The 60,948-nt window shown below is 41.8% G+C and overlaps 1 protein-coding gene across 1 annotated transcript; it reads right to left on the reverse strand.

Moving 5' to 3' along the window:
• Nucleotides 1-20,204: 20,204 nt before the first annotated feature.
• On the reverse strand, nucleotides 20,205-57,790 carry tmem64 (transmembrane protein 64). The gene is made up of 3 exons (XM_080194391.1): nucleotides 56,577-57,790; nucleotides 30,294-30,449; nucleotides 20,205-24,055 (listed from the first exon to the last, which is right to left on the reverse strand). The coding sequence occupies exons 1-3, from the start codon at nucleotides 57,264-57,266 to the stop codon at nucleotides 23,867-23,869; spliced, it is 1,035 nt and encodes a 344-aa protein (XP_080050517.1). The 5' UTR covers nucleotides 57,267-57,790; the 3' UTR covers nucleotides 20,205-23,866.
• Between the last annotated feature and the right edge of the window lie 3,158 nt (nucleotides 57,791-60,948).

Below are 60,948 nucleotides of genomic sequence, written 5' to 3' on the forward strand. Positions count from 1 at the left end.
AAAATAAGTAATGTGCAGGGTTATAGGTGGAGGAATGACACTCGATACATTGCAAAGATGGAGAGGCTGACGCAGATACAACAGGGTGAATAGCCTCATTCTGTGCTGTAACAATTCTGTGATTGTGTGAAGAAAGTTTGATTGGTGGATTTGAGTTTTTCATAATCTCCCAAAACCATGCACAATTGTAGAATGAGACGCTATGCCTATCATTGTTCACTTTCTGGGCAAGAGGGGTTAATTGGCAGGCTTTAATTATTGTCACATTATTAAAAGGGTTAATGAAAGATTTAACTTTCCGTGGCAAATTTATTGAACACTTGAGCAATAACTTCATGGGAATCAAATACAGTTTAAGTGTGACATGAAGCTAATGGTGCAGTAGCACACATCATTCAGTAACTTGTGGGGCTTTGCAATTCACCAGGTTCAACAAATTCTGACCCAAAAGTTTCATGAAAAGTTCAGGTCTTCTTAATGACTGAAAGAACAATTGGAAGATACTGCCATCTGCTGTGATATTTGATGTATTCAGTATTCAAAAATGGGACTAAGATTAAAATGATTCCAGAACACATTACTTGGATCATTACTTGGATTCTTTACTCTTTTGATTCTTTTACCATAATAAGTTCCTTGCTAATAAGGAAAGTTACATGATTCATTTCAAGAGGGTTCATCGTACAACTTATGAAAAAGCAAATTGCTGCAAATGCTGCAATCTGAAACAAAAGCAGAAAATGCTGGAAAATCTCAGAATGGGGTCATCCAGACGTGAAACATTAGCTTTATTCTCTCGCCACAGATTCTGTCTGTTGGAGGGATTGAACCTGCAAGAAGATACTGTAATGCTTTAATATTGCAAGATAGATGGGATATGTGCAAAAGAAGGATTAAAGATAAAAGCACACAGGATAATGGAGCAGCACAATGCGATAAAAACAGAACTTTAATAAGTTTAAAGTAACAAGACGATGACCTAATCAAAATCTCACATGTAACGCATTGTATATGGCACAATGGCACGGTGGTTAGTACTGCTGCCTCACAGTGCCAGGGGCTCAGGTTCGATTCCTAGTTTGGGTCACTGTCTGTGTGGAGTTTGCACATTCTCCCTGTATCTGCGTGGGTTTTCTCCAGGTGCTCTGGTATCCTCTCACATTCTGAAAGACATGCTGCATTGACCTGAACAGGTGCCATAGTGTGGCAACCAGGGGCATTTCATAGGAACTTCATTGCAGTGTTAATATAAACCTTACTTGTGAATAATAAATAAAAACATAAGTAAACTTGTAACACGAAAAATTATAAGAAAATGTAAGAATACATGATTAATAGAATAATTCCGAAGCAAGCTGGAATTTGTGTGTTCTCTCTCACGCACATTAAATAAAACTGTTTGTCATGAAGCTCTGTATGGTCTCGGAGACTGTTTGTTCAGTCTCTCTAACAGTACGCTTAGGTGGTCAAAAGCATTCTTGGTTGGAAAATTTTGGGAAACCCTACTCTTGTGTAATTTGAATGTAGGAACTTGGTCTCACGCACAATCCCCTTGGGAATCTTCCATGCGATCTCCTAACTTTTTAAAAACAAAACAGTTGCTTGGCAGCTACAGAGCACTGTCTGGCAGCAAGGTCAAAAGCTAACACGTAGTTCTGCTGCCAGCACACACCAAGTCAGTTGATAGCATCAGTCAGTCAGCCATCTTTGTAGATTGGCTACTTAAATGGCAGCTGTGCCCAGACCACACTATTTTGTGACAAAGTTTTAGATAAGTTTGATTTATGTAGGATGTAAGAGGAGTCAAAGTAATAAGATGTGAGATTTAGAAGGACAGACACGAGGTGGGAGAAAGCTGCTAAGAAAGATAGAAAGTCAAATATTTCTATGCAAATGTTAGAAATGTAATGTTAGAAATGTTTAAAAGGTATTAAAAATGATATAGCATCATAGTGGTTTACAGCATGGTAACAGGCCCTTCGGCCCAACTTGTCCATGCCGCCTTTATTTTTTTTTCAAAAACCCCTAAGCTATTCCTAATTGCCCGCATTTGGCCCATACCCCTCTATATCCATCGTACCCAAGTAACTATCTAAATGCTTTTTAAAATGCTTTTTGTTTGAACACATTGTTTGAACACATTGCCCATTTATTTTACGTTTTGTCATTTATGTTTACAACAGCCCTTTCGAAGAACATTCGTATGGTATGGACTTCTTCACAGTGGTGATGATTTGTGACAATGCCATGTTGGGCTAAACAGGTTTGTTGTGGTGTCATCTGGTAGGATAGCAAGAAGAAGGTAAAGCTGAGATACTGTAGTTGAGGTGAACTGAGGAACAGCCTAAGAAAAAGAGGGATTAAAAGGAGAACATTCTGCAATTTCTGTTGGGTTGCTGGTTTTCTTGATTTTGCACGTTCAGTTTTGATTTGGGAAGCTGTCAAACTCAACAGTGTGGGTGACTTTGATCAATATAAATTAAACAAAAATGAAGCAACTTCTTCACATCTCCCCAGTTTTGACTTCCATTAACTTTGATTCAACAACACTGCTCTCTAAATAAACATTCATTTGAGCAGGATCCTGAGCAACAAGCTGCCTCTCAATGTGGGGTGGGGTATAAAATGCTGCACGGCCATTTAAAGGCAAGTTCAACATAACATTCTGAGAAAATAGTCCAAATATCTGGAAGAGTTATTTAATGTTTCAGCAGATGAAGCCCTAAAACTACAGTTGGAGGTTCTGCTGAATGAGGTGTATGTAAAGAGACAGCCTTTTTGGGCAATCCAGAAGATATCTACCGAAGGAGCACTACAGCATGGCTTCCGATAGTCCATGACATATACCAGAAAGTATGAATATGTAAATGCTTGGTCAGGGTAGAAACTGACTTTTAAACATTTAAAATCTGCTCATATTTTCCTCACTTTCCTGACATTCTCTTTACCCCACTTACATTTAAAAAGTTCCTTTCAGGACCTCAGAACATCCCAAACACTTTACAGGCAATGAAGTACTTTTATGTGTGGCCACTATTTTAATGAAAGAAATATGGCAACCAATTTGCACACAGCAAACTGCTACAAACAGCAATGTAGTAATCTGTTTTTGTGATATTATGAGAAGCGAATATTGGCTGGGACACCGCAAATAACTCAACTGTTCTTTGAACGTTGGTTGTACTGTTGATAATATGATGATACTGTGCCTTTAAAAAACATATTTTTATCATGTTTCTTGTAAAGATTATGTTTAAAAGTCAGCTCTGTTTTATATGGTGCCAATTTGTCTAAGCAGCAGGCAGCTTAAATGTTGAGAATGCCGGATAATGACTGATTTTAGTCTGTTTGTCACCAGGAAGCTCAAAATCTGACAGGCTGAGGCCTTTTGCCAGTGAGGCCTTTCATCTGGGCAGGTGGCCACCTAATTGTCCCTTGCAGCCTTGCTCCTTCTCTTCTACTTCCATAATGCCAGCAGGTGCCAACCACTTTTGAAAGCCTGGACACTGAGTGCTCACTTTCCTTGCAACCTGGGCAATACCAAAGGCACCTCCTTACCAAGTGACTCGTCGCTATTTGTTCCACTGGCCCTCTTAAAGGGCTGTGTTGTCGTCTGGGCAGTCATGACTGGTTCCTCACTGTGTATCCACCTTCCCCTCATTGTCCTAAAACTGACAGCTTCCACAAATTGTCCACCATTTAAGTACCCCATCATTCCTCTCAGCATCCTTTCTGAATGATTTGTACCCTTTCAATAACTGAAGTAGAAAATCAATCCCGCACAGCTCACTTTGTGGCAGTAGCTGTGCAAACTATTACATTCCATTTAGTACCCTGATTGTAACAGAAAAGATTTGAGTCAATAAGTTACAATAATAATCATGCATGCCTTGTGACATAACTGCAAATAGATTTATATTTTCTTCAGTAATTAGGAAGACAACCAGTGACTAAGGCAATGCTTCAGAATTATCTCCACATGTCCAAGATAGTAATGTTCCCATAATAAAGTGCATAATTTAGCATTAACTGCTAAGCATATGCATAGCTCACTGCAAAACTGAACATGTATTTATTGATACTTCTTCACAATATTTTTGTACGTCGAGTGCCAGGTGTATTAATTGGAGATGGGAAGCAGGATCAACTTTCAGCACAATCTGTCACTGAGGATTTGGAATCCATTTCTGGATCTCTATGACGTTTTCATGTAATGAAACTATTATTTCACATTTGTAATAATGAATAAGTAAGGGAGTAAGTAAGTTTATTTATTAGTCACAAGTAAGGCTTTCATTAAGTTGTTGTGAAATTCCCCTAGTTGCCACAGTTCGGTGCCTGTTTGGGTCAATGCACGAAACCAGCACATCTTTTAGACTGTGGGAGGAAACACACACAGATACAGTGACCCAATTTGGGAATCGAACTCAGGTCCCTAGCACTGTGAGGTAGCAGTGCTAATCACTATGCCACTGTACCACCCAATATCAATCAACACCATATAGCCATAAGTTGTTTTGAAAGAGAATATTTGGAGGTCCCTATTAGAATCATAAAATACCTACTGAGCAGAAGGAAGCCATTTGGCCCACTAAGCCTGCAGCAACAACAATCTTACCCAGTTATTTACCCTGCTATTTCACCTGATACTAAGGGTCAATTTAGTATAGCCTATCAACCTAACTTGCACATCTCTGGTCTATGGGAGGAAACCGGAACACCCAAAGGAAACCCATGCAGACAAAAGGTGCATGTGCAAACGCCACACAGATGGTCACTCAAGGATGGAATTGAACCCAGGTGCCTGGTGCTATGAGGCAGCAGTGCTAACTACTCTGCCACCCTATTGTGTGCAGTAATACGGATTATCAAACTCCTGGCATTAGTTCCATCATGTCCACCTTTTCTTTTACAAAGCCGTCATTGCTGCTTGTTTTGGAAATAGTTCTCAGGTTTCTAACTGCCTGAATGACAGTATAATCCCACAGTTATTGTAGAAATTAATACTCAGGAAGGAAGGAAGCGAGCACAATGGTAGCAGCTCAACACTGAGTACAAGCCAAAGTGAGGGTTTGAGAACTGGTAAGTGATGAAATGTTGAGAGTTAATTCTCAGTGTTAATCATTTTCTAAAATCTAATTAATTTGAATTTAACTACAATTTACTGTTAAAGTTAAATTTCTTTCTCCTTAATTAGAAATGAACAAGCTCTCTGCTGGAGATATTTAGTTAATTAGCTGGTTAGAACTGATTTCTGCAGCCCAGCTGCGTTTCCTCATCTGTGTAAAATTTCAGCTGATGTAGTACAGGTGGTCTCACTAAAGTACCTGAGCGCAAAGATATCAGGTCATCACAGAGTGCAAGGCTGGAAATTTGATAAGGGAGGAAATTTTATGCAGGGAGGAGTAGTTACTAATCTCCACCCTTTGGAATCTTTATGAATGATTTGTATGAAGAGACTGACTGTATTGTTGCCAAAGTTTCTGACAAAAGTAAGTAGGAAACTAAGTTGTGAGGAGGATTCAAAGATTCTGAAAAGGGATATAAATACCTGAGTCAGCAAAAATTTAGAAGATGGGGAAAAAATGCACAAAATTGTGAAGATGTCCACTTTGGCAGAGAGGATAGATAGGCAAAATATTAGTGTACTGGAGAATGCATGCAATGCAATGAGTCCTGAGTGTCCTTATACATGAATACAACAAGTTAGCATGACCTTGGAGAGAGTGCAGAGGAGGTTCACTAGGCTGATACCGGAGATGAGGGGGTTGGACTATGAAGAGAGACTAAATAGACTGGGTCTGTACTCGTTGGAGTTTAGAAGGATGAGGGGGAATCTTATAGAGACGTATAAGATAATGAAGGGGATGGATAGGGTAGAGGTAGAGAGATTCTTCCTGCTTAGAAAGGACAGCAGGACTAGAGGGCACAGCCTCAAGATAATGGGGGGCAGTTTAGATCAGAGTTGAGGAGGAACTTCTTCATTCAAAGGGTGGTGAATCTGTGGAATTCTCTGCCCATTGAAGTGGTGGAGGCTGCCTCGCTAAATATATTTAAGTCACGGGTAGATAGGTTTCTGATAGACAAGGGAATTAAGGGTTATGGGGAGAAAGCGGGAAGGTGGAACTGATCCACTTCAGATCAGCCATGATCTTGTTGAATGGTGGGGCAGGCTCAAAGGGCTAGATGGCCTACTCCTGCTCCTATTTCTTATGTTCTTAGGTACAGCAGGAAATTAGAAGGTAAATTGAATGCTGGCCTTTATTGCAAGGGAATGGAATGTAAAGGTAGGGATGTCTTATAACAAGGACATTGGTGAGATTCCACCTGGAATAAAGTGCACATTTTTATGTCCCCTTACTTAAGGAAAGTTAAAATTGTGTTGGAAGCCGTTCAGACAAGTTCCTTGGGCCAATTCCTGGGATAAAGGGGTTGCTTTGAGGAAAGCTTTGGCGGGTTGGAATTTGCTCATTGGTATTGAGAAACAAAAGTTTCTGTGAAGGCTCGGAAGGTACATGCTGACGGGATAGTTCCCCTCATGGGGGAATCTAGAACCGGGGGCACAGTTTCTAAATAAGGCATCTCTCAGTTAAGGCAGGGATGAGGAGGGATTTCCACTTACAGCAGTGTTTGGAATTCCCTAGTGAGAAGTGGAGGCTGGCAGACTGAATATGCACAAGGCTAACTTAGACAAAATTGACAAGGAAGTCAAGATGAGGGACAGACAGGAAAGTGGAGTCAAGGCCACATCAGATTAGCCACGATATTATTGATGACTGGGGTGCCAAATGGCCTACCTTGCGCCTATTTTTTATGATCCAACTCCAGCGCCTCTTGCTATAGTCAATGAGGACATTTAATAATTATCCTCCTTTAGCACTCTTGTTGTATTCTTAAAAAAGGCATGCTAAATTTAAAAAATCACTTTCCCATAAGAAAACAAGCAATCACAGTGGGTTAAATCCCTCACTCAATTTCACATCAAAATCTGTTGGCTGCCTCAAATCCAGCTGGCCCAAAATCCTTTTCACAGCTCTTAAGGACTGACAAGTACAAACATTTTCAACTTGCCTTCTGCTCACCTCTTCCACACTTCCCTCTGCCACTTCCTCTCACTCAGGAGAGCTGCAACAAGAGGGAGCAAGAGTAGCTGTGAGTGGGAGGTAGGGAGCAGGAGAGAGGAGGGTCAGTGAATTGGGAACGTCAGCGAGGGAGGCAGTGAGCAGCAGTTTGTTACATTTTAAAGCTAGGCTCACCTAGTAGGAAAGAACAGCAAAATAGGAAAACGAGGGTACAGTTCTGAACTGGTTTTGTATACTTTAAAATGGAAAACCAGTATAACAGGGAAATTAGAATGCCGCCCCGGACTGTTTCTTTCCCTTCTGGGCAGGAACTCTGCGGACATGAAAACAGTAACAGCACTGCTAGGGAACGTCCCCTATTCGCCAACTGCACAAAAGTAAAAAGGCACCATTAGAATGCCCTATAATTGGTGGAAACACATGTCTCTCAATTTTGTAGATTAAAGCAGTCAGCTAAGTTTAACAACAAAGATAAAAGAATGAAAATGTTGCCACATGGTGGGTTATTTAACCAGTTAGTGCAGCTTTATTAAGTAGGTGTTACTTGTTTGCAGTCCAGGATGGAAGAGAGGGAAAATCTCTCTTATACCTCTGATGATGTCACCATGTAATCATGTGATACATTACACATTGGTTTATAATACAAAACATTCAAATGTAACATCATGAATCAGAATGCATGGCAGTATTTGAGGAGGAGGAGGAGGGAGCACCACCACACATGTGCCAGCAGCTGGATCAAGTTGCCACCCCATTTCACATTGATGAGGCTTGCAGCCATGGCTTCTTCCCTTCCAGGGCAAGATGTCCAGCCTTCAAGAGCTGTCAACCAATCATACTGTCAGCAGCACCAGTAGTAATGGTGGCCACAGCTGAGATAGCAGCATTCCTAGTCCAGTGGTTATAGAGCAGGCTCAGTGGGAAGAGGCCATTATGTGACCCAAGGGTCTCAAACGGCCTCAAGGCAAGAGGGTAAAATCCCAGTGGCATTAGGAGGGTGACATTCAGGACATTGCCTACCCTTCCTATGTGATTTTATGCCCTGATATAAAATCCCAGCCAATGTTAGTGTTGAAAAACTATCAAAATTACCTTCAGGTGAAAAATGTCTCCTTTTCCATGCAACATATCCACACAAATAATTTTACCTCCTTTATCCGCAACAATTCAAATTTGTGCACTAATTCATACAACAAACAAAAAGATTTAGTAGAGCTTTGCCAGAGTTAATCTGCAGTAAAAACAAAAAAGGCGTTTATTTATGACTGTAGATAAACGTATAACATAAGCACAGGAGTAGATCACCTCAAAGTGCTCCACCATTGGAGTTAGACCAGGAATTCCGAGACTTTTACAGCCACGGAATCCTTTTGATCTCCCACGAGTACTGACAGAGCCCCTCAGAAATCTTATTGCGTTGAAGAATAAAACTACAAAATTATTGTTTTTGCATAATAGATACAAGCATACAAAAAACTAATTTATAGAAGTCTTTTCCAATTTTGTTGTGTACATTATAATTAAAAAGTTTTCTTATTAAGAAAACTACATAAGTTTATTATTTTTAATGGGAGGAGTTATGTTTCTCCTTGGTTCAATCTGCTAATGGGAAGGCTAGAATCATAGAATCTACAGTGTAGAAGGAGACCATTTGGCCCATTGAGGATGCACCAACCATAATCCCACCCATTAACCCATAACCCCATGCATTTACTCTAGCTAGTTTCCCTGACACTAAGGGGCAATTTAGCCTGGCCAATCTACCTAATTCGCACATCTTTGGACTGTGGAAGGAAACTGGAGCACCTAGAGAAATCCACGCAGACACAGGGAAAACATGCAAACTTTGCACCGATACTGATCCAAGCCAGGAATCAAACTCGGGTCCCTGGTGCTGTGAGGCAGCAGTGCTAACCACTGTGCCGCTTGCTGCAGGAGTTTGGATTCTCATATCATGCACTTTCTCACCTCTCACACACTCAGTTACATAAACTCACACTCAGCTCTCACACACCTGCCCTCATATACACTCTCACCTCTTTTAGTCACATACACAATGATAACACTTCTCTCTCACACTCACCTCTCATACACACCTCTCCCTCAGTCGCACCTTACTCTTACATACATACCTCTCTAACACACACACCCACTTCTCTCTCTTACACACTCATTCAGCTTGTCTGACTTCCGCCCAATTACATCCACCTACCTTCACTCCCAACCAATCATGACTGCCTTCCCGTTACTCTGCTATCCCATGCTCTGCTGTTTGCTCTCTCCATCACTCTGAGCTTCCTGTCATTTCACTTTTCACTCTCCCCATTACTCCACTATCCCAGTTGCTCCACTCTCCCATCACTCTGCGCTCTCCGTCACTTCATTCTCTGTGCTCCTGTCATTCCACTCTCCCGGTCGTTCTTCATTCCCCGCAGCTCCACTTTGCATTAATCCGTGATCCCTGCGGCTCCAATCCCTGCATTGCTCCACGTTCCCCTTCTCTCTGCTGTCTGTCACTCAGTGGTCCCCATTGTTCAGCTCTCCCCATTGCTCTGCACTCCCTGTCACTCCACATTCCCTGTGTTCCTTGTGGCTCTACGTTCCAGTCTCCCTGCCAGTCTCTCTCGCCCGGATCTGGAAATATGAAAACGTTGTTTCGTACTGTTTCCAGCTCGTCGAATCAGAGCCTGGATTCCGGAGAAGCTAGCCACGGATTGGACCAGCAGCTTTGATACATTTTTCAAATTTTATGCATCAACCTGGCCTGTTGCAGAAGCTTGTTTGGGAGACCCTGAGTTAGATTATACATCATCAGTATTTCAACTCCAATTACCCGCCTTTTCTCTACACCCCTCAATAAATTCTTTTGGGGTAAGGATATCAATCTCAATCTTGAATTTTTATTTATGAATTCTTTACGTTGGTTATATTCAAATCTACATTCCTTATGGCTGAGTGAGTGGGCGAGGACTTGGCAGATGGAGTATAACGTTAGCAAATGTGAAGTTATCCACTTTGGTAGAAATAATAGTAGGAGGGATTACTATTTAAAGGGCAAAAAGCTGCAGCATGCTACGGTGCAGAGGGACCTGGGGGTCCTTGTGCACAAATCGCAAAAACCCAGTCTGCAGGTGCAGCAGGTGATCAAGAAGGCAAATGGAATGTTGGCCTTTATAGTGAGGGGGATAGAATATAAAAGTAGGGAGGTCTTGCTGCAACTGTACAGGGCACTGGTGAACCCGCAGCTGGAGTACTGTGTGCAGTTTTGGTCACTGCATTTGCAAAAGGATATATTGGCCTTGGAGGGAGTGCAGAGAAGGTTCACCAGGCTGATACCAGAGATGAGGGAGTTAGCCTATGAAGAGAGATTGAATAGGTTGGGTCTGTACTCATTAGAGTTTAGAAGGCTAAGGGGGGATCTTATAGAGATATATAAGATAATGAAGGGGCTAGATAGAGTGGAGGTAGAGAGATTCTTCCCGCTTAGAAAAGGTAGCAGAACTAGAGGGCACAGCCTCAAAATAAGCGGGGGGGTGGCGGGGGGGGGAATGCAGTTTAGATCAGAGTTGAGGAGAAACTTCTTCACTCAAAGGGTGGTGAATCTCTGGAATTCTCTGCCCATTGAAGTGGTGGAGGCTACCTCACTAAATATATTTAAGTCATGGGTAGATAGGTTTCTGTTAGACAGGGGAATTAAGGGTTATGGGGAGAAAGCGGGAAGGTGGAACTGATCCATTTCAGATCAGCCATGATCTTGTTGAATGGTGGGGCAGGCTCAAAGGGCTAGATGGCCTACTCCTACTCCTCTTTCTTATGTTCTTATGACCTGCCATGGAAACAATTTCTTTGCTCCAGGATATTATCTAAAAAATTATTTAACTGTACTTAAAAAAATTGCTTTGCATGATGGTTTTTTTATGAACATTTTTTATGACCTTAGAACATTGCAACACTGCTAATATTTAATTCATTAATTTTTGAAGTGTAGTGTTACATAGGTAAACACAATATTTACTTGAAGCCAGGTACCGGGCAAACAGAAAATGAGATATCAATTAATCAGCCTCTGGCAGTATAAAAGTTTAAAACTCAGAAGGCAGCTAATGAAACCTGCATTCACTCCCTTTTGAAAGTTATTTAAGATTCTGGTGCCACCGCTGTTTCTGATAGGGCATTCCATGTACTTGCATCAATTATATTGAAAAGAAATCCCTTACTTTCAGTGATTTTAATTCAGCCTCAAGTAGTTGACTCAACAACCGGTAGAAATAGCTTTTAGCAATTTATTTCATCAAAACCTACAACCTGATCACCTCCCATGCTTCTGAACACCAGAGAATATACACCCATTCCACTTAATCACTCATAACACAGGCCCTCTAATTCCACAAAAAAAAATGCTTCTTTAGGTAAGGAAACCAAACTCTAGCAGTACCATCTGCCCGATCTCTTCATAGGAGTGGCACAGTGGTCAGCACTGCTGCTTCACAGTATCAGGGATCTGGGTTCAATTCCCGGATTGGGTCATTGTCTGTGTGGAGTTTGCACATTTTCCCAGTGTCTGCGTGGGTCCCCTCTGGGTGCTCCGGTTTCCTCCCACAATCTGAAAGATGTGCTGGTTTGGTGCATTGACCTGAACTGTGGCGACTAGGGGAATTTCACAGTAACCTCATTGCAGTGTTAATGTAAACCTTACTTGCAACTAATAAGTAGACTTGATCCAGATCCTGGAAGGGGATCTGAATCCAAGGTCTTTTGGGGCAATAGATCTATGAACTAAATCAACCTAAGACCGATTAAATAAACAAAAACAGAAAATGCTGGAAAATGTCAGCAGGCCTGACAGCATCTGTGGGGAGAGAGTAGAGCCAATGTTTCGAGTCTAGATGACCCTTCATCAGAGCTGAGAGTGAAGAGAATCAGCAGATTTATACTATGAGGGTAGGGGGTATGGAATGGGATATAGGGAAAATAAATGGGGGTACAAAAAGGCTGATTTGATTAAAAGTGTCCAATAAATGATCAGAATGAGTGAATGGCAGAAGAGGTCTTATGTGTCCTCATTTATACTCCCTTTGTCCCATTTCACCCTCCAACTCGCATCTCTGCAGATGCTGTCAGACCTGCTGACATTTTCCAGCATTTTATGTTGTTCTTCAGATTCCAGCATCTGCAGTATTTTGCTTTTAACTGATTAAATAAAGGGGCTTTTAAATTCAAAAAAAATTTACTATTCAATATATACAAGTGGAATTTAGAAAATGGTAACAAAAAATATCAAAGTTCACGTTACAGCTCCCCCCAAATCTGCATCCCTTGTTTGAAGTGATGCTGTATTGTTAACAGAAGTGATTCTTACTTGGTACAAGAAACAATGAATTGCATTTGAGCATTAGTTTAGAAGGTACAGTTGAGAATTCAATTACCCCAACATACCATGGGTAGAAGCTATGACATTCTGTCCAACATTCAGTCTGCAATTCATCTTCTATCACTCTCCAAGCATTGAATTCTCCACACTGGAGGTTGTTCCTAGCACCCGGTTCAAGCCCACAAACAGGAATCGACAAATTTTGTCCAGTCACATTTTCTCCCGTACTCCTCCCAGTTTCCCAGTCCTACTGATATGTTCAGGCACAGATGGTGCTAGAGCCTCTTATTGCTCCTTTAGGGTATGCACAAGCTTCCACTGTCTCTGCGTAAATGACCCATCATGTAGACCTTTATACTACATAATGAAGTCTCAAAACAATGTTCGCTGGAGCAGGCGGAGTGAAGGAGTACTGAGTAAGGTAAGAAATTACCTTTTAAAAACTGTTTAAATCATTTAAAAGCATTTTCGCAGGCTTTTTTGCGTTTACCGCTTTAAGAATACAAAGGGAGTGGATCGCGGGGATTTGTGGGTAAGCAGTCTTTCAAACGGCGCTAGGTTTAAAAGGAGGCCTGCTGTAGACAGCGGGCAGTGGAGTGAGAGGGAAGCAGAGTGAGCTGCAAGGGCTTAGGATCAAAGGGCTTGGCAGAAAAGGGCCAGGTAAGTTTGCGTTGAAAACGGTGTTCAGTATTACTGAAGGGAATAATGGAGGGGCATGTGATGTGCTGTTTCTGTATGATGTGGGAGCTGGTGGACCCCAGGGTCCTTCCCAGTGACCATGTCTGCAGTAAGTGCAGGTTGCTGGAGGAGCTCCAGCTCAAGGTAGACGAGCTGGCCTCTGAGCTACAGACACTGAGGCTCATCAGGGGGAGGGAGGGTGCCATTGATAATGGGGTGCAAGAGACATCCACACCCCCTAGACTGGCTAACTCTAAGGGTCAGGAACAGGAAGGGGCTGCTGAGAGGAGGAAGGAGGGTGGGGACCGGAGGAAGGAGGGTGGGGACCAAATGCCTCAGCCTCTCAATCTGCATAACAGGTTTGAGGTTCTTGCTTCCAGTGTGGACGAGAACGAGGGCTGTGAGGTTGGTGAGCAAACTGCACACGGTACAGTGATGCAGACACAGGACATAGGCAAAGAGAAGGTGAAAAGTAATGTAGTGGTAATTGGGGATAGTGTGGTTAAGGGTATTGACACTGTCCTTTGTCACAATGACAAAGAGCACAGAAGGGTGTGTTGTCTGCCTGGTGCTTGGGTCCAGGATGTTACATCTGGGCTGCAGAGGAACCTGGAGTGGGAGGGTGAGAATCCAGTCGTTGTGGTACATGTGGGTGCCAACGACGTAGGCAAAATGCGAACTGAGGATCTGGGGAGGGAGTATGAAAAGCTGGGAATGGAATTAAAAAGTAGAACCGACAAGGTGGTTAGCTCTGGATTACTGCCTGAACCGTGTGCAGACGGGCGTAGGGTTGATAAGATTAAGGAAGTGAATGGGTGGCTCAGGGATTGGTGTGGGAGGAATGGGTTTGAATTTATGGGACATTGGCATCAGTTTTGGGGTAGGTGGGACCTGTTCAGGTGGGGTGGGGTTGATCTGAACCGTGCTGGGACCAGAGTCCTGGCGAATCGTGTAGATAGGGCTTTAAACTAATTGGGGGGGGAGGGTGCGAAGGTAGGTGAAATTACAGGGTCTAAAGTAAAGGAGCGGGTACAGGTACGGGAAGAGGCCAAGGATGTCCCAATAATAAAGGGAGTAGGGTGCGTGAGTAAGGTTGGTGGCGTTCCTGCAAATAGGGTACAGGTGAAGGCTGGGATGAAGGCACTTTATCTGAATGCACAAAGCATTCGGAATAAAGTGAATGAGCTGGTGGCGCAGATCAGCACAAATGGATATGATCTGGTGGCCATTACAGAGACGTGGCTGCAAGGTGACAGGGACTGGGAGCTGAATATACAGGGGTATCAAGTGTTTAGGAAGGATAGGCGGGAGGAAAAAGGGGGGCGTAGCTCTGCTGATTAAGGTAGTAAGGGAAGATATAGGAGCCAAAGAGCAGAATGTAGAATCGTTGTGGGTGGAGATTAGGAACAGCAAAGGGAGGAAGACGCTGGTGGGTGTCGTCTATAGGCCCCCAAATAATGATCTGGAGGTGGGGCGGGCTATTAACATGCAAATGCCTGGTATGGAAGGACTGGGGTATGAGGAAAGATTGAAGAAATTGAGGCTCTTTTCCCTTGAAAGACGCCGACTGAGGGGGGATCTAATAGAGGTATATAAGATTATGAAGGGTATAGATAAAGTAAACAGAGGTAAGCTATTTCCTATGATAGAGACACGTAGGACAAGGGGCCATGGACTTAAGGTGAGGGGGAAGAGGTACAACACAGATATGAAAGGGAGGTTTTTCACACAGAGGGTAGTGGGGGTATGGAATGCTCTGCCAAGTAAGGTGGTGGAGGCAAACACGCTCGAGTCCTTAGTAACTTACTACAGTAACTTAGGCACATGACTGAGTTGGAGATGGGTGGATATAGGAGATCCTTTTAAATAAGCGTCATTAGCATTGGGGTGTCCCTGGTAATGTAAATGGGTATAGTATGATAATAATGTTTTTTCTCTTTTCATTCACAGGTTTTAAGTCGGTCCACCTCGTGTCCAACGAGGGGCATACACACGATGGGTCGTACTGGGGCTGCTCTTGGTTGTTCGAGATTGGCCTAGTGCTTCATGTCGTTAGTGTGTGCCTAAACTGGACAAGATACTGGGCAAGACGACAGCTCAGTGACTATCGCTGATTGCTGTGCAGACACATGGATTTGGGCCAGTGTCTGTGGGAGTTTGCACATTCTCCCCGTGCTTGCCTGGGTTTTCTCCGGGTGCTCCGGTTTCCTCCCACACCCCAGAGATGTGCTGTTAGGCTGATTGACAGGAATAAATTGTCCCTAAATCAGTTTCCCTCAATCTGGATGGCCATAAAACATTAGACAGGGGTCGTGGGTAGAGAGGTGGACTGGTGGTGTTGAGATGGCAGTGCGGGCTCGTTGGGCCGAAGGGCCTGTTTCCTGGGCTGATTTTGTTCTAAATAAATGCGGCGTGCAGGAATGGAACAGTGATAATTATGGGGGATTTCAATCTACATATTGCTTGGTCGACCCATGTTGGACGCGGTGGGCTTGAGGAAGAGTTCTTGGAATGCTGCTGGGATAGTTTCCTTGAACAGTGTGTGTTGGAGCCGATGAGGGAGCGAGCTATCTTGGATCTGGTGTTATGTAATGAGGTGGGTAGAATTAGGGACCTTGTGGTGAAGGATCCTCTTGGGAAGAGTGATCATTGTATGGTGGAGTTTCTGATGCAGATGGAGGAGGAGAAAGTGGGCTCCCAGACCTGTGCCCTTTGTTTGAACAGAGGGGAGTACGATAGGTTGAGAGAGGAATTGGCGAGTGTTGATTGGGGGATCACATTGGAAGGTAGGTCTGCTGAGGAACAGTGGAGGATCTTTAAGGAGATCTCTCTTGGTGCTCAGCAGAAATTTATTCCGATGGTTAAAAAGGATCGTAGGAGGAGAGATAATCAGCCGTGGATAACGAAGGAGGTAAAGGAGAGTATTAAATTAAAAGCTGATGCATTTAGAGTGGCTAAGAGTAGTGGGCGAGAAGAGGATTGGAAGAGGTCTAAATATCAACAAAGAATGATGAAGAAGTTGATAAAGAAGGGTAGGATAAACTATGAAGCTGGGCTAGCGCTAAATATAAAAAAGGATAGTAAGAGTTTTTATAAATATATAAAAAGGAAGAGGCTGACTAGGGTGAACGTTGGACCCTTAGTGGATGAGAGGGGGGACTTAGTGGTAGGGGGTGGGGAAATGGCTGAGGCCTTGAATAACTTTTTTGTTTCGGACTTCACGGAAGAGGACGTCAATAGTTTGCCGGGTGTTAGCGATGGAAAGATGGTAGGAGTGGAGGGCCTGAATGACATTATTGTTACTAGAGAGGCAGTGCTCGACAGACTGGAGGGACTGATTGTGGACAGGTCCCCAGGACCGGATGGAATGCATCCAAGGGTTCTGAAAGAAATGGCGGAGGTGATAGTGGATGCCTTGATGATTATTTTCCAAACCTCGCTGGATTCCAGGGAAGTGCCGGAAGATTGGAAAACGGCTAATGTTACGCCGTTTAAGAGGAGTAGCAGGCAAAAGGCAGGGAATTATAGGCCAGTTAGTTTAACGTCTGTTGTAGGTAAAATGCTCGAATCCGTAATCAAGGAGAAAATAGCGAGGCATCTTGAGGAGAATTGTTTGATAGAGCAGACGCAGCATGGTTTCGTTAAGGGGAAGTCGTGTCTGACGAACTTATTGGAGTTCTATGAGGATGTGTCTAGGGCGGTGGCTAGAGGAGAGCCGGTAGATGTGGTGTTTCTTGATTTTCAGAAGGCGTTTGATAAGGTGCCACACAAGAGGTTACAGAAGGTTAGAGGGCATGGAGTTGGGGGTAGGGTGTTAGCATGGATAGAGGATTGGCTGTCAAATAGGAGGCAGAGAGTGGGGGTCAATGAGTGCTATTTGGATTGGCGGTTGGTGACTAGTGGAGTGTCCCAGGGATGAGTGCTGGGGCCTCAGCTATTTACTATTTATATAGATGATCTGGAGGAGGGAACCGAGTGTATGGTGTCAAAATTTGCTGATGACACCAAGATTGGTGGAACGGCAAATTGTGCGGAGGGTGTGGAAAGTCTGCAGAGCGATCTAGATAGGCTGGGCGAATGGGCCAGGAACTGGCAAATGGAATTTAATGTTGGCAAGTGTGAAGTTGTCCACTTTGGTAGGAATAATGGTAGGAAGGACTATTACTTACATAGCAAAGAACTGCAGCATGCTACGGTGTAGAGGGACCTTGGGGTCCTTGTGCATGAGTCGCAAAAACCCAGCCTGCAGGTGCAGCAGATGGTCAGGAAGGTGAATGGGATGCTGGCCTTCATAGCGAGAGGGATTGAATATAAAAGTAGGGAGGTCTTGCTGCAACTGTACAGGGCACTGGTGAGGCCGCAGCTGGAGTACTGTGTGCAGTTTTGGTCACCGCACTTACGCAAGGATATTTTGGCCTTGGAGGGAGTGCAGAGGAGGTTTACTAGGCTGATACCGGAGTTGAGGGGGTTGAACTATGAGGAGAGGCTGAATAAACTAGGCTTGTACTCGTTAGAGTTTAGAAGAATGAGGGGAGATCTCATTGAGACATATAAGATGATGAATGGGATGGATAGGATAGAGGTGGAGAGGCTCTTCCTGCTCAGAAAGGTGAGTAGGACGAGAGGGCACAGCCTCAAGATAAGGGGGGGGGCAGTTTAGAATGGAGTTGAGGAGGAACTTCTTCACTCAAAGGTTGGTGAATCTCTGGCATTCTCTGCCCGTTGAAGTGGTGGAGGCTGCCTCGCTAAATATATTTAAGACACAGGTAGATAAGTTTTTGATAGGCAAGGGGATTAAGGGTTATGGGGAGAAGGCGGGAAAGTGGAACTGAGCCACGACAGATCAGCCATGATCTTTTTGAATGGCGGGGCAGGCTCGAAGGGCTAGATGGCCTACTCCTGCTCCTATTTCTTATGTTCTTATGTCACTATACTTTCTAAATTTGAGGAATGAATGTAGCCCATCAAAGCAACAAGATTAAATGTAATGGGTCTTGGTAGAATACTATATATTTATTGATACAACTTGTAAATTGGGAGAGGAATCAATAGCATGTTTGGTAGACAGGGAAAATTTATCAATTGTAGCAGCTTTAACATATTGTTAATTGTGGCTGCATTGCTTAATTCCATCCCCCACCTCCCCCTCCATACTCTTTAAACCATATTTCCTTTCTGCTGAGTCAATCAGATATGCCTAAAATGTAAAACCTATTGCAATGATGCAAGCTAATTATGGTAAATACAATACTATGCAATTAGAGCCTACAACTTGAATTTATTTATATGTGCTGCAGGCAATGGTACTGGCAATTTGTCCTGGAAGCCTAAAACTATCCGACGGCAGTTAGATTGCTCCAATCGTCTGAACCACATTTCACGACTCACCACTCTGAGACAGGATTGGGATAGCAGACAATATGTGGAACTGCTCTATGGTAGATCTTGGAAGTTGTCTTTAAGCAAGTCATTACAGGAGTCTTCACAATAATTTACTCCCACGTCAACTTTATTACCCAACAGACTCATTATATAATTAAACAGACTGCTAGGAGGTTTTATTTTGAATGCAAACAGAAACTGCTGGAATGCTCAACATAATCTGTGGAAAGAGAAAAGCAGTTAACAATTCACGTTGCTAACCTTTCATCGGAATTAAAGAAAATCGACCTGAAACATAACTTTCTTTGTTCCAAAATAGCTGTCTGACCTGAGTATCTCCAGCAGCTTGTTTGCATTTCAGATTTTCAGCATCTGCAGTATATTATCTTTGTATGTACATCTTATTTGTTTTCATAGAATCCATATATTGCACAAGGAGGCCATTCTGCCCATTGAGTCTGCACCAACCACGTTCTCAGTGAATGATGACAGATTCGATATTGTTCTTTGCCTTCACTGTATGTAGAGGCGAAAGTAGTTATATTGTTCAACATTTGACCTTTTTGGCTTTATATGGAGGCAATCCCATTTGGAGGAAGTAATTGATAAACTGTTAAACATGCCTTTATGATTCAAAATGTGTATGAACAATGATGCAATATTATTCTTTCAATTTCCTTTAAGTGGCAAAAAATTGTTTAGTTGCCATTGACTTAGATGAAGGCATGGAGGAAGATACAAGAATGCTGCTTTGTACAAAATCAAATTGTACAGTTTACAGTATAATACATGATTTAATGTACAGAAAGATCACAAAATTTAGGTCTAATATATGACTGGATATATCCATCCTAACAGCCTTGGAGTCAGAGGCCGCGGCTCAAGTTCCAATCTGACTCAAGCAGGCATTGCTGAAAGTTTTATACTTCACAAGTTACAACTGAGATAATGCCTGTCCATTTAGGTTGGGGTAGAATTTCAACTGCATACTCAATAGAAATTCGCAATCAACATCCATCACTCAGAAGAAAACTGGTCATTTAATCCTGTTCGTTCCTTGTGAACCCATACTGTGTGCACCCGTTGTCATGTTTAGCTACAAAACAATTACACTTTTAAATTAACTCATTAATTATTTGGAATGTCCCAAGAACTATGAAAACTTACGTAAATTCAAAATCGGTCTTATTAGGTATCAATAGGAATCTGCTATTGGTTAAGTTGTTCTGCTGCTCATGCTCCTTACTTTGTCTATAATAAACCAAAACATAAATCAACGTAGTTCTTGGTTTCAATTTGAGGCATGAAACGTATTATTTTCACACTCCTTTCTCCACTCCTCCAAAAAGGCATTGATTCAGTGCACAGCTGCTACTCTGCAGCATTTTGCCAATTTTCTATTAATGCCTTAGGCTAAGCTACAAGGTTTAGCAGACTGTTCAATTATGGCAACATTATAAACAACCTCTGACCAATTGTCAAACTGCACAATTTGAGACAGATTTCTTCAATAGATAGGATCTAACAAAATCTGATATATAAAATGACAGATGATATCTAATATGCTTCAGGTTTAAAAAAATGTAGTTATAATTAGCTTGTTACATAATTCTTCAATTTTTTTTCAAAGTATCTAAAGCTGACGTGGCCAATATGGTGATGAAAAGCAGAAGCAGATGAAGAACTGCCAGTTCACTTTAAGAAGTCAATTTATTAAAACAGATTTGCACATTAAATTAAATATTCAATTTTTCATCTGACATCAAGACAATTAAGAAAATGCACTTTATAGTAAACAGTGGTATCAACTGTACTGTGTATAGAAACCATCAACTGTTTCTGCACAAAATACCAGACACCAGACGTAAGAGTGATCTAACCCAGCCAGTCAAATGACAAACCACATCAATTAAGGTGTTTCCAGTAGTCATCTGAACCAAAATTAAATTATAGCATTGTAATCACTTCATTAGAACATGTATTCATTTCAATTCCACAAAGGCCTTTTATTCTGGAGGTTCCATAATGCCAATGGCTGTCAATACAGACACACTTCACGCACATCCTAGTCTTGATGCATGTTATTCACACACAACATTTGACCACGATATTTCTGCAGATTTATCACGAAATTGTCTGAAGCCAATTGCTTGAATCTCCTGCACATTTTATGTATAATGTGCCATTGAAATACATACATATTATTGCCAAGTGTCATTATGTGGAAATATCATTGACAATTCAAGCAGAATCCAAATTTTATAAAATCTTACTACTTTCCAAGAAATATAAACGGCAATTCCATTTACGACACTAAACAAAATAGTCACTGTTGTGTATTTGCAAACGAAAAGCAGAATAAGTTGATTAATCTTCCACATCACTTTTACATACAGAAGGGAGCAAAGTTACAGCTGTAATTCACTTTTGTAATTTATAATAAAAATAGCATTATCAAAGTCCCAAGTTCAAATTAAAGTTGTATCTGCTCCATACCCGTTTTCAGTTTGTAAAATCAGTTGTATGTTTTCTTTCATTGGTGGGACATGGGTGTTGCTGGCTGGCCAACATTTTTTGCCCATCCCTAGTTGCCTGAGGGCGGTTGAGTCAACCGCGTTGCTGTGGCTCTAGAGTCACATGTAGGCCGGACCAGATAAAAACGGCACGTTTCCTTCCCTAAAAAGGACACTGGTGAATCAGGTGGGTTTTTCCGACAATGGTTTCTTAGTTATTAATAGATTCTTAACTCCAGATTTTTTCCCCTGAATTCAAATTCTACCACCTGCTGTAGTGGGATTCAAACTCGGGACCACAGAACATTAGCTGAGTTTCTGGATTAATAATCTAGCGATAATACCCCAAAACAATTCATGCTTCCTCACTGAAATTCATGGACAAACAGGAAATAAGTCAAAAATTAAACTTTTTTTTTTACACTGTGCTTTTCTTCAAATTCATTACAACTAAATCTTATTCTTTAAAGGGATCTTTGTATTGAATTGTTTCATTCCTCTGCAAAACAGAGTCAGTTTAGATGAGCATTATTGAAGTTTCAGAAAAATATATGGTAAATGTCTTGCAAGTTTCCATAATTAGTTATATGTCTACTGCCACAACATACAAAATTTAAGCATAAACAAATCTTTTCTTGCTACAAGTGTTTTCAAAACAAAGAACTGTAATAAGCTCTATACGTCCATTCCTACTGGATCCCAATTAGTTCCAAACATATTCTTCACTACATTTCATTATTTCAGCCTTAATAGCACTGCCCAATTGATACAAATGGTCCTGACAAGATTTGGAATAAGTCTGAATGGTATATAGGCCACGTAATTAAAACATATTATACACAACAAATAAAAAGGAAAGAATTCATGTTCATTTGGTATTGGCTAGAAGTGCATGTCTGTAAACTCCAAGTTATGAAAAATAAAAAGGAATACAAATGGGTGCCTTTTAATTGTACTACATCATATAAAAATAACCTCATGAGCTGTATGTAAAATAGTTATCAGATTACCATCAAGGCAAAGAGACCTTAACACGTAAAAATGTCAGAACAGCAAAAAAAAATCACTACATTGAGAATTTAAAGTAATGGCTCAGAAAACATGCAACACACCTTTGAGATTTATTGTGCCACAGAACAGCACATTCAGTATAAACATGCTGCATTAAAGGCAGTTATTAAGCCATAGTGCATTAATTAACTGATGCTCAATATATACATAATCAAACTATTTTATCAAACATTTGGGATGTTCAAGCAACACAAATCAATGTACTTGCTGCCTTTGAATTTAAAATGTACTTGTCATGCAATACTTCCAGTATATCTGTCTGAAGAGAGAATCCTATTTGATCAAAATGGATTGATCACTCAAATAATAGACTGGCTATACACTTCCAGCATTTTGTTTATTTCACTGCATTTAATTGCTTAAGTTTTTTTTAATGTGTTAATTTAAATAAGTTTTGAAATGCAGGACAACTTAACTTTAATGTCCTTGTAGAAATGAACATTCTTCCACTGAGATTGTTTTCAACATTAATGCACCAGCACTTTTAACAAATGGGGCAGCCCTGGCTGATATAACCTTCACACAGAGAGCATGGGGATGTTGGCATATTTTATCTGTTTGACCATTATACTGTTATTCAACATAGTTTAAAACAAAAACAGAAAATGCTGGAAAACTCAGCAGGTCTGACAGCATCTGTGGAGAGAGGATACAGCCATCGTTTTGAGTCTTTGTCAGACACACCTTGCCATTGGTATTTTGAAAACACAAATTGGAATGGGCTGAGAAAATATATATCACCTTGTGATATTTATATTTTTACTTTCATATTTTGATAAGTATTTTAATGTACATTTTATTGATCCTTAAGACCATAAATGTCTTCAGTTTTACCATGCTAATTTTAATGTGCAAAATAATTTATTTAGGAAATGTTCTTTTCAATCCTACATTTTACTTATTTCAATTAAAGCGGACACCTTCAATAGCTCAATGACAATGGAGACGTATTATATTCGAAACATTCTGGTATCATCCTTTATTCTATAAATGGTACCACTGAGTTTAAAACCAAATAACTAAAGTGCATATTACAAGTAGTCACAGGGTCATCTGTGCTACTCCTACTCACTTAATTAGAAGGTTACAATGCAAGACAAAAATATAAACTGAGTGTTTGTTTGACTGATCAGCAAACCCATTGTATTATTTGATGCTTTAAAGGGGACTTTAACCAGATTAGAAGAGGTACTTGGATTGTTTGGTAATGTGCAAAATACCATTGCTTGAACCATGTAGCTTGTATTGCTCCACTGCACACTCCACAGGTGGGAGGACTTTTGGTTCGTTTCTCTTGCCTGCTCATTTGACATTAGGCTGTTCATTCACACAAATAGAAATGGTCTTACTAGATACACCATATTGCCACAAATACTAGATTTTAAAATACAGCTGCTACCAAATATATATCACTCTGTACAATTTTGATTGTAAACCAATTTACAAGGTCAATGTGAAGTAAAGGAGGGCCAACTTTGCCCTTCCAGTGCATTCTTCCACAACAGAAAAGACACGATTCAACCACAGCCTGTGGAATTCAGTTACCGAAGGTCACCTTCCAACTTGCTTTCGTTTTCACCAACAACTCCTGGACGATATGGACTGTGATTATCTTTCTAGTTCAGCTCCCAGTACCATTCCATTAACTTGTTCATCATTAAGGCAGTTGTGCAAAGCCATAACGTACTGATGCCCAATGAGTCATTCACCTCTAGTGTTAGTACTGGCTGGTGCGTTTAAAGTTCCCACAATCTATGTAATCATTTGATTCATACAATATTAATTCCGCCACTTGTCACTGAAGTCCTCTTATTGCAGAATGTCATACTGGGTCCATTTGGATGGCCATCATTAATAAGTGAAGATTTCAGCTCCATCTGGCAAGCCAAAATGGCAGCATCCAATTCAGTATGAGCCCTGTGCACGACATAAAACATCAATCCAACGCTGATACAGATCTGTAACCAAAAGAATAACCAGAGAATATAACTGCAGCATAATGATATGGAAATTCAGAGAATACACAAATTAAATATACAAACTGAGGTTTAAACTTCACACACAATTGTCAGAGGCACATCCAGGATATAATAACATTGTTAGAACCCTGCAAACTTGCAGACTCGATCCCAACAACCGACATTTACACCCAGCCTCCAATATAGAAAAATATTTCTAGTTACTTGTCAAAAATATATTAAAAAGGGAGTCTTGAAAGAAAAAGGGAGATGATTGGTGGAAGAGTTTACAGAGGGAAATCGAGACTACCCAGCCTTAGTGATTTCAGGCAGAGCCAGAAATGGTGATCCAGAAAGATGTGGAGAATGCACTTGAGACTAGAATTTTTGAAGGTTTTGGCCTGGAGAAGTGAGCTCATTTAAAGACAAAAATGAGAACTTTTGATTTTGGTGCAGCAGAGGGAGGAATGCAATAGTTCAATGTGGGTCAGCAAGGACAGAATGATGGGCAAATGGAACTTTATCTGAATATGGGCAGAAAGGATGGAGACCGCCTTCGAGAGCATTGGAATAATTAAGCATGGAGGTGACAAAGGCATAAACAATTGATAAGCTGAGGTATAGGTGAAGGTAGATATTTTACATAGGGGAAATCAAGCAGTCTTAGTAATGAAGAAGATAGGAAAGTTCAAGTTGGGGCCAAACTGGATACTAAAATTGAAACCAGTCTAATTTAGACTGAGACAGTGGGTGGGGAGGGAGATGGGCAAGCATTAGGGAAGGAGGACATGAACGAGAGCTTTTCACAGCAACTAGAGGTTGGAGATGGGTGGCTCCAAAAAAGTTGCATCAGAGAAGAGTTGATTGCAGTAGTTTTTGAAGCCAGGGAGGCAATGCCTGCAGAGTGAGAAATTCTAATGTCAATTAACATGTCAGCCAGAAAATGAGATGATAAATTCAACAGCATAGTGGGACTGGAGTAAAGAAGCTAGGTCTTATTAATGAGGTGAACTGAACAGACTACCTGGCTGGAAGAGAAAAATAAGAGCTAAAAATGGAAATTAATATAAAGGTCAGTACATACCAAGAAGGCATCTTTTATGTGTATACGGCAGTGAAAGAACTGGAGAGAGAATAACTAATCAGACATAAAAGATGGAAAATCTCAACAGGTCCGGTAGCATCTGCAAGGAGAGATAAGAGCTGACATTTCAAGTCCAGGTGACCCTTTGTCAAAGGTAACAGATGCTGCCAGACCTGCTGAGATTTTCCAGCATTTTCTCTTTTAGTTTCAGATTCCAGCATCTGCAGTAATTTGCTTTAATCCAGACACAAAAGATATATGTTTAAGCTTTTAATTATTTCTCATTATGATCTCAAATGATCATGGAATGAGCTGTAAATTTCTGGAGAAGGATATGAAATAAGCGTTAGAGATAATGGGAATTCAAAGTCCAGGTCATCAATCTCTAGCTGCATGAATACTAGCAAATTAAAGGAACTCCAGAGTTCCAACCCTGTTAGATGTGGAAATTATGCCAAGGGTCTTGAATAGTGCTCAAGCAAAAGCTTTATTCTTTCCTTCCTTCTTAAAAAAAGCTAGGGAACCATGGACCAACCGGTATAATAAGGGTTAAATGCAAACTCTTAAAATTCACAAAGATACATTTCATGAGTTAGAATCATAAAAACATTACAAATTAACAAGTAATAATCTCTGGATTGCTATCTGAGCCAAAGTCCAATGGGCATAGGGTAAAGCAGACTCAAGAATTAAACACATGATTCAAAGTGTGATGTAGGAAGTAGTTTTGGTTCAGCATCAGTATTCCAGAAAGTGGAAGCTATTCCATTGGGATGGGCTTCACTTAAATATAGTGTGCTGTGGATAGGGAGGTTCGGAGGATTCAGGTGAAGGGAAATGCAGAAGTCCTAAGAACAAAATTGAGGTAACGAAGCAGTGTAGCAGTTTGGGTAAAGACAGAGTGGGACAGGGAATAGGGGGAGTAATAATGGTAATGGTGCCTAATAGTAATAGTGCATCAGCAAATAGTAGTTTAAAAAAAGCCTTTTATCTGAATGAGAGAAGCAATTGCAATAAGATGGATAAGGAGTGATAGCAAGAGACAGACAGTCTCAATTTAACCACTATTGCCAACGTTTGAGATGTAAATAATCCAGGATACATCACAATTTGAAAAGACAAATGGAAAAAAAAGAGTAGCCCAAAGGACAATAACAATAAAGGCTCAGAAGATCAAGAATTATAATCAGTGTGGGTAGAGCTGAGGAATAACAAGGGTCAAAAAAACACTGGTGGAAATAAACACCAAGATTGGCTTGATGAAAACTATGAGGTAATCAAAAAAATACCAAAGAAGCATTGCCTCTACATGGTTTACCTCAAATGATAATCATCAGCCTCCAAACACAATATTCTCGGTTGGGAATGTCTTGCTGAAAGTATGCTGCACCCTACTGAAAGCAGATCCAGCAATGTTATTCTGGTACCACAAAAGAAAACTCTCAGGTATCTATATGATGTATGTTGATGATTTTCTATGGGGAGGTTCTGTGGAATGTGAGAAATTTATTATGTATGTTATAAATATTATGATTAAAAGGGAATTTAAGTCTGGAACTCAAATTTTGGAATCCTTTAAATATACAGGCTTAGGCATTAATTAAAGTAGGTCAGGAGTAATCTTGAATCAATAATCTATTCTTTAAAGCGTCATTTATATAGTGAAATCTTGCTGGGTTGACATAAAGATATCTCTCCAAAAGAGGGTGAGATTAAGTCCGGAGCTAGGGAATAAAGTTTAAGAATAAGAATTCTCCCTTTTGAATCTAAAATGAGAATGTTTTTCCTCTCAGAGAGTCATTAGTCTGTAGAATTCTTTTCATAGAATCATAGAAAACCTACAATATAAAAAGATGCCATTCGATCCATCGAGTCTGCACTGACCACAATCCCACCCAGGCCCTACCTCCATATCTCTACATATTTACCCACTAATCCCTCTAACCTATGCATCTCAGGACACGAAGGGCAATTTTTAGTATGTCCAATCAACCTAACACGCACATCTTTGGACTGTGGGAGGAAACCCATGTAGACATGAGGAGAATGTGCAAACTTCACAGAGACAATGACTCAAGCCAGAAATTGAACCCAGGTCCCTGGAGCTACGAAGCAGCAGTGCTAACCACTGTGCTACCATGCCGCCCCAGAAAACACTGGAGGTTAGGTTAATGAATATATTCAAAACAGAGTTAGATAGGCAAAGATTCAAGGATCATTGATAGCAGGCAGTAAAATGTTGAGATCACAATGAGATCAGTGAAGATCTTATTGAATGGCAGAACAGGCAGGATGGCCTACTCCTGAAGAGCTGCTAAGAATCTGATTGGACAGCTGAATTGACTATGCACTTAGACAAGAGCAGTTGCCAGTTTTCAACGAAACATGCGACAATTGAGGATGACAAGTTGCCACAAATGGGAATGGGCTGGGGGGGGGGGGGGGGGCGGGGGTTGTGTGTGTGTGTGTGTGTGTGTGTGTGTGTGTGTGTGTGTGTGGACTACCATTTTTAAAAGGACTTCAGAGAAGGCCCAACTTCATGAAAATCAAGGCTGGGTAATCCTGAATGCAGGTACAGTCTGCATCTTTTCCTTTCCTTCTCCCCTATGTACTCTATGAACAATACGTTTTGTTTATATAAAACTTTTGACTGTATCCCAATACATGTGGCAATAATAAATCAAATCAAAAGGATAAGGAAACAATCATTTGCAACTGAGATGAGAAGAAATTTCTTCACTTGTAGGGTTGTACATTTTTGAAATTCTTTACTACAGGGGGTTTTGGATGTGCCATTGCTTACTATATATATGCTGAGATAGACATCTTTTTGGTTTGTCAGGGAATCAAGGGATATTTGGAGTGTGTGCAAAAGTGCAATTAAACCCATCAGCTGTGTTGAATGGCAGGGCATCCAAGAGGCTGTATGATCTTTTCTTGCTGTTAATCCTAAATAAAAATAAAATAAAAAGGAATATCTAGAATATAAGAGATTAATCAAAGACTAACAAATTGAATGACAAATACAAGTCATAGATCAGTAAATTTAAGGCAACTTTATTTTTTACAGAACTCACAATAAATAAATTGATTTAAAAAGATGTGGTGCTTTTGGATCTTCAAATATATTTCATAAAGTTCCTCCTCAGAAATTTGGTTAAGTGGAAAGATGTCAGGCAAATGGTAGAAACAGAAATGTAGCAGTTTGGATAGAATGTTGGTTGATAGATAGGAAAGAAAAGAATTAGAATTATTTTGGAGACACTTACATTACTAGGAGACTTTAAATAGTGTATCGAATTTTGTTCTCAGTATTGATCATTTAATACACTGCAATCTCTCTAGTCTGGAATGCCCAGGACAAAACATTTGTAGACTTCAGAATAGTGCTAGAATGCCTAACCACAAGTGTGAACTGGATAAATATGTATATACTGTGATCTTTAACATTAGAACACAAATTTAGCATTAAGTACTGATCTATGTGTGTGCACGTGTGCAATGGGAAGGGGGGCTGATTATTGTGTACGAAGCATATCTGTCCCATCCTCAAAAACCTCCTCGAAATTTACTTTTTAGACTGCGTCTCATTCTATCCCCATATATATCTATATCGTCCTCCTTAGATACGTTTGAGGAGGTTTACCATTACAACTATTCTGGCCACAGCATTAACTCTGCTGCAATGCCACATGTGATGATGTGAAGATGCTGGTGTTGGACTGGGGTAAACACAGTAAGAAGTCTCACAACACCAGGTTAAAGTCCAACAGGTTTATTTGATAGTAAACACCGCTAGCTTTTGAGGTTTGCCCCTTCGTCAGGTGAGTGGGAGGTCTGATCACAAACAGAGCATATAAAGGCACACACAGTTTACAGAATACTGATTAGAACGCAAATCTTTACAGCTAATCAAGTCTTAAAGGTGCAGACAATGTGAGTGGAAATAACATTAAGCATAGGTTCAAGAGATGTGTACTGTAACCCCCCATGACTTGCAACATCTCACTTACTGTCCTGTCCAGGACAATACACATCTAGAGTGCTGTACTGTTTTGTCAAAACATAACAAGAGATGAAGTTGATCTGCAGGACAAGAAAAGGCTGGTAATCTGAATGGCAGAAGACAAAAGTATCAAAATGTAAAAGGAAGAAAAACAAAAGCCTGAAAGCTGGCCAATCTGGAACAATCAGATCTGTGATTAAGCTCCTTACTAATACAGGAGATCATTAAATTAGTGGGCCATAATAACGTATGGTAAAAGTAATATAAAGTTTATTTATTAGTTACATTAAGCTTACATTCATAGTGTAATGAAGTTACTGTGAAAATCCCCTAAGCAAGGGCCTAGTGGTATTAATCGCCAGACTACTAATCCAGAAAGTCAGCTAATGTTCTGGAGACCTGGGTCTCAGTCCCGCCATGGTGGACTTTGAATTAAATTAAAAGAAACTGGAACTAAGAATCTACTGATGACCGTGAAATCACTGTTGACTACCAGTAAAACCCACGTGATTCATTAGTGTCCTTTAGGGAAAGAAATCTGCCGTCCTTGACTGATCTAGCCTACATGTGACTTCAAAGCCACAGCAATGTGTTTGACTCTCAACTGCCTTCCAAGGCCAACTAGGGGTGGGCATAAATGCTGGCCCAGCCAGCAATGCCCATGTCCCACGAATGAAGAAAAAAAAAAGTTCCATCCTAATTTGTGTATATAATACAGAGTACATGCACTGACATTTATGCAAGGCAACAATTATTTTTTATTGACCTCCTTATGGATGGCACAATGGTTAGCACTGCTGCCTCGCAGCGCCAGGGACATGGGTTCAATTCCGGCCTAGGGTCACTGTCTGTGCAGAGTCTGCACATTCTGTGTCTGCGTGGGTTTCCTCCAGGTGCTCCGGTTTTCTCCCACACTCCAAAGATTAGGTTGATTGGCCATGCTAAATTGCCCCTTAGTGTAAGGGTATTAGCAGGGTAAATATGTGGGGTTGTGGGGATAGGGCCTGGGTGATATTGTGGTCAGTGCAGACTAGATGGGCCAAATGGTCTCCTTCTGCATTGTAGGGATTTTATGCTTCTGTCATCATATGCTAAATGAATTTTCACTGCTCATGAAGACAATATTTAATACAAACAATACACTTCACCTGCAGGCTGAATATTAAATATCCACTGACACTCTGTTCAGCAATAACATCTTCCATTGTGCGCAGTGTTGTTCCCAGGTAAGAATTCAAAAGCTGCGTGGGAAGCAATCCAACTGAAGATGCAACAAGGTAGTTTGGAAGAGATAAATCTGTAATCTGCGGGAGTATAAAGTTAAATATTAGTTCAGGAAGCAAGTGTTGCATCAAACTGAGAATTAATTTATCAGTTATGTGGATCAATTAGAGAATCAAGGTTGTTTTCTTTAGAGAAGCGAAGCCTGAGAGGAGATGTGTTCCAAATCAGGAGGACAGTTAATAGAAAGAAACTGATCCCACACATGAAAGGGTTAAGAACCAGAGGACATTGTTTGGCAAAAGAACAAATAGTGAAATGAACAGGAATTCTTTCTCATGCAGCCAATGGATTTGGAATGCACTGAGAGTGCATGGAGGCAGATTCAACAGTGGCTTTCAAAAGTGCATTGGATACGCAACATGAGATAAAACATTTGCAGGGTTACGGGGAAAAGGGCAGGGAGGAGTTCTGAATGAGTTACTTTTTCAGTGAGTTGGCTAGTATCCTGGCAGTGACGCTCATATCCCATAAACCAATGAAAAAAACAAATTGGGTGTTTGTGTTGATGCCCTATTGGTCAGTAGCTTAGCTTAAAGCAAATAAAAGCTTGTAATTGTTGTTGATACAACCATGAATTCTGAATCATTGTATTGCAGCTGGATCTGATCAGGACTGCTCTAATTTTAGCTTCAATTTCATCTAGACTTGGGCTCATGGAATATTAAACAACTGCGATAACTTGTTGATTGTTTGTGCTTATGGATTTGGGTTATAGAATATTCCATTGCCACAGCTGTTATCTCTTTTCAACTCAGCTTCAATGATACTCTCTGTATATTACTCTGCATCTCATCATACGCTCAAATTAGACAGCTGTTTTTCTTTCCACCACAAACCTTAATTGAACAGTCACTCTGGTTATAATCTGCAGCCATGTTTAGTGAACACTGGAAACTTAACACATAGAAAGGAACAGTGATCCAAATGCTAATATATGAATGTCTAGGGGCACAGTGTAGTTAGCAGCTATGGTTGGAAGTATCCCTGGAGGTTGCATCACATGATCCCAAGCCTCCAATCACATCACCCAGTCAACAATTTTCACTAATCACAACCAATAATTAACAAATACATTGTTCAAAGGAGATGATAGACTCACTGGAGTTCAGAAGGATGAGGGGGGACCTTATAGAGACGTATAAGATAATGAAAGGGATGGATAAGGTAGAGGTAGAGCAATTCTTCCCGCTTAGAAAGGGTAGCAGGACTAGCGGGCACAGCTTCAAGATGGGGGGGGGGGGCAGTTTAGATCAGAGTTGAGGAGGAACTTCTTCACTCAAAGGGTGGTGAATCTCTGGAATTCTCTGCCCGTTAAAGTGGTGGAGGCTACCTCGCTAAATATATTTAAGTCACGGGTAGATAGGTTTTTGCCAGACAAGGGAATTAAGGGATATGGGGAGAAAGCCGGAAAGTGGAACTGATCCACTTCAGATCAGCCATGATCTTATTGAATGGCGGGGCAGGCTCGAAGGCCTATTCCTGCTCCTATTTCTTATGTTCTTATGATAGACAATTTGCAAATATCCATGCAATTTTTTTTCAGGAGATTAATTTTCAATTCTGGGAGAGCTTGGAACAAGCAATGGTTGCGAAATCTAGCATGATATCATATACAAACCAGCACTGCTGTATTAAAAATAGAAAGTAGGCTAATTCACCTTTTGTCAATGCACTAATTAATTTGACTCTAACTCTAAATTTGCAATTACGCATTAAAAATTTAATTCTGCCCTGCATCAATGTAACGTGCATTACACAGAGGACTGTTTTCGCACCACAGAATTACCCAAAGGAATTATACCCTTTGTACACACTCAACTAGTTCAGAACGGTTGCTAATGAGGTGCAAATCTGCATTAGTTGATATTAGCATAAAAGAAAGACCCATTTATGGCAGGCTTTTTTTTGCTACATTTAATAGTTTTACCCTGCACTGGGCTGAAAAGCTCCTGACTACTCCAACAAATTACGTGTATTTTGCTACAGGGAGGTATTTCATTGCTAAATTCAGTTGTCAATTATTTCATAGAACCTTTCATCGAACCCTACAGTGCAGAAAGAGGCCCATCGAGTCTGCACTGAACACAATCCCACCCAGGCCCTACCCTCATATATTTTACCCACTAATCCTTCTAACCTACGCATCCCTGGACACTAAGGGGCAATTTCTTAGCATGGCCAATCAACCTAACCCGCACATCTTTGGACTGTGGGAGGAAACCGGAGCACCTGGAGGAAACCCATGCAGACACGAGGAGAATGTGCAAACTCCACACAGACACTGGCCCGAGCTGGCAATCGAACCCAGGACCCTGGAGCTGTGAAGCAGCAGTGCTAACCACTGTGCTAACGTGCCACCCAAATAAATAAATAGTTCATTAAGCCACTTTTGGAATTAGTCTGCATCTATTAGGACTCATACAATTTCTAAAGATGTATATTCTGATCCTGTTTGAACAAATGTAAACAAATTTAAATTAAAAAGCGCGGCTTTCTTTTAGTTATCTTGTTTCTGCAATCTAAGGTTTAGAATGTTCACAGTTCCTTCAGTATTTAGTACCTAAGTGAAAAATAACCATCTCTCCACTCCAAAGACTGGGTTGGCTATTCCCAATCAAATTTACATTTATTCTTCAATTTTCCATGCCCCCCATTATCAGGCTGTCCATACCCTTCTCTTGGAACTTCTTGATACTGTTTCAAATCCTTGGATTTCATACCGGAGCAGGTCATTCCTGAACAGCGGCTAATGGACTTGGTAGGAAAAATTCAACCACAGCCGAGGACAAAGCTTACAAGAATGGTAGCAAAATCAATCCACAGTGCATCATAATGTCCAAATCAGAACATAATAGGAGGAGTAGGCCACTTAGCCCTTCAAGCTTGCCCTGCCATTCAATAAGATCATGGCTGATCTGAAGTGGATCAGTTCCACTTACCCACTTTCTCCCCATAACCCTTAATTCCCTTGTCTATCAAAAACCTATCTACCCGTGACTTAAAAATATTTAGCGAGGTAGCCTCCACCACTTCAACGGGCAGAGAATTCCAGAGATTCACCACCCTCTGAGTGAAGAAGTTCCTCCTCAACTCCGATCTAAACTGCGTCCCCTCCTTATCTTGAGGTTGTGCCCTCTAGTTCTGCTATCCTTTCTAAGCAGGAAGAATCTCTCTACCTCTACCCTATCCATCTCCTTCATTATCTTATACATCTCTATAAGATCCCCCCTCAGCCTTCTAAACTCCAACGAGTACAGACCCAGTCTATTTAGTCTCTCTTCATAGGCCAACCCCCTCATCTCTGGTATCAGCCTAGTGAACCTCCTCTGCACTCCCTCCAAGGCCAACAGTGAGCTCCAACTCACTCACATGCAGCCTGGCTTGAACACGTGTAACCAGGATGTGGAGATGCCTGCTTTGGACTGGGGTGAGCACAGTAAGAAGTCTCACAACACCAGGTTAAAGACCAATAGGTTTATCTGGCAGCACAAGCTTTTGGAGTCTTGCTCCTTCTTCAGGTGAGTAAGGAGCTGTACTCGTAAACAGGGCATGTACAGACACAAACTCAATGTACAAGATAATGGTTGGAATGCGATTCTCTTGTAAATTGAGTTTATCTCTGCATTGCCAAACGTTTCATTCTTAACATGCTAACACCATCAGCCTTTGATCCCTACCACTCCCAACTTAGACTACTTCCTGCTTGTGGGGAAATTGATTGATTTTATAATGCTCGTAATGGAGCTGCTGTGACCACATCCTTTAGGTAGGACTGGGTACTTGAAGTGGATTGCTTCAGTGAGGGGGGAGGGGGGGCGGGGAAGGGAAGAGGGGAGCAGTGGGGAGGGGGCTATGGGGGGAGGGGGGGAAGGAGGGGGTGGAGGGGGAGGAGAGGATGGCTGGAGATGTTTGCCAGCTTTGACTCCTTACTTAGGTTCTGGAAAGTGATTCAAACCCATGACCGTCTGATTCAAAAGACAAGAGGGCTCCACTGGGCTAAATAGACAGTTAGAACCAACATGCACGCAGGGATACAGATAGTCTCCTCGGAGTTGTGCCTGCACATGTACAGAAGTTATTCCACGCAGAATGTGGTGTCCAATTACACTCCCCTGCATCGTCAGTATAGTTGCATACTAATTGACATGCCATCAACCAGCAAGCATAACCTTAAGTCACACATAAAGGATTTTGTTTTGAGAAATACAGGAACTTGCCTCTGTTGACGCATCGGCGTTGTAACAGCTCAAAGAACAAAGGCATTGCTCACGATGGTGTTTTAAGTACAACACAACCACAATGGTATCATCAGTTATCTCGAAACAAGCTTCATATTTATTTTAGGAACGTAACATGATGCTGAATACAAACAAAATATGCTAGAAACACTCAACTGGTCAGGCAGCATCTATAGAGAGTGGTGAAACAGTGTTAACATTTCTAATCAGAAATACATTCATCAGAATAGAAAAAAAATAGATGAAATTGGTGTTAAGCAATATTTAAAATTTACTTATTAGTGTAACAAGTAGAAGTTATGTGAAAATCCCCTAGTCACGACACTCTGGCTCTTGTTCGGGTAAACTGAGGGAGAATTTAGCATGTCCAATGTACCTAACCAGCACGCCTTTTGGATTGAGGGGAAACTGGAGCACCTGGAGGACACACATGCAGATAGGGGGAGAACGTGCAAACTCCGCACAGTAACCCAAGCTGGGAATCAAACTTGAGTCCCTGGTGCTGTGAGGCAGCAGTGCCAACCACTGTGTCATGCTTTGCCACTGTGGGGGAGGGGTGGAAAAAGAACTATAAATGTAGAACTGAATTACAGAATTGTTATGGCACGGAAGGAGGTCGTTTGGCCCATCATGCCTGCACCAGCTCTCCAAAGAGTATCACGGCTTAGTACCATTTGCCTACCTTTTCTCCATACGTTGTGGCAAGGTGAAAGACAGAAGAGAGAGTGAATGAGAAAAGGGCTGGTAGTGCAAGTCCAAAGGAAGGAAGGAGCAAATGCACCAAGAAGTAAAACGCGCTTACAGCACGTGCCTATAGCTGCCATCCGAAAGCAAAGAAAGAGAAAAACGCGAGTAAAACCAAAACCAGCAAGGCAAGAGGAAATTATAGGGGCAGGGGATACAATTTAAAATTGCTGAATTCAATGTTGAGCCCGGAAGGCTGTAAAGTGCCTAATCGAAAAGGGAGTTCTTCTTGCATCGTGCTTAATTGGAACACTACAGGAGGCTGAGAACTGAGATCACAGTGGGAGCAACAAGAAATAAAATTAAAAAGAATCTGGGTCACAAGCGTACACTGAATGGAACTGATTGCAAACTGGTCCCACAAACTTCTTTTGGTAACCCCATGTGAAGCATTGTGAGCAGCAAATGCTAAATGATTTGAAAGGAGTACAGACAAATTACACTTTCACCTGGAAGGAGTGTTTTGAGGGGTTGGATGGTGAGGATACGCGAAGCAAATGGGCAATAGAATTATTCGAATGTTTACAGAACAGAAGGTGGCTATTTAGTGTGTTGTGTCATTTGTGCATACTTTCTGCAACAGCATCTTGCCTAGTGCCACTCCTCTACCTTGCCCCAATGGTGTCATTTGGAGACAAGCCTCCATTTTTTCATATGGGTGAGACAAAACTTAATTGCACAAAATCTTGTGAGTTTATTTTCATAGCTGTGCACAGTTTCAGATACATTTCGATGTTGATGTTTGAGTGCTGCTGGAAGATGAAATGCAATTCAAATTAGGCTGCTATGGGAGGCAAGGGAGGAGATCGCAGGGACTTTGGCCCAAATTTTCAATTCCTCTCTGGCCACAGGGGACGTGCCCGATGATTAGAAAATAGATAATGTGGTTCCACTATTTAAGAGTAGTAGAGATAAACCAGGGAAATACAGACAAGTGAATCTCATCAGTGCTAGGAAAACTATTCAAGAAACTTTTGCAGGAGAGCATCTATCTCCGCTTGGAGAGGCAAAGCTGGATCAGGGATAGTCAGCATAGCTTCGACAGAGGGAGGTCATGCCTAACAAATTTGACTGAATTTTTTGAGGTGGTGACCAGGTCTGTAGGCAAAAGTAGTGCAGTCGATGTAGTTTATATAGATTTCAGCAAAGCCTTTGACAAGGTCCCACACGGGAGAATTGAAAAGAAGGTAAATGCACATGGATAAGTTGATAAAGTGGATGCAAAATTGACTCAGCTGTGGGAGACAGAGGATGATGACAGAAGGCTGCTTTAGTGACTGGAAGCCAATGTCCAGTGGCATACTACAGGGATCAGTGTTGGGGCCCCCTATTATTCATCATTTATATAAATGACATTGATGACTAAGTGGGGGATAGGATTAGTAAGTTTGCGAATGACACAAAGATTGGATGGGTGGTTAACAGTGTGACAGAATGTCTTGGGCTACAAGAAGATATAGACAAAAAGAATTTCTCCCTGAAAAGTGTGAGGTGATATGCTGGAAGGAGTAATTTGACAAGAAAGTATTCACTGAATGGTAGGACACTAGGGAGTTCTGTGGAACAAAGGGACCTCGCCGTGTTTATCCAAAGAGCTCTGAAAGCAGAACAGAAAACTGAAAAGGGAGGGGAAGACGTGCCTGTGGTGGCATCATGGTGGAAGTAGCAAAACATAATCTGTTGAATTTGGAGGCTGGTCGACAGGAAGGATTGAATATAAAAGTAGGGAGGTCTTGCTGCAGCTGTATAGGGCATTGGTGAGGCCGCAGCTGGAGTACTGTGTGCAGTTTTGGGCGCCGCACCTGCGCAAAGATATTTTGGCCTTGGAGGGAGTGCAGAGGAGGTTTACTAGGCTGATACCGGAGCTGAGGGGGTTGAGCTATGAGGAGAGGCTGAATAAACTAGGCTTGTACGCGTTAGAGTTTAGAAGAATGAGGGGAGATCTCATTGAGACGTATAAGATGATGAATGGGATGGATAGGATAGAGGTGGAGAGGCTCTTCCCGCTCAAAAAAGACAGTAGGACTAGGGGGCACAGCATCAAGATAAAGGGGGGGCGGTTTAGAACGGAGTTGAGGAGGAACTTCTTCACTCAAAGGGTGGTGAATCTCTGGAATTCTCTGCCTGTTGAAGTGGTGAAGGCTGCCTTGCTAAATATTTTTAAGACGCGGGTTGATGGGTTTTTGATAAGAGAGGGGATTAAGGGTTATGGGGAGAGGGCGGGAAAGTGGAACTGAGCCACGACAGATCAGCCATGATCTTATTGAATGGCGGGGCAGGCTCCAAGGGCTAGATGGCCTACTCCTGCTCCTATTTCTTATGTTCTTATGTTCTTAAGGTCTTGGTCTGAATAACAGGCAGCAATTTGAGATGATCTCAACTTTACAACAGAGAGAACACAAGAGACCAGCAAGGACTGTGTTAGAATAGTTAAGTCTTAAACAAAGGCATGAATAAGGCATTCATCAGCATACAGAGAGAACTTGTTTTAACATATTCAACAAGCTCATACAGTTGTCTGAATTATTAAAATACCCAACCGTCCAATAATGCAATGTAATCAATCTCAGTTGATGTGAAAAATCACTGTGCAGTCAGCATTCTGCAATACTACCAACAGGTATTGCAAATAATTTAAAAAACCCAAAAGCAATGCTCAATTAGACAAAGGGAATACATTATTCTGTAACTTATTTGAGTGCATAGTTGCATCATGCATAAAAATATTACAATACATTTGTTTAATAAACAGAAATTCCTGTAGTCAGGAAACAACAAATTTTTGAATGAACTTAATCAACAAATATTTTCTGTTAAATTTGAAAATATGATGTGGAGATGCTGGTGTTGGACTGGAGTAAACACAGTAAGAAGTCTCACAACACCAGATTAAAGTCCAACAGGTTTATTTGGTAGCACAAGCCACTAGCTTTCGGAGCACTGCTCCTTCATCAGGTAAGTGGGAGTTCTGTTCACAAACAGGGCATATAAAGGCACAAACTCAATTTACAAAATAATGGTTGGAATGAGTCTTTACAAATAATCAAGTCTTAAAAAGGTACACACACGAGTGGAGAGAGCATTAAGTACAGGTTAAAGAGGCGTGTATTGTCTCCAGCCAGGACAGTTAGTAAGATTTTGCAACCCCAGGCAAGTCGTGGGGGTTACAGATAGCGTGATACAAACCCATGATCCCAGTTGAGGCCATCCTCGTGAGTGGAACTCGGCTATCAGTCTTTGTTCAGCAACTCTGCACTGTCATGTGTCGTGAAAGCTGTCTTGGAGAGTGGTTACCTTTTAAGACTGTGCCTTTAGGGCTTGATTACCTGCAAAGACTCACATTCCAATCATTATTTTGTAAATTGAATTTGTGTCTTTATATGCCCTGTTTGTGAACAGAACTCCCACTTACCTGATGAAGGAGCAGCGCTCCGAAAGCTAGTGGCTTGTGCTATCAAATAAATCTGTTGGACTTAAATTTGAAAATACACCGGATATATTTTTCCTACGTTTCAATCCCTCCTAACAAGTTTTTTAAAAATGTTTGCCTCATATTTAAAAAAAAAACACCAAAAGTTAATAAAAGCAGTTATTTTGGGGACTTGGCAGGGTAGATGTGGAAAGATCAATTCCTCTTGTGGGAGAATCTAGAACCGGGGCCACTAAAAGAGGTCATTAATTTAAGACAGGGACGAGGAAAATATTTTTTCTCTCAGAAGGTTGAGGGGCTTTAGAATTAGAATTATAAAAGAGGAATTGTGAAGGGGAGGTCGAGTCTCATGAACTTGAGCAAGTTTTCTGAAGAAGGTGACGAAGACGATTGATGAGGGTGGGGCAGTTGATGTTATCTACATGGATTTCAGTAAGGCCTTTGACAAGATCCCTCATGGCAGACTGGTACAGAAGGTGAAGTATCATGGGATCAGAGGTAAGGTGGCAAGGTGGATACAAAACTGGCTCGGTCATTGAAAGAAGTCTCACAACACCAGGTTAAAGTCCAACCAGTTTATTTGATAATAAACCCACAAGCTTTCGGAAACGTTGTTCCTTCATCAGGTGGGCGGAAGGTTCTGATCAGAGGAGGGCATATAAAGGCACACACAGTTTACAGAATACTAATTAGAATGCAAGTCTTTACAGCTAACCTGCTATTCAGGTTATTATTATTGCATTCTAATCAGTATTCTGTAAACTGTGTGCGCCTTTATACGCCCTTCTCTGATCAGAACCTTCCACACACCTGATGAAGGAACAGCATTTCCGAAAGCTTGTGGGTTTACTGCCAAATAAACTGGTTGGACTTTAACCTGGTGTTGTGAGACTTCTTACTGTGTTTACCCCAGTCCAAGGCCTGCATCGCCACATCATGACTACCTCTGGTCACAGAAGACAGAGAGTGGCAATGGAAGGGTGCGTTTCTGAATGGAGGGCTGTGATAAGTGGTGTCCCTCAGAGATCAGTGCTGGGACCTTTGCTGTTTGTAATATATGTAAATGATTTGGAGGAAAATGTAACAGGATTGACCAGTAAGTTCGCAGATGACACAAAGGTTGGAGGATTTGTGGATAGCGATGAGGACTGTTAGAGGATACAGCAGGATACAGATAAGTTGGAGACTTGGGCAGAAAGATGGCAGATGGAGTTTAATCCAGACAAATGTGAGCTAATGCATTTTGGAAGGTCTAATACAGACAGGAAATATACAGTAAATGGCAGAACCCTTAAGAGTATTGATAGGCAAAGGGATCTGGACGTCCAGATACACAGGTCACCGAAAGTAGCAATGCAGGCGGAGAAGGTAGTCAAGAGGACATACAGCATGCTTGCTGTCATCAGCCGGGGTACTGAGGTTAAAAGTTGGCAAATCGTATTGCAGCTTTATAGAACCTTAGTTCGGCCGCACGCGGAATATAGTGTTCAATTCTGGTCGCCACACTACCGGAAGGATGTGGAGGCTTTGGAGAGGGTACAGAAAAGATTTACCAAGACGTTGCCTGGTATGGAGGGCATTAGCTATGAGAAGAGGTTGGAGAAACTTGGTTTGTTCTCACTGGAGTGATGGAGGTTGAGGGCAGACCTGATAGAAGGCTACAAGATTATAAGAGGTATGGACAGAATGGATAGTCAGAAGCTTTTTCCCAGGGTGGAAGAATCACTTACTAGGGGACACAGGTTTAAGGTGTGAGGGACAAGGTTTAAAAGAGATATATGAGGCAGATTTTTTTTTACACAGAGTGGTGGGTGCCTGGAACTCGTTGCCAGGGGAGGTAGTGGAAGCGGATACGGTGGTGACTTTTAAAGGGTGTCTTGACAAGTATACGAGTAGTATAGGAAGAGAGGGATATGGTCCCCGGAAGGGTAGAGGGTTTTAGTTAAGTTGGCCAGCATGGTCGATGCAGGCTTGGAGGGCCGAAGGCCCTTCTCCTGTGCTGTAATTTTCTTTGTTCAACTTATATTATCTTGTGTACTCCAATTAGGGACAGCTTTATATATTTCACAAGTATTGTTACAGTTAATTTACTATAAATAAGCGGTTCACTATTTTTACTGTTTAGCACGACTGTACAAAGAGGATATTAAAAACAGATGCAGGTAAGGTAAACAAAAAGCAAATCAAGCAAAATATGTACAGTTGAAGGAAGGCTGAGCCCACAGAGGATTTAGTATGAGAACTTCTACTCAGATCAATACAGATACAAAATTTCTAACATTAGACTTTTTAAATAAAAAGCACACTAATTCATGGGAATTGCTTAAAAGGAGAAGGAATCATCATGCCAAAATAAGGCAAATTGTAGCAAGGTGATTATGGTGAGATGATCATGTATGTTGCATGGCTGAACACTTGTGCATTCCAAAGGTAATAAAGGTTAGCGCCTGAAAAAGCATCCAAGTAGAAAAGCATCAATGGCAGATGCACATGTAGAGGAATTTAACAATGAAAAGGCAGCTGATGGAGCTGCCAGAATGACAATTATTTTCATGACATCTATGGCCAGTCTGGTTACAAGCTATAGCTCTGAAAGGAGAATCATCATAGTTTACCGGTGACAAATGAATGAGATGGTGTGTAAATATAAGAAAATCTATATTATAAAAATATTATGTTTGCTCCCATTTAAAGGTTAGGGTGGTGAGCAATATACTCGTGGGTAATACCAGCGCATATTGTGCTACTACAAGAGGCAACTGATAGGCATTAACATCAGCAACAGATAAATAGAAATTTCTATAGATAGCTCCTTGCCTTCAGTTTTGCTTAGATATGCTGACAGAAGAACTGCACCTATTACCACTCAACAGTAAAAGACTGCTCCACAGAAAGCATATTGCAATTATCCCTGCAGTCAAAAAAAATATATAAATGAAGCAACTGCTGCAAAATGCATTTAATGTTCAGAAATACCTCTGGCTGTATGGTGGTTTTCAACGAAAAGAGTAAATCAATTCTATTACAGGCATTGAATTGAATGAATATTGTTTAGACATCATTTTTCTGTGGAGAATGTATAGGTCAATGATAATTTCGTTTTTATAAACTGATAATCTATTAGAATTTGCCTCACAGGTGAATTATCGAACCAAATTCAACGCCAAGCCAAAAGGTGATCTTAGGGCAGGTGCAGAATTTAAGGCAGCATCTCAAAGGAGGAATAGAAGGTGCAGGAGTGGAGAGGTTAAGGGAGAGAATTGCAGAGCTTAGGACTGTAGCAGCAGATGGCACAATGGCAAAATGATTATGATTGATTATCTGCAAGATGTCAGAATTGAAGTGTAGTGCAAGAGATATAGGGCTGAAGGAAGGGTGAGCCCACAGAGGAATCTGAAAACAAGGGTGTAAATTTTAAATTGAGGAATTACTTAAGCGGGAGTCAAAGTGGGTCAGTGAGGATGGGACAATGAGTGAAAGGGACATTGCAAATTATATTTATGAGGAAAGATAGAACATAAGAGGCTGGTTAGAAATTTTTGTAATGGTCAAACCTTAGAAGCACAGATGAGGGTTTCAGCATCAGACGAACCAAGATAACCACAGAAATTGCCAAAATTACAGAGGCAGAAATAGACTATCATATCAAAGCTGCAAGTATTTGGTCAGAAGCTCGTCTTTGGGTCAAATATAGTATCGAGGTGGCTAGGCATCTGGTTCAGCCTTAAGATAGGGAGAAGGATGGAGTCTGGAGTTTGTGAAGAGAGGTTGCGACAGGTGCTGAAAACAATTCCAATCTTCCCAATATTCAGATGGAGGAAATTTCTGTTATCAGTATTTGATGGAGGACAACAGTCAAGTTAGAGTTTGTGCAGGGTCGAGAGAGATGGTGTTGACGTAGAAGTGGTTGTCATCAGCATACATGCGGAACCTAATAGTGTATTTTTTGATATAGCTGAGGACCAGCGTTTAAAATGAAAAACAGGAGGGGGTCAAAGGATGGATCTCTGCGGGCCTGAAGAGTTAACAGTGCTGGGGAAGAAGAGAAGCCATTACAGATGATTCTCTGGCTATGATTAGATAATAAAAATGGAAACAGGTTTATGAAGTCCCACCCAGTTAGATGACAGTAAAGAAGCATTGAAAGAGAAACCAGAGAATGTTCCAGCACATCAAGTTCACACAAGCTAAATCATCTAATCCCATATCCTTAAATATCCTTCTCTTTTAAACAATTTCACTCAAGATAACTTACGGACTCTGCTTCAACAACATTCTAGTCAAAGCCCAAGACGAAAGTTGTCCCCTCTCCCCCACAACCTTTCCCTGGTTATTATCTTGCAATTGTTCCCTCTTATTACAACATAATTGTCCAGTGGATGCTGTCATTGTATAACTCACCAGGATCATTTGCAATTGTGAATGTCTATCAGGTCAGCCTTTACAGTTTTAGTTGAATAAAATTTCAACTTCTCTATACCTACTTCTTAAGCCCTCAGCCCTGGTTGTATTCATGTGAGTCCAAGCTGCATCTTTTTTATTTATTTACTCTGACGAGATATCCAAAACTTCAATCATGGCCTAGCTTTACTCTTCTGTTTTAAGAGTTCCATTTAGCTTCAGTGGGAAAATAATTGTCCTATGACCTTTAATGATTATGAGCCATTTTCTGAGCTCCATTCAACATGTACATTTAAGGTGCGTTTCCTTTCCTGACTCTGAAAATAAGAAAGTAATATCACATATTTTTATATACAAGGATGCACCTGCAATCCATCTGCCTTGATCGTTGACAATTATGACTCAACAAAATGCGACTCGATCAGCAAATTCACTCCCTTAAACAAAGAGCACCATTCACCACATTTTTCCAGTCTGTTAAACACACTTTTTTTAGCCATCTCTTTCATCTTCTGCCTTTTAATTATCTCTCTATCCAAAAAAGCTTCATCCGATACACGATTGGTGCAATTTGTTTACAACCCTTGCTAAATACAACTTAATTATTTGCCTAAATATTGTGCCCTTAAACATATTATAGTATGAGCCCCAAATGAAATAATTGGTTCAGGGTCTAAATTTATTTTAATATCTTTGACTTGTGTTGACTTGAGTTTAAAATTCAAGTTTCAAATCAAGAAAGTTAAGCAGGTGTTGAATAGATCAATGTGCATTATCTCCTGTATAGTAGACTTAAAGGAATAGTTCTATATTATGTCGTACCTTCTGCACAAGTATAGTTCAATTTATTATAGCAATATGTCTTCAATTGTTCATTAATAAAACTGTATTCAGAATCAGAAAAATTTTAAAAACAGCTAGTACTCAGTTATTAACCAACCCACTATACTTCAGAAATCTGTGCACAGTTTCTCAAAGATAATTATTCACAGTTCAAAAAAAACAATAAAATCTATGGACAATACAGCTGTTTTAAATTTTAATTTAAAAAATCTTTCCATATTATAGCTAATTTTCACAATATGAAGATGTTGCACTGCTGTGGAACATGCCCTGTTTAAATTATAGTAATTCAAGCATCTTTTGAAACTTGAGAGTAGTAACTGTTCATCTCAATAGGAACTTTTCCAGACATCTAAAATGTCCCTGCAAGTCTAAGTGGCACCAATGAGAGTAGAACTATAATTTAAAGACAAGTTTTCAGAATTACCCTGGCTAAAAAGCTACAAAGGAGAGTTGGTGTATATAAAAGCACTACATTGGAACACTCATGTTTGTTCATAGAGACAGCATTGAGTGGCCAACTGAAGCAAAACAGATCTGAGCTACGTCAATAAATAGCTCTTTCAAACGAATTCATAATAGGCAGCTTGTGCATTATGGACAAATACTCACGATTATTGTTCAAAGTATATCATGCTAGTCCTCATGCAGTTGCATTTTGTTTCACCATGTTGCACAGATTAATTGAAATAACCTTGTCCGAATAGCTTCATTCTCAACTGACAGATCAATATGGCATGAATCCAACTGAACAAGTTACAGATTGAAAAGGTTCAATTCTGCTCATTTCATAGTTCTCACCACCAGACAGAGTTACCACCGAAATGTGTGATCTCCCCAGCAGAGTCCTCCAAAAATAAGACTGCCACCTCAATAACAGTTAACAATCTTCATTTTCCAGTGGTGATATTCTTGATCAGTTTAGCATATTATAAAGCCACAGCACAATGGGTTGAGAGAATTCCCAGCTCCATGAGCCCAACTTTGTAACTCTGACAGAGTAGGACTTGTTGCATTAGCTCTGTTCTCTCTCCGGTTATACCTGTTGAGATTTTTCCAGTATTTTCTGTTTTTGTTGTTATTGTTTTAAAAATAGCTGTTGGAAGTCAGATTTGCATTCAGGGAAAACGATGGGAGGTGAGCGAGGCGGTAACTATTTTAGAAGTTGGGGCGGGTGAACTCGAAGTAGTGAGGAGGATGGGTTGGGCGGTGTGCTGGATGTATTGTTCAGGTTGAGAAACAGTTAATTGTTTAGTTGGAGGACCAAAATCAACGCCATGCTCCTGAGAGTTTATGTAAAATTCAGGTAAAGTGTAGGAGTCTTTATGATGATCTGAAGAAGTAACAGTGGGAAGAATCCGGATGCTGAGCCTTTTATTTGAAGGAGGGGGTGGATTATGCATTTTAAAGTTAGGGCCAATTTGCTTAACATCAGGGTCTCAAGTGAAGCTGCTAGTGCTGATGAGAAACCAGCAAGTGCTTTTCCTGAGTCATTGGCTGAAATCATTGAAGATGGTGAATATTGTGGTCGGCAAGTTTTTAATGTTGACAAAACTGGGCTCTTTTGGAAAGAAAATGCTGTGGTGAACCAACGTCGTCAAAGAGGAGAAATCCACGCTCATTCCTCTGTTTCAGACCAATGCTGCAGGTGACTTTAAATTTATCTTTGCTTGTGTACCATTCAGAAAAGCCCAGGGTTTTCAAGGGATACTCCAAGGCATTTCTCCCAGTAAATGGAAATTCAACCATAAGGTGTAGGTCAATAGGAATTTCTTTTAGGATTAGTTTAACCTTTTTTTTGCCAACTGTCAGCGATAATGGCACAGAAATAATATTGCATTTAAAGCATTGTTACTCCTCGACAATTCTCCTGGTCACCCAACTATCCCTGATGACATGCATCCCGACATTAGTGTCATCTTACTGACCGCCCCACTACTGCAACTCATGGACCAGGGGATAACTGCACCCTTTAAAGCCTACGACTTCGACGCATATTTGCTCAGGCCATCAGGGCAAGTGAGAAAGAAGGTGAACCAACTCCCAAGGAATTCTGGAAAAGCTTCAACATTTATCACGCAGGTAAGAACATAAATGAGACATGGAACAAAGTCACAATCAAATTTGTATGATTTTTGGAGAAAATTGTGTCCTGGGTTTGTGTATGACATGAGGCTTTACTGATACTTAAGAGGTGACTAGAAGCGTTGTCAAAATGGGTGAAGAACTCAAGACATTGCATCAGAGGAAGGTAACGAGATACAGGCATCACATTTTGATGCATTATCGAATGGTGACCTAATGGATTTGAAATGGCAACAAGTGGCAAAGGAAAAAGATGCAACCACTGATCGCCTCTTGTAAAGTCTTAACAGCACACGTGTTGGCTGAGACATTTCGACACGTGGAAGCCGCCATGTTCCTGTTTGAGGAACATGACCCCAACACTGAATACTGTGCATCAGTGATTAGGGGCGTATGCAACATATTCAGCTGCTGCAGAGAAATTTACAATGAGAAAAGGAGAACATCTGTCTCATCTTCTTTTGACACTTTCTTTAAGAAAGCAGAGGAAACTCCAGAGAAACCTGAAGCCACAAATCCTAAGACTCAAGCCCATGACCCTTCAAAATCTCCAACTAAAGTTCAGAACCATCCTTGAGCCCAGGAATAAAGACAAATTACTAAGGTTGTAAAAACGTGTCTGTGCTTTGTAGTTATTTATAGAGTCATGGAGATATACAGCACAGAAACTGACCCTTCAGATCAACATGTCCATGCCAGTCAGGTTTCCTATACTGAACTAGTCCCAAATCCCTCTAAACCTTTCCTATCCATGTACCCATCCAAAGATATTTTAGAATTTGTAATTGTACCCGCCTCTATCACCTCCTCTGGCAGCTCATTCCATATACGCACCACCCTCTGTCCCTCAATCTCTTCTAAATCTTTAAATTTGTAGCTAAGGTACAATAAACAGAACTGTACTAAAAAGTTTATACCTGTCCATTTCTATTTTTTTTGCGTCAGTAAATGTTACTGTTGATATATTGTTCATCTATAGCACGGGTCTCCAAACTTTTCAGTACGAGGGCCAAATTGTATATTGTACATATTTTTGCAGGCCAAAGAAAAAAATACTTCTAAAGTTAAGAGAGTTACTTTTATAATAAAGTTATTTTTCTAAAAAAAAGCGCCAAATAATTTTAAATTTATTGCGACTGGTGGCTGCATTACAGCAGCACACGGCAATTGGCTGCTGCAGATGTCAATCACAGTTTGGGTGTTGCGCTGAGCACATTGCTCTCCGGCTGGTCTGAATTGCCACCGTCATTGTTCTCGCTCATTTCAGACGGTTAGAGCTTACGGATTGGATAATGGATGTCTCAATTGCTGATTTGTTTAATAAACTATCAGTCACAGGGCAGCAGCTCTGAATAGACAATAGGCCGGTAAAGAGGGTGGAGATTCTCACAGGTCCATCAGATACCGCACAGAGCGGCAGCAAATGTCCAGCTTGTGGCTTCCGTCCCAGCGTCTAGGTCCTGAGTCAGTGGCTGCGGGCCAGATGTGGCCCACGGGCTGCAGTTTGGAGACCCTGATCTATACTTAAGATTCTGGGTTATATAGTTGAAAGTTGGCTGTTGGGCCTTGCTTCAGGAACCAATAGCCCACTTACAACTGTTTCTCATGGGAAAATCAGCGCCAAGATACGACATTTAGACTTAAGATGCATTTTTCAGCAGCCAATAGTATCGCAAATCCGAGGACTGACTGTATTACATTTAGTCCCCACAACCAAATCATTTATATATATTGTGAATAGCTGTGGCCCATTCACTGAACTCTGCAGTGTGATGAGCCAGGATATTTCTACAATAACCATCAAAACTGACACATTATCAAATGACAATGCACAAATTACTGATTTACTGATTCAGTTGCATGTGGTGGAATTTAAACTCATGACCTCTGAACTGTCATTCTTGCTTTCAACACCTCATTGCAGCCTAAATGGGGCAGAAAAAATGTGGCATGAACTCAATGTACTCTACAATAAAATTTACAAAGGTTAATTTAACTAATTTATATAGTTTAGTGTATATTTGATAGGGCTAGTGTCTGAACACAAGCACCTCTCTAAAAATGTTCTGAAATACTGTAATTTATTCAGGTTGCCAGCTGCTTCCTCCAATACAAGACTGTAAATTGTTATCTTGGGAGTGATCCATACCTCAGCATTTTCAGGATCAACAGGACAACAATCAAAGCTGCAGTGGTTAACATTGCTGCCTCATAGCACCAGGGACCCAAATTCAATTTCATCTTTGGATGATTGTGCAAACTGCACACGTGCATTCTCCCCATATTTGCATGGGTTTCCTCCAGGCCCTCCAATTCCTCCCACAGTCCAAAGATTTGTCGGTTAGGTGGGATTAGCTATGCCAAATTGTCTCTTAAGAGTCTCAATTTGTGTAGTTTAGGGGGATTAATGAAGTAAATATGTGGGGCTACAAGAATAGGGCCTGAGTGGGATGCTCTGTTGGACAGCTGATGGAGTCTTGAGGAGCCGAATGGTCTCCTTCTGCACTGTAGGGATTCTATGATTTCATCATCAGATCTTTTAGTTAATAAAAGTAATAATAGATACACAACTTGAATTGTTAACTCGCTCATTTCATAGATGCTGCAAGCGCTGAGTAATTCTAGAATTTTCTGTTTTTTATTTCAGACTTTCAGCACCTGCAGTATTTTGCTTTCACAATATTGTTTCATATTGAAATGTAGTTTACTTCATAATTAAGCTCCAAAAGAATGTTTTCGTAACATTTTCACAATGCCAATCTTTGCTTTATCTTTATGAAGTCACTAATTAGTGAATTTCCAAAATATGCGTACATTAGGATCATTCAACTCTACATAATTTTTTTAAGATAAACACATAATATTGAGATTCAAGTTTATCTAGTCCTACAAAGAGGAAGGCTGACAATCCAGATTTCATCGTAAGAACAGATCTCATAGGCTCAATGTCTCCAACATTTAGGTTACATTTGTCCCCAGGTATTTGACACCTGCTCTCACCAAGCTGTTTTGTAAATCATTGTTCCCTATCGGATTGTTTTGTGTTTTGCTGAAAGATATTTACCATTTGCAAACTTATACACTCAACTGTTCCCAATTTCAGGACCTGCCTGAAGATACAGTTCACTTTAATGCAGCAACACATCATAAAGCAGCTTATTCAAGATATCCACTGAGTAAATTAGACGGCACATTGAGTAATTTGAAAAAGGAATGCATGCTTCAGGCACTGTTAATATCTATTTTTTGTAGCAATGGTAGCTTCAAATTTGACCTACAGATCATTTTACACTTCCTTTAAACTCCTACCAAACTCTTGCAATGGAAGAACTGTGAATGGTGTTATTACTATTGTTCCCAGTGACAACCAAGCTACTTTGCAACTATACGTGAGAGAATGAAACAACTAAACAGATGTTTAATCTCTCCCAGCTTTAATATAGAAGAAAACCCTCCGCTTGCCGCCTCTCTCTACTGAACCTCACTCGAGCAAGGGTTCAAAGAGTGTGGGTGAGAAGGAGAGAGCGTGGAAGGGAGAAAGAGGAGCTGCAAGTGGGAGGGAAGCAGTGAGAGGAAGGGTCAAGGAGCAGGCCACAGGACAAAGGAGTGCTAATATAGAATCAGAGTTCAAAAACTGACAAGTGAATTTTGGTTGTTAATTCTATGTGACGTATCTTGTCAAGCTTATCTCTTGTCTGTTAATTTCTTGATATACGGACTCTTTGCTCATGGACTACAAAGGCAGTAAACCTCACTTTATCATCAGGAAGTGTGCAGCACTTGCCTGGGCCATTGCACAGCCATGCAGCTTAAACACTGACCATTTAGTGTCAGGCTTTGAGAGGTCACCAGCAAGACCTCTCAAAGCCACACATCACTCTAGATTGGAAATGTGATGCCCTTCCTTTACTGTTGCTGGGTCTAAATCACAGGATTCCTTTCTAACAGCACTCTCGGAGCATGTTCATACGCATTATAGCATTCACAAAGGGCTCTTCAGCATGTTTTATTACCCATCCCATATTGGCTTCAACAACGCCCACCTTTTATGAATTAATTTATAATTCCTGCACCTCTTGCAGTTCAGGTGCTCGAAGCTGAAGTTCTGTTACCTCTGTGTTTTCCCCATGAATACTTCAATACATTGATGTATTCCAGTTGTTCTTGGAGGCTTACATTATACTTTCCAGACTTAACGCCCAAAGTTCAAATTTGGTTTCTTTATTGCAGTTACGTACTACACCAATATTTTTTACCTAGCTTGCCTCCACAACGCAAATCCCTCTCCATGCGTTGCTCTACATCCTATCATTTGACAGCCTCAACTTTCCTTTGTTTCCATTAAATTACATCTGCCTCATCAGCCTAATCCCCAAGGTATTGATCATCTCATCCCCAGACATTTGCAGTGCTCACTCATGTTATTTTCATGGCAGCAACTTCCACTTTGCTGTTCTCCTCACTTCCAAATCATTTACACTGAACACAAAAGGTCAGATCTCAAATAATGACGAGACAGAGTGCGGAAATAAGACAGAGTCTGGTGAACTGGTGCGGCAACAATAATCTCTCCCTCAATGTCAACAAAACAAAGGAGATTGTCATCGACTTCAGGAAGCGCAAAGAAGAATATGCCCCTGTCTACATCAATGGGGACGAAGTAGAAAGGGTCGAGAGCTTCAAATTTTTAGCTGTCCAGATCACCAACAAACTGTTCTGATCCCTCATGCCGACATTCTAGTTATGAAAACCCATCAACACCTCTACTTTCTCAGAAGGCTAAGGAAATTTGGCATGTCAGCCACGACTCCCACCAACTTTTACAGATGCACCACAGAAAGTATTCTTTCTTGTTGTATCACAGCTTAATATGGCTCCTACTCTGCCCAAGATCGGAAGGAACTACAAAAAGTTGTGAACGTTGCCTAATCCATTGTCTACACTTCCCACTGCCTCAGCAAAGCAGCCAGCATAATTAAGGACCTCATGCACCCCAGACATTCTCTCTTCCACTTTCTTCCATTGGGAAAAATATACAAAAGTTTGAGGTCACATACCAACCGACTCAAGAACAGCTTCTTCCCTGCTGCTGTCAGACTTTTGAATGGACCTACCTTGCATTAAGTTGATCTTTCTTTACGTTCTAGCTATGACTGTAACATTACATTCTGCACTCTCTCATTTCCTTCTCTATGAACGGTATGCTTTGTCTGTACAGCGCGCAAGAAACAATGGTTTTCACTATGCTAATACATGTGACAATAATAAATCAAATTAAACCAAAATGGCACTGATCACCTAAACAATCCAGGAACTGTCATCATCATTTATGAAGCAGATCCATGAACAAAGACCCTTTGCTTCCTCTTTTATCTGACGGCTCTCACTATGGTTTTGAGGTTTGAACTAATTTCCTGTACAATACGGTGATAAATGTTTCTGACATCCAAATGTCCATCAAGTACCCCATATCAGGAATGCAGAGACAGGAGTAGGCTATTCAGCTCCCAAGTCTGGTCCACCGTTCAATTAAATTTTGGCTGATCTGTATCTCAACTCTATTTGGTGACCACTGTTCCCTTGATATCTTGCCTAACAAAAATCTATTCAAAAGAACCCTGAAAATTTCAACAGACCCAGCCCCGGTCTTTTACAAGAAACAGTTCCAGATTTCTTATAGGATACTGCGAGACTGGATAGAATGGATGTGGAGAGGATGTTTCCACTAATAGGATAAACTAGAACCAGAAGGCACAACCTCATACTAAGGATCATTTTAAACAAAGATGAGGAGGAATTTCTTTAGCCAAAGAGTGATGATTCTATGCAACTCTTTGCCACAGAAGGCTGTGGAGACGAGGTCATTGAGTGTCTTTAATTCAGAGATAGATAAATCTGGATTAATAAGGGGATCAAGGATCATGGGGAAAAGGCAGGAGAATGGGGGATGAGAAAAATATCAGCCATGATTGAATGATGGAGCAGACCCGATGGGCCGAGTGACCTAATTCTGCTCCTGTGTCTTATGGTCTTATTTCCATGATCTTTTGTGTGAAAAGTTCCAAATTTAAGAATATCACCTCCTTGCTCTGGATTATCCTACCCGATATAACTGTTTCTCTGTTGGATCACTATCAGTCTAAACATCTTGATTAGGTTACTCTTCAAACTGCTCTTTTCAAAGGCACTATGAATTAAGCAACCCGTTCTCAAAACTGAATCCATTAAGACCTGGATCCTTTCTAATGAAATTGCAATGAACCCCCTTCCAAGGTCATTTCACTTAAGGCCTAATACCCTAACTAAACACAGTAATGAGGTTTAGCCAAGGCCATGTACAACTGAAACCACTTCCTCATTTTTGTATGTCAATAGCAACCCTGCCGCCCCAAAGATTAAGGTAAACATTTCATTTGTCTTTCAATTGTTTAAAACTATCCAGGTCTTTTACCTCTAAGGCTAAAACAATTAGTTGAACATGAATTCTATCTCAAAAACATGCTGACTTGCTCTTAGCCACATTGGGACGGCATGGTGGCATAATGGTTAGACTTGCTACCTCACAAAACCAAGGGCCTGGGTTCGATTCCCAGCTAAGGTCACTGTCTGTGTGGAGTCTGCACGTTCTCCCCATATCTGTGTGGGTTTCTTCTGGGTGCTCCGGTTTCCTCCCAAAGTCTGAAAGACATGCTGGTTCGGGGCACTGACCTGAACAAGCGCCAGAATGTGGCAACTAGGAGAATTTCATAGTAACTTCATTGCAATGTAATGTAAGCCTTACTTGCGACTAATAATTAAACTTTACTTTTGCTCGGCTTCTGCTGCTTGTAGCTACTCCTACAGGAGATCTGCTGTCATGGTTTCTGTTGTCATGTCACATGCATCTGTCATGAGCCACTCTTTCTGCTGCCCCATATTTTACCCTCTTCAGTTCTGATCAAATGGCAAAAGTACTGACTTATTCCTTCTGGATGTCACTTTTCAAAGTTCCTTTTGACCTTGAGATTTCAAAAACCACTTACGATCTATTTATGGAATTTTAAGCATACATCTTGGACATTTCAAAGGCCTTTTCTCTTCCACAGAGCTTTACTTATTATGCAGTTTTCTGAGGTATACAGGAAAGTGGATAGAATGCAACATCTTTCGAGTTATTTTCTTGTCACACATGCTTGAATTTTATTGTTGTTAACACTTTCTAGGTATTTTGCTAATGTCTCCCTCGACCAGACAGGATAAGTGGCCCATCGCTGCAGGATCCTTGACATATTCCCTTTATAAATTGATATCATGTTCCTCCTCTACCATCAATCCACAAAAGCTTTTCCAATTTCCAAAGCATCCATAAATTGGCTAACCTCATCATCAGCTCCCTTAAGTACCTGTGTGCAGTAAATTTAAGCATATAGTTTTTTTTTAAATTCTCTTTGTCTGCCCATTGCATCCTTTATCTTTAAGTTCTAATTTTCTCGTAAGTTCCTAGAAATTCCACTTCTATTTCAGGAAAGTAGTCTCTTTTCTTTTGTGAACATGAACAGAGATGGACAATATTTCCTTCAGTTCCAATGTGAGCGGTGTGCAAGCCAAATATGTTTCACATACATATTTCATACTGACCGGCAGCCTACAGCATGCTCACAACTCTCAACTTAGAATAGTGTAGATTTGGAATTTTTATTTTTTTCTTGGAAAGCGTGACCACTGCTGCGTGCCATACCAGCACCACTAGCATTATATTCAGGGTCTGCTTTCAGAGGATACCTGCATGGATGGATCCAAATTTACAGCCAACTACACTTTACAAACCCAAACCCTCTCACCAATATCTGAATTACCAATTAAATTTTCACTCCTTCCTAACATTAAAAATGAAGTTAAACATTTTGCAATTGCTCAAACCCTTTTAAATGTGACTTGGCACAGGCTACAATTATACTGTAAAAGCTAGAAATCAGAAACATAAAAAAGATGTTGTAAACATTCAGAAGGTCAGACAGCATCTGTGGAGAGAGGCAGAGTTAATCTCGCAGGTCGATGATGTAACGACAAAAGATTGAACTGAAACTTTACTCACTCTCCCTACGGATGCTGCCTGACCTGGAACATCTCCAGCATTTTATGCATTTATTACAATCTAAAATGGCAGTGGGAGCAAAGCACAAAGACGGAAATACAAAAATGCAAGACTGCCTCTCAAAGTGATCCCAGAGTTTAGCACTGATCTGATATTTGGACAAACATTGTGGTATGTGCGATTTATTTCAGTGATGCGTCATCAGGAGGATCAGAGAGTTAGGACAGCAATAAAGGAGGCCACTCAGCCTGACTCCATGCCAAGATTTCAGTCTAATGCTCGATCCTCGAAGCTACAGGCTTGTTTTCTTATCATTTGCCAATCCAATTTCTTTTGAAATCATTGATCTCTCCGCTTCCACCACCCTTGTAGCAGAATTTGAGGTCATTACCACACTGTGAAAAAGTTCTTCCTCACGTTCTCCTGTACCTCTTGCCCAAAACTGTAAATCAATGGCAGCTGGCCCTTGTACCATCAGGTAATGGGAACAGCTCCTCTGTCTACATTGCCTAAGTTGTCATCATAGAATCCTTACAGAGCAGAAGGTGACCATTTGGCCCATCAAGTCTGCACTGACTCTCCAACAGAATATCTTATCCAGACCCTGATTCCATAACTCCACGTATTTATTCCATTAATCCCCCTCAACTACACAACTCAGGACACTAAGGGACAATTTAGCACAGCCAACCCACCTAACCTGCACATCTTTAGAAACCAGAGCACCCGGACAAAATCCACACAGTGTGTGTCCTTGGCTGACACACACAGTCAGCCAAGGTTGGAAACAAACTCTGGCATTGTGAGGCCGCAGTGCCAACCACTGTGCCACCATGCTGCTATTATAAGCTTGTACATCACTAGCAGAGCTCCCCTCAACCTCCTTTGCTCTAAGGAAAACAATCCCAGCTTCTCCAACCTAATCTCATTGCTAAATTCTCTCATTCTAGGAATCATTCTGGTAAATCTCCTCTCAAGGACCTTCTGAAACTGCACGCAATATTCTGGTTGTTGTCTAACCAAAGGTTGCTACCATTTGCAAGGTACACAGAACAAAAAGGGCAAATGAAAAAGTGTTCAAAATGAATTAAAGTTTTCCCCTTCTCAAAATATTTTGTCATTGCACCAACAATTGGTGCAAAATAAGTTAATTTTGATTTTGGGTAGTCATGTCTGATTTCACTAAGAGAAAAGGAAGGGACGTGGACTATTGAAAACTGGTACCTGAAATATTTTTGTTACAGAACTCTTAATTAATCTTTAGTTTTGAGTTCCACTGTGATAAATACACCACTGCCCCTATTCCCCAAGTAATAGCAATGATCCCTAGACTGGAGGCACCACCAATAAATCCCCATGGAAATTAAACACAAATACCCTCCATGCCACCCACTTGTTCAAGATGGGAAATCAAAGAGTTTTAGAAAACACAGGAATTATCTGAGACATACTATAATCGAGAGTCAAAATGCAGTTTGGAATACTCATTCATTTATACTTATTTCCAAAACAGCATACCCTGCAAAATAGCCATTCATTAAACTAAACAAATTTTTACAAAATTGTTACTTAGATTCCAATCTCAAATTAGACGGTGAGACATACTCTGTTGTCTGGAGTTGGATGGGTTAGTGGTAGCACTGCTGTCTCACACCCTAGGTACCCGGCTTGGGTCTGTCTGTGCAGAGTCTGCATGTTTTCCCTGTGTCTGCATGGGTTTCCTCTGGGTGCTCCGGCTTCCTCCCACAGTCCAAAAGACGTGCTGGCTCGGTTGCACTGGCCATGCTAAGTTCTCCCTCAGTGTACCTGAACAGGAGCTGGACTGTGGCGACCAGGGGATTTTCATAGTAGAATCCTTACCATGCAGGAGGCCATTCGGCCCACTGAGTCTGCACCGTCCACAATCCCATCCACCTATCCCCATATCCTGCTAGTCCCCCTGACACTAAGCAATAATTTAGTGTGGTCAATCAACCTAATCCGCACATCTTTGGACCATGGGAGGAAACAAGAGCACCCGGTGGAAACCCATGCAGCCACGGGGAGAACATGCAAACTCCACACAGTGACCCAAGCCAGGCACTGAACCAGGTTCCTTGGTGCTTTGAGGCAGTGGTGCTAACCACTGTGCCACCCATCATAACTTCATTGCAGTGTTAATGTAAACCTACTTGTCACACTAATAAATAAATTTCCAAACTTTCTATCTCGAGTGACAAGTTATTAAAAAAAAGTAAACTTGGAGCAGTTTCTACACTATAGACAGTTGCAATAAGGGATGTTGGAGGTCAAAGTAACATTGCACTGTAGCCCTCATGTCAGTTTTACTCACCGAGAACACTGCATTCTGCAGGCCGAAAGGAATGGGGGTGAGTCTGGCCAAGGCCACCACCTTGAGTCCGCTGCCTCCTTCCACCACTCTGACCACGGCGCTGAGCTGCTCGTTGGCCCGGACCTTGGCGATGACCCAGGCCGCCAGCAGCCTCCGGCAGAGCAGGTGAGCGATGAAGGTCCCGATCAGCACCCCGACCACCACCAGCCCCAGGCCCAGCACGAAGCCGTACAGGTAGCCGGCGGCCACGTTCAGCACGATGTAGCCCCAGCTGCAGGGCAGCGAGACGGCGATGAAGCCCACGACGAAGAGCAGCGCCCCGGCCAGACTGTCCAGGCTCTCCAGCCACAGCAGCAGCTCCTTCAGGTAGCGCCGCAGCAGCGCCAGCGAGGAGAAGCACAGCAGGCTGAGCAGGCACACCAGCGCGAAGCTCTTGAGGCAGCAGCAGCCGGCCAGGCAGCCGGGGGCTTTGGGGTCCCCCAGCATGGGCAGCTCGCCCTCCAGCCCCGGCTCCTGCAGGCTCAGCTCCGGCTTCAGCTGGAGCCGCTGCGCCTCCAGCCCGTCCCCCGGAGGCGGCGGCAGCAGCTCCGAGCAGGAGGGTCTCTGCAAGCCCCGGCTCACAGCCAGCGGACCCCTGCCCAACTTCCTCAGCACTTTACTCAGTAGCTGCAGAGAGGCAGAGCTCCACATGCTGGCTTCTGGAGGAGAAGATGCGTGCGAGAGATTTAGATTATTAATAAATAAATAACTGCTCTTCCTTGTGTGTGGACGGGAAGGGATGAATAATAAAAAATAATCCCGCTTTCTTCCTCCCCACCTTGATCAGCTCACTTACTTCTGAGTCCAAACTCTACATAGTCTGGGTGGAGTGAGGAGGGGGGGAGGAGAGAGGGGAGGAGGGCTGGGATGTTCCCGCAGGCCGAGTGGTGGCAAAAAAAATAATAGGAAGCAAAATAAACATTTTCCCTTCTTATTTGTTTTCCTCCCTCCTCTTGCTCAGATGATCCCGCTGTCTGTGGCGGTGCAGCGGAAGCCAGCCAGCGAGAGGAGGAGGCTCCCCGCTGCCACGTCCTGTCTCATCTTTCCTGGGGATCTGTTCTAGAGAGAGGAAAACACACACACACACTGAGACACACCGCCGCCGCCGCAGCCTAACACAGCCCCAGGAGCACACACAGCCTCTCCCCCGGGCTGCCGCACACGGCGCCAGCCGGCCCGAGCCGCTGCCCCCAGCCCACCGCCGCCGCCGCCGCCTCCTCCTGCTCCATCAGCCTTCCCCTGCAGCCCCGGGCTCTCTCTCTCTCTCTCTCTCACCCACAATGCTACTAAACTGCTGCACGTCACCCAGCGGCGCATAGTTTAAAAAGCAGAGACACTGCAGTGGGCTGGTTGATAAACCCCTACTGCCTGAAAAAAACATCAGCCACTCCACATCAACCACATTCACTCTCCCATTCTCTATCCCCCAGTGCAGGGGTTGTGATTACCTGGGCCACAAGGTGGGCTTGTCAGTAATCATAACTGCCTGAAAGAAACATCAACCATCAGACATAGGAGCAGAATTAGGCTACTCGGATCATGGAGTGTGCTCCCCCATTCAATCATGACTGATACTTTTCTCAACCCCATTCTTTCTTTTTCCCATAACCCCTGATCCCCTTATTAATCAAGAACCTATGTATCACCTATCTTAAATACCCTCAATGAGCTGGCCTCCACAGCCTCCTGTGGCAGAGTTCCACAGATTCAGCACTCTCTGGCTGAAGAAATTCTTCCTCATCTCAATTTCAAAGGATTGTCCCTTTAGCCTGAGGTTGTGCCCTCTGGTTCTAGTTTTTCCTACTAGTGGAAACATCCTCTTCACATCCACTCTATCCAGGCCTGGCAGTATCCTGTAAGCTTCAATAAGATCTTCCCCCCCCACCCCCGCCTCATCCTTCTAAACTCTGAGTATAGACCCAGAGTCCTCAGCTGTTCCTCATTCGACAAGCTCTTCATTCCAGGCGTCATTTTTGTGAACCTCCTCTGGATTCTTTCCAAGGCCAGCACATCTATCCTTAGGTATGGGGCCCAACACTGCTCACAATGCTGCAAATGGGGTCTGACCAGAGCCTTATAAAGCCTCAGAAGTACATCCCTGCTCTAATATTCTAGCCCTCTCGACATGAATGCCAACACTGCATTTTGCCTTCCGAACTGCCGACTGAACCTGCACGTTAAGAGAATCTTGAACAATAACGCCCAAATCCTTTTGTGTTTCTGATTTCCTAAGCATTTTTCCATTAGAAAGTAGTCGATGCCTCCATTCCTCCTTCCAATGTGCAAAACCTCACACTTTTCCACATTGTATTCCATCTGCCACTTCTTTGCCTACTCTCCTAATTTGTCTAAGTCCTTCTGCAGCCCCCCTGCTTCCTCAATACTATCTGTCTCTCTACATATCTTTGTGTCGTCTGCAAACTTAGTAACAGTGCCTTCAGTTCTTTCCTCCAAATCGCTGATGTATGTTGTGAAAAGTTGTGGTTCCAGCACCCGGTCCCTGAGGCATACCACCTGTCACCAACTGCCATCTTAAAAAAGACTCCTTTATTCCCACTCTCTGCCTTCTGCCAATCAGGCAATCCTTTATCCATGCCAGGATTATACCCTTAACACCACGGGCACTTAACTTATTTAACAGTCTCCTTGTCAAATACCTTCTGGAAATCTAAATAAAACATGTCCACTGGTTCTCCTTTATCTAACTTCCTTGTTACCTCCTCAAAGAATTCTAACAAGTTTGTCAGGTGTGACCTCTCCTTGACAAAGCTGTGCTGATTCAGTCCAACTTTATCATGCACTTCCAAGTACTCTGTGATCTCATCTTTAATAATGGGCTCCAAAATCTTGCCAGGTGGGCTCCTGAGACTGCCCTTTCTATGGCCTCGAGGAGTCTGTGGACCACGTCTACGTTTCGTGTTATAGATTGCACACCCTTTTTGATTTTCTGAAGAACCTCTTATTGATGTTTTGTTTGCACTTCAGTCCCATGCTCCTGATCTACGGACACCTGGTGCGGAGAGGGGAGGTTCGGGATGCCGATCTCCTCATGAACCTGCTCCTGAGCCTGGTGAGACACGCCATCAACAGGTCCAGGCAGCGGGCGATCGGGGGGGGGGGGGGGGGGTGGCATCCGTCCCGACTGTCTGCCCTCTACCGTGGCTACGTTCGTGGCCAGGTGTCCCTGGAGAGGGAGCGTGCGGTGTCCACAGGCACTGTCGGCGCCTTCCACGCCCGTTGGGCACCGCAGGGGCTGATGTGCATTATAGACCCCAACAATCACATTTTGATTTGACGTGTCTTAAGTTTCCTTTGTACTTTTTGCTTCTGTTCGGGCCGTTCCCCCTCCTTTTGGGAGCCGCCCCCTTTTTCTTTGTCCTAATGTAATTTGAGTCTGTTTACTCGGTTTGACCCGAAAGACCCCACCTCCCAGTCCACCTACATATTGAAGTCCCCCATGACCCCATGATTACTGTAATACTTTATTTTTTAATACTTTTTTATTTGCCTTTTCTATCTCCTGATTTATTTTCTGCCCCACACCCTTACTGCTAGGAGGCCTGTACATAACTCCCATCAGGATCTTCTTACCTTTGCGATTCCTCAACTGTACCCACAGTGATTCTATGCCTTCTGATCCTATATCACTTCTTACTATCGATTTAACTTCATTCCTTACTAACAATGCAACCCCGCCCCCTTGTACATCTGCCTGTAATTCTGAGGAAATTAATACATACATAAAGAGGACACTGAAAGAATGTTTCCTCTTGTGGGTGAGTCCAAAACGGGGGGGGGGGGGGGGGGGGGGGTACTGTTTTAAAATTAGAGATTGCTCTAACAGGACAGAGATGAGGAGGGAGCAAGAATCTCGAACCTGTTGGACAAGTTCAGGGACTGAGGCACTTGCAACCCTACCTCTTGGATCCTCTATCTGTCTCTCTTGCAGCCATAGCCTCCTGTCCCTGTCCACTGGCCGAATTCAAGGTATTTAATCTAAAGGGTGTGATGCCTTCTGGAACACCTGTATCTCTTCCCCTCCCCGATATGTCGCAACTCAGAATCCAACTACACCACATCAACCACATTTACTCTTTCTCCCCCTGTGCAGGGGCTGTGATTCCCTGGGACATTAGAGTGGGCTGCTCAGTAACCCTTACAATCCGAAAGAAACATCAACTGTTCCACATCAACCACACTCTCTCTCTCTCTCTCTCTCTCTCGGTACAGGGGCTGTGATGCCCTGGGACACTAGAGTGGGCTGCTCAGCAACCCCAAAAGAAACACCAGCACAGTCAGAGTTGAGGGGAAACTACTTCTCCCAAAGGGTTGT

The sequence above is a fragment of the Carcharhinus amblyrhynchos genome, chromosome 8 (genome assembly GCF_965287045.1).
Source record: "Carcharhinus amblyrhynchos chromosome 8, sCarAmb.v2.hapA, whole genome shotgun sequence".
NCBI classification, from domain to species: Eukaryota; Metazoa; Chordata; class Chondrichthyes; order Carcharhiniformes; family Carcharhinidae; genus Carcharhinus; species Carcharhinus amblyrhynchos.

Coding starts and splice junctions, on each gene's coding strand:
- tmem64 (XM_080194391.1), bottom strand. CDS start 57,266: ATGTGGAGCTCTGCCTCTCTGCAGCTACTGAGTAAAGTGCTGAGGAAG. Junction 30,450..56,576: donor TGCAGAATGCAGTGTTCTCG/GTGAGTAAAACT, acceptor ATACTCCCGCAG/ATTACAGATTTATCTCTTCC. Junction 24,056..30,293: donor ATTTAATATTCAGCCTGCAG/GTGAAGTGTATT, acceptor TTTTGGTTACAG/ATCTGTATCAGCGTTGGATT.